This window comes from Thalia democratica, chromosome 1 (genome assembly GCF_965202585.1).
Source record: "Thalia democratica chromosome 1, ktThaDemo2.hap1.1, whole genome shotgun sequence".
Lineage (NCBI taxonomy): Eukaryota > Metazoa > Chordata > Thaliacea > Salpida > Salpidae > Thalia > Thalia democratica.
Window position 1 is genome coordinate 83489376 of NC_139165.1, and position 72089 is coordinate 83561464.

The 72089-nt window shown below is 25.4% G+C and overlaps 2 protein-coding genes across 2 annotated transcripts; one reads left to right on the forward strand and one right to left on the reverse strand.

Annotated features, from left to right (window-relative positions):
- Positions 1 to 36732: 36732 nt before the first annotated feature.
- Positions 36733 to 37432, forward strand: LOC145840386 (kelch-like protein 35). Its single transcript, XM_082947636.1, has 2 exons — positions 36733 to 37245; positions 37355 to 37432. Exons 1-2 carry the CDS (start codon positions 36733 to 36735, stop codon positions 37430 to 37432), a joined length of 591 nt encoding a protein of 196 aa, XP_082803762.1.
- A 720-nt stretch (positions 37433 to 38152) lies between these two features.
- LOC145840396 (uncharacterized) lies at positions 38153 to 51954 on the reverse strand. The gene is made up of 10 exons (XM_082947648.1): positions 51803 to 51954; positions 51468 to 51570; positions 49145 to 49197; positions 48695 to 48795; positions 48319 to 48490; positions 44585 to 44711; positions 43993 to 44199; positions 43735 to 43921; positions 43129 to 43248; positions 38153 to 38244 (listed from the first exon to the last, which is right to left on the reverse strand). The coding sequence occupies exons 1-10, from the start codon at positions 51952 to 51954 to the stop codon at positions 38153 to 38155; spliced, it is 1314 nt and encodes a 437-aa protein (XP_082803774.1).
- Positions 51955 to 72089: the final 20135 nt, after the last annotated feature.

The window sequence follows — 72089 nt, forward strand, 5'->3', positions numbered from 1 at the left end:
TACTAAAATAAATTCAATAAGTGTTTAGTTAGCTAAAAGGTTTTTAAAACTCCTGAAAAAATAATAATATAAATATATTTGACGAGTAAATTTAACTCTTTTAATAAAAGCTTATAATCTTGTAACCCGATATATAAATAAACTATTTAGCTTTATAAAGAAGGCTTACAGTTTATTGTTCTCATTAACTAATTAGATTTAAGTTAAAGGAGTCAGAAATATCTATAATCCCTCTATCAACTTTTTTATGACATACATTTGTTTTGCACAAATGTCGTAATAGCTAATTTTAGTTTTTTAAACTCTAACATGAACAGCAAAGTATAATTTATAATATTTAAAGTTTAACGTTTAGGATTAATTTAAAGATTTAACTTTCTTTCTATACAACCTATAATAATTTTAATTCTAAAAATAAAACAAGAAAAATGTTTTTCGTAAGAATAAGCAAAATTTAAGTTTGTTCTAACCTAAATATTTTATTACAGTTAAAAATTGGTCCATTTGCACGATTTCACAAAAAAAAGTGATAAAACTTAAAAATAACTATTGAAAAAAATTAAAAGTTAATAAACTAAGTTTTCACTTAGCTGTTTTCGGAAATCAAGAAAAAAAACCTAAAACTAAGCAAGTTATATAGTAAAATGTTGTTAACAGTTTTTATTCTTCTGGTAGATCCCTTTAGGCTGCTTAAAATTTGTTAAAGAAAGCAGGAATAATTTTAAATTTACTCTAGATATTACTGAAAGTTTTGAAACTTACACTAGATAATACCATAATAATTCTAAAATTTGAGAGTTGTGTACGATTCATTAGGCTTATGGATCCGGTAGCTAAATAGTAATAAACTTTATCAACTTTAATTTTTCTGGACCAATTATCCTAAAATTATATACATGCGTTATAGCTACAAAATTTTATACAACCTTGATTATTTGTTTTTTCTGAAAAGTCACATCAACAACAAAACTTTGTTTAAAATATCAAGTTTAAGATTTATTTAAGACAAAATATTTTTAGCTTAACTTTTTTCAATTCTATTTATGATTGGATATACCTAATATTTATACAAATAAATTATTATCCTGTTATTTTTAGTATATTTACTATATAACTTTTTTTCTGTTTAATATATAACTTAAAATAAAATTTTAGAGGTAAAGAAGTTCGTATATGTGTAAGGTTTAATTCAGAATAACTATTAATTAAATTAGAGTTTATTTTATTTGAATAGTAGCTTAAATAACTTTATTTAAAGTTTAATAATAGTTTTTCTAAACTAGACAACTAGATAAAGTATAAACTTACATGAAAACTTACATTTAAATAATTTTTATGCACAAAATAACAAACCTTAGAACGAAGATAGTTCATCTTCACTCAGAAGTGCAAAATATCAACCTGACCATCTTATATTGTCATGTAAAACTTTTTTTTATTTTCTGAAAAATCTAGATTATAGAAGTTATCTTTTACAAATATAAAGTAATCAATAATATTTAACGAATTACCAAATATGTAATTTGAAATTGCATTTTCATATAAAAAACTCAATTTATAGCTTCTAATCTTTGTACACTAAATCATTTTCAATACTAGGTTTTACTTATAAAAATCTTTATTTTGTTTTTTTTAGTTGTTTAATTCTATATAAAATTCAAAAATTTCAATTATCACGACAAAGTAGAATAGTAATACATTGAAATTTTCATGTGCTACACAATTTACTACAATGCATTTATTGAAAAAAAAACCCAACGAAAAACAATGTACGACACAGTTTATTTAAATTATTCGTACAAAAAGAAACGCTTACTATAAATCTAATTTACTTCCACACACTATAGTTGTCTTAGAACTTTTAGAATAAATTATAGAAAAACTAATAATATTTGCTTACTAAAAAAAAAGCTTAAAAAATGCTTACTAATCTAAAATGCTTTAAAAGAAAAGTATATGTCAATGACGTTTAAACACTTTCTTCTTAAATGGAAGTTTATAATCTTGTAATACGATATGTATGCAAACAAACTAATTTTATTTAATAAGCTTTCAGTTAACTTAACGTGAAACTTCTTTTTTTAATTCTTTCGAAAACAGCATATATTTTTAAATTGATAATAAATAAAAACTAAACTCAAACTAAAATGTAGTTTAAGTTTTTTTAAAAGTTTAATTTAGTATTTGAAAAAGATGGTTAGAAAAAAACTTTAAATAATATTGTTAACTAATTTTTTAATCAAATGTAGTTGTATTGAAAATAAGATTAGATTGGTGGTTTTAATCTTATTATATATTTTTGTCCAGTTACAACTAAAGAAGTAACTATAGTTTGATACTACCGTGAGAACTTTGAAATTCATTTTAATGCATTTACAAAAAAAAATGCTTACAATATAGGCTTAAACAAATATTTAGTTCGACAAACACAAGTAAGCAAGGTATACAACAATAAGAAGTTAATCGCCGAATTCTACCGCGCTAAAGGGTTTATTGTTAAAACTGTTTAAGTGAAATTGAATAAGTCTAGTTTTATCAATTATACAAACAACTTCCAATAGCGGTAAGTATAAAAACAAAAACTTTTAATCTTTGATACTTAAAGTAAAAGAGATAGTACATGATAGTTTTATTTTGACAATAGATAGTTTTTTATTGGCAAGTTAACTACTGTCATTAAATATATCTATTTGAGTTTATTTTCTACACCTGAATAAATAAGGTTTTCGTATACGAAGACTAAAATGTTGCTTTCTTTTATCTAATGGGTATTAATAATTAAAAAAATAAAAAGAGTTGATATGTTCTAGTTTAACATGGATTATATTTAGTTTAGACTTTTTGCTATTAAATAGAACGTGATATAGTTTTTTTTTCTAATGCAGCAAAAAAGAGCATAGCTTTAAAAAGTACAAGAAGCCAGTAGACAAGAAGCCCTACGACAAAAAACCCAGCGACAAAAAGCCCTAGGGCAAAAAGCCCGAGGACATCAATCCTGAAGAAAAGAAGTCGGAAGACGAGAAGGCCAAAAAGAACCGTTATAGACATTTAAATGACTTTATAATTTATACTTAGGCTTTATGTATTATGTTATCTGATTTTTTGTACAGTGTGTAATTTCAGATGAAATAACTATTACAGTTTCTGTTTCTTAGATTTTTTGATCCGCGCTTTAAAGATTCGTTTAAAAGTTTAAAGTTAAAATATATTTTAGCAACATAAACAGTTTTAAACCAGGCTCTAACCACTAATTTGAACAGTTAAACTATAACTAAGTAATTAAATCAACGTTTTGTCTTATAATTTTAAAGCGTGTTGATTAATATGAAATTTTTTTGTAAACACTCTATAAGCTTTGTCAATTCAATTTTCCAAATTTTCAAAACCATGTTATTTATTAGAAGGAGTTAAATTCTTTACAATGTATATATAAGATCTGAGGAATTTTTTTGCTTTAAATATAAGATAGACGACATTTTTAAAGATTCTTGAATTATTTATTATTAATTATTCATCATTTCAATTGATTAAAAATGATGCGGAAATTAAATTACTGAAACTTGATCTGGAGGCTAATGTCAAAGTATAATTGATTTGGGTTAGAATTTATTTAGGTTTAGTTGATAGGAAGGAATATAACTTGATATGAGTTGGAGTTATCGAATGAGAAATGAAATGAAAAGTAATTGATATAACGGGCTAGCAAGCGACCACTGACCATTTAAAACCAAGTAGTAAATCAATTATTTTATTTTGTTTGTTAAGATCCGGGTTTGTTCTTTTACAAACTTGGTATCGTTCTACTCTGCTTTCAAGTATATTTAAAATTACGTCACGTTAAATTTGATACAACTTTGATGTTTTGAAACTTAAAAAATCCCGAGAAATTCTAAAACTGATGTCAAAATTAATGCTATCAGCAACTTCTAAGAAATACCTAAAATCTTATAAACAATTTCTTTCAAGTTTTTTTCCTTTGTTTAGATAAATAAATCTCATTCAATAAACTGCTTTTTTTTTCAAAAAATCATTAGTGTTTTAGGGCAATAGAGGATTTCTTTAACAGTTGAAAATTACAAAACCTCCATCGCAGAGATTTTTTTTATCTTTTGAATTTATAATAAGGAGTCCAGATGGAACTGACAACAATATCTGTTTGTTGAAATATAACTGTTTTTAAGTATTTTTACAAACGATTCTTTTATAAAAAAAAAAATAATGTTACTTTTAAATTAAACTATGGTGTTTAATGGGTTTAATTATAAAGACTTATAAACCGTTTACTATTATAATCGTTTCATTTCACCATGTATTTTCATCAGAGGTCAGTTTTGGATTTTTGTAGTTAGTTTGAAAAAATTCTACGTAGTTTCTATTTAGATTCATACACATTGCACAGGTCATTTTAGACCTTGGATTAGATTTTTTTCTACTTTCTTACTAAGTTTAAGGCTTTGCAATACTTATTTAAAGTATAATAAAATAGTTTTTGTATCAGCAGCTTTTTTTTTTGATTAAGTTGCTTAATCTTCAATTTTTGTACCTGATTAAAAACTAATTATAATATTTTTTGTACATTTATCACTAAAAATTTATAAAAACAAAGTAGCAATACGGATAGTTTAAGTAACATGGAAATATATTAAACTTTTTTTTTTAAAGTTTCTAACAAGGCTGTCTATAGACAAATAAATCTACAACCCACCGGCCAGTTCAGGGCCCGAAAATTTACGACCTGCAAATATTTACAAAATCTAAATTAAATCCGGCAAGCAAAAAATGAAACTTCGCTTGCAAAAAAAAGTTAAATTTATAATAAGTACTCTAGAACTTGAACTGAACAGCAAAAATAAAAGCATTATGTAACTTTTACGGAAGATTTGAAACTATCTTTATTAGAGAAAAAAAAATACATATGATTTGTTAATAGTTGAAATACATAGAATAATTAAGTAATTAACGAGAATTAAAATAAAATAAACTATTTCGGCCCAAGAAAAACTAGATTATTCTACATCTGCCCGTTTACTAAATAATTTTCCCATATCTATTGGATACAGTGATTCTGGTAAAGATATACTTTGTAAGTATTTTGCGTAAAAACATTCTTTTCCTAAGAATTTTTTTAAATCTTATTTCATTTCCTTTTGTTAAATGTGTTTTTTGTTAAACTTAAAATTAGTCTGTTAGGCAACGTACAGCTATAAAACAAAATTCTTTTTTAATTTCTAAGATTTAAATTTTTTTGGTTAAAAAAACTTATGTTTAAATACTACAGAAAACTTTTTTTTAGTTTCCATAAGTTTAGTATGCGATCAGGATAAATTAAAGGCAGTAGAAGGCATAAAAGAGTATTCGTTTTTAATATATATTTACTGCAATGGTACTTAAGCCAATAAGAACGATAAATCTTATTTAAATACAATTGGTTTAAGGTATAGTTGTGTTTTTAATATTAAAATGTTTAAAAAAACTACAGTACAACTGTTGATATGAATATTGCATATTTTAACGTATATCTTGTTTAAATATAAACAGTAAGCGAACAGTTGTAAACTTTGAAAAGATTGTCGGATTTATGTTTTATGTATATTATACAAAATAATGTGTTTATATGAATTTAAAAATACTTATTTAAGTATTACTAACCACATCTAACTACTTTCAATCTCTTTATATATAAAGTGCCTTCTATTGTAGTTTTATTGTTGTACCTGAAAATTGTTAAGCAGTGAATTCTCGGTAGTACCACAAAAACATTTAATCTGAACGTATTATCATTTTATAACCCTCCACGATTGTTTGAGAACTTTAGTATTATCTAACTAGAGACTTTTATAGTTGATTATATTTTAAATTCATGTTAAAATCAGTATGAAATTGCAAGTTTAACTAACATACAAAACACCTGTATTTCAGACGTGTTTTTGTTATTGTCATCTCTAAATTCCACACAACAAATAAAACATAAAACATAATAGTACATTAGTATTTAAGCTTTAACCAACTAAGACAACCCAAAAGCTATTTAACTTAAATTTTTGGCAATTAATATTTGAATTGCTAATGTAAGGAATGTTAATGTTACAATCAATTAATGTTGGATGTTAAATTATGCATTAAAAATCTATAATACTTTACTAAATGAACAAAAAAAAAAGTTAATTTAGTCTTTATCATAGACTAATATTATAGTCTATATTATAGACTCTATTACATTAAAAATTCTTTATTGTAGCATACTATAAAAACCTTTGTTTGAACCTAATAGTAAATCTTTCAAAAAATGGAAAACATCTGCTAACTATTTAAAACGTTTATCAAAAGAAAATACTTTAATATTAAAACTACAGAGCGTTCTAGATATGCCTTTTAATATATTAACTTTGATTTTTAATTTACTGTAATTTAGCTTTTAATTTAATTAAGAAAAAACAAATTTATTTATTTTATGTAACAACTGTTATGAAATGAAATTTAATTGTTTGTTAAAAACTATCAAGGTTCTTTACGAAAAAAAAAAACAAATTGATTATAAATCTCACTTTAACTCAATAGTAAAATAGTATAACTAGAGTTTTAATTCATAACTTAAATTTTATTAATTATTAAATTATTTAAGTAATAAAGAACAAAATACTAATATCGGAAACGAAAATAATGTTTTTTCAACTTCAACAAAACTAAATACGCTTTGTAAAATTTCAACTAAATATATTTTCTGAAAGTTTCATTTTTAGTGTCGTATACAATAAACCCACTAGTTTTATCTGTAAACACATCAATTAAAATTATTTTATTACAAACACAACAAGCACCTATTTTTTCATATTTTCAATACTTTGATGTTTTTTTTTTTCAATACTGACAAACTTTGGTACATTGGTAATCAATGAAAACTTTCCACTTCTGCTATCGAAAACTTCCCAGTTATATTTTTTATACCCACCAATTGAAAACATTTTGTTGCCTAAAGTAAACAATGAATGATGCGCTCTTTTTTCAATCATACTAGGGAAGTATATCCATTTTTTATCATGATGATCATACGCTTCTACTGATCTACATGGTTTTGAAGAGGTTTCAACATCGTCACCACCTGACACAACAATTTTACCTTCAAAAACTGTACAAGCTGCAAAGCTTCTTTTTTTGTTCATACTTTCTTTGTATCTCCAACATTTTTGTGAAAAATTGTACACAATACAAGAACTGTTAGAGTCCGAGCGATGCCAACCGCCCAACACATAAAACTCTCTCATAAAACTGCAAACACAGAAGTAGGAACGTTCATCCGGAAATGATTCCAGAAAGTCAGACAATTCTTTAATATCCAGTCTTTTAGACACCAAGTAGTCTTTAATGTATGTTATAGAAACTGCAAAGTTCTTTGAAGTGGCCAGAAAATTGTTTTCATCCAATTTATTTTCCAATGGTCGATTTGCTTCCAGCTTTAAAAATATTAAACCCGAAAGAATATAAACAAAACAATTATTATTATTTTGAAAAATAGAGTAATAAGCATCATTATTAACGCAATATCTGTTTTGGTACAATACAGGATACTTACTACGAATCATTTTAATTTTACCTGGAAATAAATAGTTTTAATTAAGTTTTTGTCTTAATTGTTTTATTGTTTTGCATGTATTTACTTAAATCATCAACAGCAATGATTAAAATTCTTTATGTAAGTGTAATACTTATATATTAGTTAAGTTTGAAAAAACCTTTATTTTTTAACTGAACACATTTTTACAAAATTTTAAAAAGTATTTTGATGAGTCAATGTTTTAGCTATTTCTAAATCACTTTTAATAAACGTTTGGTGACAAACAAAGGTTTGTTAGCTATTATTATGTGTTCAAATTAAATTAAAATTGTGTAAAAATGTGTTCAGTTAAAAAAAAAAGTTATTTGAATAAACCTACAGTTTTTTTAACTACTAGCATTAAACATTAGATAACTACTTAAGGTAAAAAGATTCTGGTAAAAACCTTTTTTGAATTTTTTCTAATAAGTAATTAATGAAAAAGTAAGCATTCTAAATTTTAAACCAAAACAGAATATTAAAAACAATCAAAGAAACACTTTAGTAAATAAAATAACCAAAAATACTTTTAAAAAATAAAAAAAGTTTATTGTCAAACACTCTCTGTTTACATAATTTAGGTTTATTTAAGAGTATTGAGATTGCGTCGAACCAAACTAAATTAATTTAGTTTGTACAATTGTTTATAAACTTAAATCTTGATAAATCATAGTTTTTTGCACAATCGACGTTATTAATGAGATGTTCTACTATTGAAGATCTTTTTGTAGCATTTATAACAGCTTTCGTTTTGTTAATGGTTTTTACCTTATTAAAATTTAATATACATTTGGGTATATGTTCATTTAGTCTCGTTTTTAGATGCCTAGATGTTTTCCCAATACAACTTTTTTAGCAGAATTAATTAAGTTTGTAAAAGTTACAACTTTTATCAAGGTAGGATACTGGGTCTTTCAGTTCCCAAAGAACTGATTTTCAAACAATTACATACTACTCTAGGTTTTACATAGTGATAAGTCTACTGTGTTATTTCTTGCCCTTTCACGAAAAAAAAACGTGATACCTAAATAGGAAAAATTTAAATACCTAAATTTCGATTACCTAAATATGTAGTTTAAGAACTGCAGGAAATTTCTCCGCTCCAGCAGTTAGGTTACAAGTTTGTAGTTGTTGTTTATTGAGTTTGATTTAACGATATGCTAGATGACGGGGATGGTCTGCAAAAAATACTATTAGGTTTTTGCGGTTGTTTATATTTATAATTTTTTCTATGCTTTGTAAGTGCTTAGATGCACAATCTTATTTGCTGACGAGCTAAATATTTTTATTTTTAAGTGCAAAATATATAATGCAATATGTTTTATAGAAAATGTTGCTACTAACATAAGTCGTCAGGGAACGCAGTACTTTGATGCACAGTTGAAATTTGTAAAGTCGCCGTAAAGAGCGCTAATATTATTTCCTTAAGCATAGATACGTGAATAAAGAAACGCATAAGCATCTGTTAATGTGAGAGCAGAATAACCATACTCGTTATAATCTGAGTTTTTGTTGTTATAACTAACTTTGTAATTTGTTTGCTACTACTAGTTGATTGTTTTGGTCTGCTGATTGTACAAAAATATATATTATTATTTTTAATTAAAAGTTTTGTTAAAATTTAAAAACAATTGTTTATAGTTAATTTCCATCTTTTCTAACTCTTAAAACCTAAAAAATCCTAGTTTTCATTACTCGTTTCAAGTTAGAGTATAAATTATGTTAAAGTGCTTCTATACAGTGAGAAAAAAAAAGTTGATAAGTTTATATATTTTAAACGTTGTTTGATGCAAAAAAATATTTATCGATAAAAATGCACACCTTTTAATCACACCCAATACCTTGCTACTGCTTAAAAATGTGTATTTATTTTATAAGTATGATAATAGACAATGTAAAGATGAATATTTTCTATGTAAACAAGTTAACTTAATTAAACTTTGAATTTGAAGTTTAGAGAAGAACGAGCAGTTTGAAACAATTCGTCCTGCACATTTCAAGCTACCGTAAAAAAAGCCGGTAAGAATCAGCCTGAGGATAAAAAGCATAAAGACAAGAATCCGAGGAAAAGCCGGAAGACCAGAAATCCAATGAGAGCGGTATAAGACAACTCAATGACACTAACTTATATTTGATTTTTATTTTATATTTCAACTTAGGTTTTGTAAATTGTGTAATTTTTGATAGTATAACTAATGCAGCTTCTGTTTCTTACTTTTTTTTGGTCAAAGCTTTTAACACTTGTGTAAAAGTTTAGAGTTAAGTAGGACTTTAACGATTGAAATCGTTTTTAACAAAGCTTTATTCTTTATTTAAAAAATACAAATTAAATAGTGAAATGAAATAAACATTTAATTTTATAATTTTAGAGCGTGTGAATAAATATTGGATTTTCTGTAAAAATAAACATTTTCTAAGCTTTTTCAAAACAACGTTGTTTATTTGAAGAAGTTAATTTTTTAATTTAATACATAAGAAACAAGAAAATTTTTCGTTTTTAATATAAAATAAACACTAAATTAAAATTTTTAGCATTCGACCGTATTTAGTAAAGGCAATCTGCTTTAGCGTGTTTTAATACAAAAACTGTTAAATTTTAAATGCTTCTTTTGCATTAAATCCAAGATACTTATTAGTACTATTTGATCATTTGTGTTCAGTTGTAGATTTTTCTACTTTTGTAGTTTTTTGTAGTGATTATTTATCTTTCTGTGTTGTTTAGTGTGTAAATAAAAATAAGTCTTTTGGTTTGTAAATAAGTTTAACATGTATTCTATATCTTTTCAATTTTCTATTACCCATAAGCAATCATTTATTTTAAGATAAGACTATGTCGGACAAACTTCAAGGCATTTTGAAACCTGGACATTTACCTGCTTGCGTGATGAAATTTATAGAAGAAGAACCTGAAATTAATACTACAACAATCAAAAACGCAGATAAAAAATTTCAATTGTTGAACATTAAATAAGTAGTAGAGGATGTGCTAGGCAACATAAGAAATCTATATTTAAAAAAATCAATAATTGTAATAATGTTTTTGATCTCATTAAGTCAGAGGCTATTTTACATTTTTAAAAAAACCAGAATTGTCTATACAAAAAAAGTTTGATTATAAAGTGTCCATATTTACTTAAACTAGCTATTTTTTTTCTTTGATTGTATTTTAGTTTAACTGATGATTACTCTAAACTGATTAATAATTACTTTGTAAGTTTTACTTCTGTGTTGATAAAAAAGAAATTACAATTTTATATTCTGTTTTACTGTGAGTTTCAGAAGAAAATTAGATAAATAAATATACTAAACTGTCAAAAAGAAAGCTTGAGAGAAAACTAAATACATTTTATGTATCTATTTAACATAAAACTTTAAAAACACTATACACATTTCAAGTTAAACAACTAATTTGATGAGTGTAAAGTCTTTCTATGAGTAGCTGTCAAATTAACACGAGCGTACAAAATTGCACGAGGGCACAAAATAACACGAAGATACTTTTGCACGAGGAGACTAAATTGCACAAAGACTTTTTTGCACGAGCATAAAATTTTGAGCGAAGAAATTTTTGTACGGGTTACATTTTTTTTCTATTTTTATTTTTTCTTTTTTTTTTATTTATTAATATTTTTACCTTTAAAAAATTATTTTAATTTACTTTATTTATTTTTATACTATCACTATTACCCCTAAACCTTACCTTCAGTTGTTAGCTTTTCTTTTTTTGTTTATTTTTATTTTTACTTTTTTTATTTTAGTAATAAGTTTTATTAATTAATTTCTATTTTTATTTTTATTATTTCTGATACCCCCTACCCTTACCCTCGGTAAGTTACTTTTTTTTCTTTTAGTTTTTATTATCAATCTGTCTTTTATTTTTAAATTTTTTTAATAATTTATTTCCGTTTTTGTTTTTACTCTCGTGCATATTTGTGCCCTCATGCAATTTTGACCTGTTCCCCTTACTATATACATGCCTATTGATAAATATTTTCAAGTTCAATTTTTTAACGTGTTTAATAAACATAAGTTTTTACTTATGTTATGTTTACCACTAAAACATGTCCTGGGCAAGACATTAAACTGTATCTGTGGTGTACGACTCGAAAACCGAAAGATTTTTTGTTCACCAGGTGTTTAAATCAAAGTTTTTCAATGCTTGTTTTTCTTTTTTTAAATCATTAAACAACTTAATTAAAGACGTAATTCTTATAATCTAAATTGTTTCAAATTTAGGTGTATAATTTTAAACTTTTGTTACTTCTTAACATTATGATTCAACTAATAAGTTTTAATACCTAAATAGCAGAGCAGTATTTTAATTCTTTATGAAATTTTGAATTGAACTTTAGTTGAACTCGAAAGCGAACGAGAAAGCAGATCAATTGGATTTCGACGTTAGCAAGAAGCATCACTACGCCAGTTTCCAGTCCAAAGCGACAGTCGCCATTTTGAAATAACAACGTCAATCGAAGTTCTCAAATCTTGTCAAAAAATTATTACGTTACAATTGTTGGTTGTGACTGCACAAGCACTTCAACTTAATCATTCACAGCGTGTTTTGAGTGATTCTTATTTAATTACTTCGACGAGGCGCATAGCTCAAATTGAGGTTTGCGTGTCTTTAATTTTTAATTTAATATTTTACAAATATCGGGGCGTCAAACTCGACTTGAGTCTGTAACGTGCCTTAGAACTATAGCGCAGTTGTACCAACAAAGTCTTTTATTTTAAAAACTTTTATTTAGATTAAATTAATAAATTACCGTGTTTTCGTGTTGGGTTTTATTAATTAAAAAAGTTTTATTTGTTTGTTCAAAGTTTAAACAATAAAATAAATAATTTTGTTAAATTTTTCTGCATCATATTTATTGTATGGTTAAATCAGATCTTAAAATTAATTAAAATTTTTAATCAGTAAATTTCGTTAAGAAAAAAATTTTTTTTTTTAATTTTAATTTATTTAGTTTCTAAAGTTGATGAAGGAAAAATAAAGAAAATTTGAAACTTTAAAATGAAATTTTTTAAACTAGTATAAAAATTAATTTTAATTTGTAGACACTAAAAAAGTCAAAGAATACTTGCCAGCCTACTATGTGATATAAAAAATTCAATATATTTTTTAACACGATAAAAAAAAATTACTTTAACTATATGTTTTACTTGTAAATTAAGCTTTATAAAGTATTATTAATCAAATTTATTTAAAAATTCCTTTGTTTTATTATTATCATCTTAGAGTTATCAAAACTTAATATTCTTTTATTTATTCAATTGCATAAATAGCTTCACTAATCAAAACATTTTGTAAAACTAAACTATTGGTATAATCCATGATTTATAAAGTTACAATGTCAGTACCTTAAAATGGTTTTATGTCTTAGTTTTAAATCAACTATTTAGAGTGTTTTTTTTTTTGTTACTACTAATTAAATTTATTATGTTTATAATTAGAAATACTTTATTTGTTTAATATATAATTTTTTTTACTAGAAAAATTCAATCGATATTTTGTTTTTTAAATTTTATTACAAAATTACGATATTGTTTTTTACTAAGCATGCTAAAGATTTGATACAATAACATAAATCAATTAAAAAGTAAAACCTTAGATAAAACCATATGTAAAAAAAAAAGAAGGTTTTAAAAATATTTTTAGAATATATATATTTCTAGCAATAAAGTTTTTATACTAAATAAAATTAATTGTGAAAACTTTCTGTTTTGCATTATAAATTGTTACTAGGTCAATTAGATTATTTATTTTAGAGCAAAAAATATTAACGTATTTATGAGACTTACAAATAAACTTTTTTTATATAAGAATATTTAAATAATATATTGGAAACGGACAATTCAATGACGTCAATAACATAATACAACAAAGCTTTTATAAATCTGCAAGGAAAAAAAAAATGAAACGTTTGTATAAATGAGTAGAAATAACTCCCAAAATCCTTTCGAAGAAGATTATCAGGATGATATTTTTGAATAGACCCTGTCATTTGATAGAACTTAATTTAGATTTTTATTCTTTTAGGCAATGGTAAATTATATCTAAAGATAAGAAAAGAAATATTACATAATAAACTTAAATACAAAAGATAAGTGTCGAAAACTTATTAATTTGATTTTTTTATATTTCTTTTAAAATATGTTGTGTATAGAGCAAAATTAATTTAAATTTTTTATAAAAATTTAAAATTTTAAAAATTTAAAATTGCAAAAATAATTTTACACGATTAATAATAAACACTTCTTTAATATTTTTACTGAACTCTTTAATATGTTATTATTTCACAGATTTCCAAAAACATTAAAACTTTAGATTATTTAGCGATCATTATATATCAATTTAAAATATAAGTTATTAGATTAATTTATACAACTCATAAATAAAAGGTAAAAAAGTAATTAATAATATGCTAAGTTAATTCTAAAATAAAGAACTATATAAAAAATACTTTTTACGTAACATATTAAAGCAATATGTTTTAAAAATATCAATGATTGAACTAACTTATTTTAATTATTTTAATTACTCTATTAAGATTTGTTTGTTTTTGCATAAAATCCTAAAAAAATAAACGTAAATAAACAAGTAAAATAGGTTAGAAACGATCGGGCTTGAAACGATCAGGCTAGAAGCGATCAGGTTAGAAATGATCGGGTTAGAAGTGATCGGGTTAGAAGTGATCCAGTTAGAAGTGATCGGGTTAGAAATGATCGGGTTAGAAGTGATCGGGTTAGAAGTGATTAGGTTAGAAGTGATCGGGTTAGAAATGATCGGGTTAGAAGTGATCGGGTTAGAAGTGATTAGGTTAGAAGTGATCCGGTTAGAAATGATCGTGTTAGAAATGATTGGGTTAGAAGCAGACATGTTATAAAGCATTGTTTTTTAAGGTTATAAAATCCCCGGTAGTAGGAAAATGATACAGTCAATGAAACTACATGTAATAACATTATGTTACAAACAAAATATAACTATTCCTAAAATAGACTAAATGATTAGTTTTAAGAATAATTTATTAATAAGAAGTATGAATCCATATAATGGTGGTTTATGTTTTTTAATTTTATTAAGGGTAAAATAATTAAAAATAATTTTTTTTGGTTAAAAAAGGTTATTAATCTATGGCTAGCAATTTTTTTGGTTAAGAAAGACATGTTTTTTGTGTTTTTGTTATCTTAAGTTGTTCTTTATTTATAAATATGATTAAACTGACAAACATGAGGGTTTATAGCTTAATAATATTTATATGTGTAAACTAATTTTTAAATGCTTGTTTATGTCACCCTAATTTTATTTTGATTTAAGAAATGTAGATATACATAGAAATTAAAAAAAAAATTAATAAAAAATTATTAAAAAAACTCAAAATGATATATTTTTTTCAGATTTCTAGAAATGTAAATATTTTATTTAAAGAACTTATTTTAAAGTATTATTTTATCATTCTAAGATTTCATTTACAAACTTGAAGTTACCATTTGACTATTCTAACCTTACTTAAATTTTTATAGTCATTATGTAATAAAATCAGTAGATATTTTTTTCTATAATAGTTAGTTTTTTTCACACTTATCTTAGATTGTGTTAAAATAAATTTTAGTGCTTTATCTAAATCTGTTACAATTATTCTGTAAATACAGGGTTGCCACTTTACCTGAAATACTGAAAAAACCTGGAATTTGACAATTTAGGCAAAAAAACCTGAAGTTTTAACCAATTTCACATGTTCAGTAATAAAATTTCAATTTGTATCAAAAAATATATCATGTAAATAAAGTTTTTTTTGTCATCATCTAAATTTTTTTTATTAAAAACATATTTAGAGTAGCTTTACAGTATCTTATCAATGTTTTTATACTATTTAACACAGTTTCCTACCTTAAACTTAACTTTAAACTAAAAATAGACCCAAAAGTATGTATTTTTAAAAACCTTGAGAAAATTTGGAAAACCTTGAAATAAATTTGTAAAAAAGAGTGGAAACCCTGTAAATATAAATAACTTTTAATATGATACTTTTATTTGAATTATATTTCTCAGTCTTTTTAAATGAATTTTTATTAAATTTAATAAATTGAAACAATTTTGGCTACTTAAAAATTGTTGTCAAATTTGAATTACTTATTTAGGGTGGCCACAAAACCTAGAATCCAGGAAAAACCTGGAATTTGAAAATTCAGGAACATAAAAACATGGAGTTTTAAAATGAAGTTTTGTGTAGAGACAAAACATCTTTCAAATAGATCTTTTTTTTTGTACCAAATTTTTCTTAAGGATAAAAGTATAAAGCACCAAAAGTTCTTAAATAAGTGTCATTTAAGTAGTTTAAATCTATCAAAAAACACCTTTTTTAAGTTCAGTTTAAATCTTATGGTAGTTACAGGGTTGCCACTTTACCTGGAAACATGGAAAAACCTTGAAAATACTGGAATTCGACAATTTAGGAAAAAAACCTGGAAAAACCTTGAATTTTTAATAATTTTTACATTTTCAGTACTAAAGTTTCAATTTGACAAAAACAATCTATCATATAAACAAAATTTTTTTGTCATCATCAAAAGACACATTTAAAGTAACTTTACAGCATCTTCTAATGTTGTTGTACTATTTAACACAGTGTCATTTATAGAAATTAATTTAAAACTAAAAATAGACCTAAAAATGTTTACTTTTAAAAACCTGGAAGAAATTTGGAAAACCTGGAAAAAATTTTGAAATAACGAGTGGCAACACTGTAGTTATTATAACTGTTAATTTAAGTTGTGTTATTTTTACGTCCTTTGGATATAATTTAGGTGTTTTATTGTAATCTATAATTAAATTATATTAGTTTTATGTTTAACTCCTACAACTTTTTATTAAAATTCCAATATAGTTTAAAAATACACAAAAAAAAATTGTTTTTAAAAAAAATCTGGAGTTTGACATTTTAGGCAAAAAAAAAACCTGGAGTTTGAGAAAATTTGAAAAAAACTGGAAAAACTTGGAATAATTAACTAAAATTACTTTAATACTTGACATTTTAAACAAATTGTACATGGTAAGTTTAAAAACTTTTATTTGACACAATAAATCTACCATTTAAATACATTTTTTTTGTCATCATCAAACATATTTATATTAAAAAAACACACTTGAAGTAGCTTTACATTTTAATGCTTTTATGCTATTTAACACAGTTTTTACCTTAAACTTAAGTTTAGACTAAAATTAGATTCATAAACAAGTACTTTAAAAAAACCTAGTATAAATTTTAAAAACCTGGAGAAAATTGCCAAAAGTCTGTGGCAACCCTGTGTTGACCATGTGTCTTTTTGTAATGAATACTAACAGTTTTTTTTTTGTAATTTAGTAATTATTTTTTAAGTTACTTATTAAAATATATCATAAACACCTGCTTCTCTGTTAGTAACAACAGTAGAAGTCTTTCTAGAAGATCCACAACCATTAGAGGGTTCACCACCTATAGATGTTTCAATTCCCAAAAAACAAAAAAAATAAGAAGTATCTGAAATCGTGGAAATCGGTTTTTGGGTTCAAAGGTATGTTTATCAGTGCTTAAGTTTAGTAATTTTAATGTATAATACAAAGTTAAGTGTTTATTTCTTACAAGTCAGAAACTAATTATTTTCGATATTTTTCTACAATTATGCAATACCTAGCCTTTGTTTTTTTAAACATTTTACTAGAAAAAAATTCTAAAGCTATTTTTAAAGCATATTTAAGCTGTTTACTTATTGCTTTAATAATTAGTTATTTTTACTTTATATTTTATTTTGATGTTTGATAAATAATTATTTTTTATGAAAATTCCTATTTACTTTGTACTTAATAAACATTTATTCTTTTGTACTTTAAAATATTTTTATCTAACAACTAAAGTTGATTTAACTGTTATTCATACCTAATTCAGTTTGGTTATTCAAAAACTTAGTAAAACATCTTTTCTGTTCATTATCAGTAAAACATCAGTTAAACATTATTAAGCACATACTTGAACACTTTATTGGTTTTTTATATATATTTCAATTATGAAAAAAAAAACGTAGTTGTAAGTTTATATAAAAGTTTGCTTTAATTACAACAATAGCACTGATGATTTTAATCATTAAAAAAAATACCATAAGGAGTAATTCACTTTTATTTAGTATTTAGTCTTGTATTTTGCATTATTAAATAACCTACCGGTTGTTTATTATGTACTATTTTCTTTTTAGAAACAAATTACATATCATAAATTAACTTTTTTTTTTTGTTTTATAAGAGTATATTCTTGTTTTTGAAAGAGAAAATAACACTAAACATGAAAAGCGAAAGACAAACCATATGCATTCATTAACAAAAATAATTTTTAGCAAAATTTTAAACCAACCAAATAATATAATTAAGTTAAATTTATGACACAAACACGAGTAGTAAAAAACTTTTTCTAACGATTTAAAATAATTTTCTAATATTTTGAAACATCTTTCTAAAATAAACTTTTCTAAACTTTCTAAATTTTTTAAAATTAACAAGCACAGCGTATTTTTCAAATTCAGCTGAACGTAAAATAAACTGTACTACTACTTTGTCATAAATATTATTAAAAAAATCAAAATTTAAATTTCAGTTTACATTTGTAATAAACTTTAGCTTACTGAGAAGTACATAAAGTTTTTTTTTTCATGTACAAAACAGCTGTCTGATCTATTGGTTTTATATAATTAGAAAAATATTCTTGTATATATGTATATATATACATATATAGAACTAAAATGCACAAAATAAACTTTTGCTTGGAACAGTTGTTTCTAAGATAAACAATGATTTGCATGCTGAACGTATTGGTAATTTGCTTAACCATGGCTGTATGCAATTGACTATGCTTTTTATGCACAAAGTTTTAAAAAGTTTAGTTTTAAATAACTATTCACTTAAATATAAATAAGCATCAACAACTTTTTATTATACATATTTTATATCAGTCAAAGTTAGTATAAAAGTTTTTTTATATTGTAATATTAGGTCTATACAAAAATATTAATGTAAAGCAAGACAGCACTTTTACTTTTTTTTGTTAATAAGTATTTTTGTAAAAGGTCAACGAAGTTAACATTATTCTTCAAAGAGCTAAAGTAGAACCTTTTCATTTGAGATATGCAATTAACAGACTTAAAGAGATCTCAAAAAAATCATTTACATACCAAACTCAAGTAAGTGAAGTTTGGATGGTTTTAAAGACTTAAATTGTATTTGAGCTATTATTTAATCTGTATAAACTCAACTTTATTATAAAAACATTTCAGCACAAATTTAATTTTTAATTGATTTATGAACGCAAACATGATATTCATTGATCAAACATAATTAACATGTTTTGTATGAGCTAGTTGTATTAAAATTAGAAAATGTTTTTCATGTATACACTTAATATTAATGATATTTATTGTTTATATGTTGAATTGATTTTTAGAAAATGTTAGAAATTAAGTATAAAATAACAATTTTAATTAATTATTTCATAGCTTCTTTTTTGAATGAACCTAAATATCGTACTGAAGTCAAAGAGGAGTATAAAAGTGTAGCGTTTTCTAACAAAGCAAAGGTTAAGCTTCTTAAAAGTTCTTGTGTATATTCAACTTAATTTGTTAATATCTAAACATAACAGTTTATTTGTTGTTCGTAAAGAGTATGTATAACATCAATATCTTATTTTATTTCAATTTCAATACTAATAAACGATAAAAACATATATACATGCAATTTATTACAATCAAAGTGAAGTATTCAATAATTAATGTTATATTTTAGTCTTCATTAATTAGTTGCTATACATTCTTAAATTTGTTATGTAATTTAATCGTAAGTTTAATTGATTAACAATTTTATTTTGAGGTTAAGTGACAATTGATTAAAGGACTAAATATTAAAAAACAATTTTTATGTTAATTAAAACTGTTTCTTATTAGAATTAGAAATAAACTAGATTAATGATACTTAAAAATTTTTGGTTAACTTATCTACTTATACATTTCAATGTTTTTGAAAACATTCTTTTAAATGTAGTGTAAAATGTAGAATATTGCTTTTAATAACAAACACTGGTTTGATTTTAAATTTGTTATTTGTATCTTTCAAAATTTTAACCATAGCTTGTTTTTTACAGGTCAAATACATTTTTATAACATTTGTTCAAACCTTTATCAGTGAAGTAGATAGCAGAATGCCAAATAGTTTGGATTTTAAACCATGTTAAGTAAACCAAGTTAGTAATTTATTAATATTTTATTACTCGAGATGTTGTTAGTATTTAATAAATAAGACAAGTTGAAACAAAAATAAAAGTTTTAATTTTTTTAGGCGTTAAAAAATTGGACACCAGATATTGAACGTTTTATACAACATGAAAAAATTAAACAGTTATTTGATATTAATGATAGAGAAACGATAATACAACAATATAGAAGTCTGCCTCGAAATTATCAAACAAATTTTGGTTAGCTAATAGAAGACACTGTTAATATTACCTACTTACTTACGTTTTAAAGATTTTAATCATTTCCTAAAAATGTTAGATTTTTATATAATAAATTTTAAAACGACATAATTTTTGTTAAACTAAATAGTTACATGCTTAATTCATAGAATACTTTTTTATATACATTTTATGAAAGATAAATACTTAGTTTTTTTATAAACTTTTATATTTACAGAAAAAGCTACAGATGTGAAACTTTGGATAAGTAATCCTAACCAATACGTACACCTCTCTAAGTTAATGCTGAAAATGTGCACAATCCGTTTTAGCAATGCTCAAATTGAACGTGATTTTTTAGTGATGAATTACACAAAAATAAGCGACAGTATAACATGAGTAATGCCTTGCTAAACGCCTTAATGGTAATAAGGTATGCAAATTATTTAGTTTTATGTTATAAAATGTTTTACCATAATAAAAATAATATAGTAAGTATTGACAATTTAGAATATACAATTTTACCACATCTGTTAAGAAATACTATTTTTGGAAGACTTTTAGATCCTCATAGTTACATATTTAATTTTCGTTATAAATTGATAAACAATTTTTTAACAACAATGAATCTATTAGAAGATTTTAGTTGTAAATGGTGAAAAAAACAAATGGACATGAAATTTTATTTAGTTATCCTAAACTAAACGGTGTAAGTTATAAATAGTTCGAAAAGGTATACGTTTAGTTTTATTTAAACAAAGTAATTTCATATACTTTTTTATAAATGTTTTAATTTTTTTAAGTTTAATCATTAATTTTTAATTAAGAATAAAAATCAAAGTTTCTACATTTGTTCAAAAATAAAATATAAAAGTTTTTTGTTTTTGTTAGATCTATTATAGTATTTTAATAATCTATTTGTTCAAATCTTAATCCTTAATATATTACTATTTCAATATACAGATTTTAATACAAAAATGGATCAGTATAAGGTTTTTTAAAATCTTCAGCTTTTCATTTGTTTTTATAGAAGTAAAAACTATACTCAAAAAAGTAGTTGTTATGTACAAAATATCTTAAGGATACTTAAATTCTTCAATTAAGTATTAAGCAAGATGATTATAAATAATAACTTATCTTAGATCAACCTGCTAACGCATGGATATATGCTGTAAAACGTTTCCACTATCCGAAACCCTAATAGATGAAGTTTGAAAATCTAGTTTATATAAGAACAAAAGCCACAATGTTAGGAAATTGTTGACGGAGGAAGAATATAAACAATTTAAACCTTCTAGTAAGACAATGTTTGCAGCTAACAAATTAATATAAACTGTTTTTAGGCAAAATCAAACAACTTTAACATATAAAAAATTTCAACAATTTTTTGCTATTACTTAAGTTAAACTTTAGATTCTTCAAAAGAAATTGCTGTTTTAAGAATGTACGTTATTAATGGCTATAAAATAGCTTTGTTCAAAGCTCGTACTGTGGTTTTAGTTTTCTTAGTATTGTTAAAATCTTTTTTTTACTAAGTGTAATACTTAATAATAGAATCTGATTTCAAACCATAGTAAACTAATACAGTTTTTGTACTTACAATAACTAGTGTAATAATTGTTGAACATTAGAACTTTCCACTATTTATATGTAGTAAAAAACATAAATAGCTTTTGTTCTTTTATATTTTAAACTTAGAACTTTTGAAAATATTTTTGTCATAAACGTTTTACAACTATTTCTTAACTCTATGTTTTCTTTCAAACGTTCATTTAATCTGTCAAAAGTTTTTTTAGCAAACTAACTTTGGCTCAAGGTCGAATATATTTTTATTATAAATTTTAAGCAGTAAAACTTTTTGCTTTTTATCAAAAAAGAAATCAAATTAAACGTATTAGTTTTTCATTAGATTTTTTTTTAAAGATATATGCAAATCTAATTTTTATTTGTTGAAATGTCTCAGTTTCCAGCTTTTTCATAATACAATGTTCTTATGTTGTGCAATTGTTCTTTTATTAATAAACACTTTCGATTTAACTCAAGTTAGTTATCTTTGAATCATAAAAGAATGTAGAGTAAATTAGTTAGTTACAACATAACTTTTTACTCAATTAAAAATTTATTTAAAACTTATATTTTTAATTTTCTCACATTTTTCCATTTTATCACAAACTTTGAGGGTTTAATAGGTTAATGTCAAAATAAAGTGCTACAAATTTATATGTTTTATTTATATTAGATAAAAATATATTTATTGTTAGGAACAACTACGAAATAATTACAAACAATACTTTTGAATAATTCAAAATCGAAATAATGAAAAAATACTAGTTTATAAGTAATAGCTTTAAAATTGATTTTATCTCTTAAGCTTGATTTTTCTATTAAAAAACTCTATGTTAATTGAAAATTTTTTTTAAATGTTTTTATTTATAGCTTTTTTTTACATTATTGCTACAATTTTTATAAAAACTATACTACTAACTAATTCGAGTAACAAATTTAGTATGCTAGTCGCGGATTCTCACCATGTAATCACCTTTAGTAGAATTTGCTTGTATGAGTTTTTAAAGCAAATTTTTATTTGTGTTAAGTTGAGTGTCACACAATGTTTGTATACATTAGAACAATAATTTTAGTATTTAATTTATAAAGCATACAAAAGTTGAATAAAATGAGTTTCACGTGTTTTTCATTTGAAGTTAAAGTTTATTTGAATTAAAATTTATTTATAATAAATTTAAGTAGTTTTCTTAATAAGCATAAGAATCAACTTAATTTTAAATTTTGATAGTCGTAAATAAAAATATATCTGTAGTAAAATTGTTTATACCTTTTAATATTTACAATTGTTTAAATATTAGTTTCTTGTATACTAGAGAATTTAAATATTTATAAAAGAGGATACAACAAAATAATAGATAAATTAATAAATACTTATTCAAAGTATTATAAAAACTGCAAAGTTACGGAGGAAAATGAATTTATTATTAAAAAGTAGTTTTATATTTTTAAAGCTTTAAGCTGAAAAAAAAAAAATTAAACTGTACTTATACTTTTTTGGAAGACTTATTTTTAAATAATTTGTAAAATATTACAATTAACTGTGGTCATTTAACAAACGGGTTGTTAAAATAATTAAGTACGTTTTTAAACAAACATTAACTTTAATTACCCTTATAATAAAGTTATTAAAACAAAAATTTAAAACTCTAAATTTTGAAGCTTATGTGAAGTAATAGATAAGAACTAGCTATCATTTAAAAAGTTAACTTACTATTTTTAAACTTTAAACCAAAGAGAATAAGTCGAGCGCGCTCAAACGTGACATTTTCTAATTACTCTCTTTTACTTTTATAGTTATCTCTTCAGCGCTAAAAGCGTGTTTTTATTCTTTGATGGTTTTAAATTAAAGAGAGTAATGTGAGCGCTTTAAGCGTACTATTTATTTATCTGTTTTGTTTCTTTATTTTGTATAGATTTCTCTCAAGCGCTCAAAGTGTGTTTTTTATTTGAAGGCTTAAAAATTAAGTTAGAAACTCGAGCGCGCTGAAACATACCATTTAATTTACTCTTTAATTTCTTTTGTTTTTATAGTTGTATCTCAAGCGCAAAAAGCTTGTTATAACTGTATTGTAAGCTTTGTTTTTTTATAAAAAGTTTAACATTAAAAAAGAAACAAGTTCAAAACATTTAAAAAAAAATTACTTCAATACAACTTTAACACTAAACTTTATAAGCTTTAGTATTTTATTTAACACACTTTGATTAGATATGATTTAAAGTTTTTAATTTAATTTCTAATCTTTAAATTATATTTATTTATTACTAATAAAGATTTTTTTATACCCAAGTTTGTCCGAAGCAATTTTGTTAATACTTTTGCTTATAATGCGTTTAACAAAACATTTCATTAACAAAGACTAGTTTTTGGGCACTCAGGGTGACTTTTTATTTTCAAATAGTAGCAACCTAGAGACTCGTACATCCATATAAAAGTATATTTTTAGTAGAAATAAATTAAAGCAAAAATTTTAAAATCGAAAAGTAAAATATTTCAAAATAATTAATTTAATATTTTTTTAAGGTAGAGAGAATTATCAAGCTGATATTAACAACAGTTAAATCAATAAAATGCTTCTGATTAATTGATGCAAAGTTTAAATATTTATTACAATTACAACTTGTTGTTTCTACATAGTTATATAAAAAAAATAGAACAATGGACAACTTAGCTTTCAAAATAACTAATTTAAAGTGTAAACAATTTCTTTTTTAAGTCAAAAAAATATGAAAAAAAAAATTGAAGTTTTTAGAAAAGACTTTAACTTCAACTTAATTTGTTAAATAGTTAAAAAAAAAACCAACAAAAAGTAATCTTTATATAGGTAGAAATGTAACCTAAAAGCATAATTTTAAAATTTTTTGCCAACTTTTGTAATTATTTTTGTTTAACATATAAATGCAAAACAAAAACATACAGCTTTTAAAACACTTTTTAATACTTTCTATGAAGTTTTAATCTGTTAACAAAATTTTCATTGTAGAAAATAATAAACTTTTTAAAACAAATCAGTTTCACTATCTAAATTAATAATCTGTTATATCAATAGTAAACTTGATCAAAGTAGTTACAACAGTTGTAAAAATAATAAACACGATACTTTTTACAATTTAAACACATGATATTTGTATCTATGTATGTAGATAAGAAAACTTTTTTTAATTTGAATAAACTTTAATTATTGATAAACCAAACTACAGTATATAACTATTTATACATTTTAAACATGTTGTCTTTTGTACTTCACTGTTGTTAAAAATTGAAATCATTCTTCTTTCTGCTATCATTCCACTGTAGGGGATATAACTTAAAAAAAGTGTAATTAAAAGATTTTAAATCTTTTTGTTATTACTTATTCACACACTTAGTATCAATTGCAAACAAAAAACAAATATATAAAATATTTTATTACAACAAAAATTAACAGTGACAGTATGAAAAATTTTAAAGCTATTATCAAGGTTCATGAAAAGAAAAAGAAAAAACATTGAACTAAATACAAAATATTTTTAATACATTAGTTTTATTTCATATTATTAATATTTATAAGAAGCTTTGAAAATATAAACTTAAGGGTTAGGTTTTCTAAAATAAAATTGATAACTTATCATCAAACTTAATAAAAAACAAATGTCTTTTTAATGAAATTATATAAAAAACTTGAAAACTAAACCTATATGAAGACAGTAATCATTAAAACTTAACTAAAGTTTCTAAGCAAAAATAAAAACTCAATATGTTACTAGAAAAAGTCAACATTTAATAAAAATAACTTTGTTATCACATTGTTTATTAAATCAACAGCTTTGATTGATAATATAATTAAAAAGAAAAATTTATAATTAAATAATTTTGAAATAAATCATTTGTACAAGTAGGTATTTAACTAGTATTTACTGTTTAATTATATAGAAATTAGACATTTCTAATGTTAATAATTATTAGAGGTCTAAAAAGCATGTAAAACTAAAAACCTACTTAATAAATTTTAGTTAAAGGTTTATCAAATATTCTATTAATTTTATTAAACGTTTTTTCTAAAAAAAAAGTGTTTAATATATACCTATAATATATATACCTTTAAGTCATAATATAAAAATTATACATTAAACTTTTTTTAATTTTGTAAGACTTAAACTACTTTCAAAAATACTATTGCTAAATAAATAGCAAAAGCTACTAAAGCATTACAATTCTCTTAAAAATGTTTTTAACTACAAGAATACATAAAAAAAACACCCAAGCTGTTTCTGCAGGAGAGGGATATCAAATGACATATTCACTCCTCAATAAAACCATTACACTTGTCTAACAACTGGATAATTACTAAACAGGTTAAACTCAATGACTGCCGATAATCTAATTATTTTTTATATAAAATTTGGAGTATTTATAAATTAAACAAAAAAACCAAGTCCATCAACTATCATGCTCTCAAGGAATTCTTTCCTTAACAAAACCATTACCAGCGTTTTCCTCTCTTCCTCGAGGTCTTTGCTAAATTTTCTTCCACCAAATTCTTCTGTTCTAGTAGCAGACAGGATCAGGTTAATGTGCTTATCAAAAGCACTGAAGTAAACTATAAATGTGCAACTATCTTATTAATAAGAAATTTTATACAATTTTTGTGATGGTAATAAGGTAATTTCCAAAATCTTAAACTATTATTTTACCTACAGTTATACATCAGTTATTGATAAAGTAGGTTGTCACTCTTTAAGGCATAAAAAACAGCTTTAGTTAAATCAAACTAGTTTGAGTTTGTCAGAAAATTAAAAAGTAATAATGAAGATGAGTCAATTAATAAAAATCTGCTTTTTATGACACTTAAAATAGACAAAAATTTTTAATAATAACAAAATAACTTTGTAAAATATAGAACATAAGTAAACACGCATTTTAAGAAAAACAAATAGCTAGAGGTTAAGTAAAAATAACTAATCTAGACTCAGTAAACCAAAGAATTTTTATTTAAAACTAGTCACAAAAATTTCTGAGTGTATGCAACCTTATTAATTACAGGTAATTTAATATTTACTTGTAATATATAGTTATCTAAGCACTATTAGTTGTTAAGCTAAACAAATAAGGACCAGACATAAGGGAAATCCTGGTGTATATATAACAGTAAGTTAAATGTATCAAATGATACACTTGATGTGATATGAATTTTTACCGCATAGAGTGTTTTAAACTTATAGTTTATCAACAAATACTAAACTAATTTTAAGTACTTGTAAAACTAGGTTGACTTTTTTCCATAAATCATAAATAATATGTATAATATAATATTTTTTTATTTTATTTGCCTGTAAGTAATTTAAGCTAATAGGTTTTAGAAACTACACATTTCTTTAGTTGTAAACACTTATCAGGCTGCCACTCGTTTTTTCAAAAATTTTTTCAGGTTTTTAAAAGTACAAAAATATTGAAATACACATTGTCTAGTTTTTGTTAAAAGTTAAGTTTTAGGTAAAATCAGTGTTAAACAGTAGGAAAACATTGAAAAATACTGTAAAGCTACTCTAAATGTGTTTTTTAATAAAAAAAATGATAAAAATATTTTATTTATGTGGTAGATTTTTAATGTAAAATTAATTTTGTTTTACTTAACATGTAAAAAATGTTTAAAATTCCAGGTTTTTCCAGATTTCTAGGTAAGCTGGCAACCTTGAGTTATAGTTAAAATCTTACGAATTTTAAATTAAATGCTTAACATTTTTGTGTATACAATAATTCAAACACTCTCGTTTGATTTTAGAGCAAGATCATTAGATTTCAACTTGAATACAAGGAAATCAATTGAAATATAAAATTAAAAAAAAATTCTTAACAAAAAATGTTTTGTCCTATAAAGCTCTTAATTTACCTTTTTTTTTTAAATCTTTAAAACATTGAAATTGTATATAACAATAATAATAATTTTTTAACTTCTTGAGTAAAAGATTTGGCCTGATACTTAATGCCATTAAAAGATACATTTAAAGACATTGCTGACAGTATTAGTTACCTGATTAAGGGATCAGTAAACCAGTCAGCGGTTTGTATTCAAAATTCTAATGCAACTAATATAAATTAGTTTTATTTTCAAAAGTTAAGTGATTCCAAAAAAAATTAAGTGTTATCTTTAAAAAAAAACTAACTATTGCCTATTTTTTCTTTGTTTAAGGTAGTTTTTGAGATAAATATTTAAAATTAAAAAACTTAGTAAGTACCTAATTCACTTAAAATTTTTTGATTTCTACAGTTAAGAAGAAATTAAAATAACTTTTTAGTCAAACATTTAATAAAAAACTAAAGCTTTTTTTTTTTAATTTTTTAAGTATATTGGTTTTAAAAATTATCCCTATTTAAACTAATTGTTTGTAATAAAGTAAATAAAATACATTGAAAACTTGAAATAAATTGCTTAGATTTATAGAAAAAAACAAAATTTTTTGAATTTATGTGATAATTAAATGTGTAAGTTTAAATTTTCATAGGTATATTTTCCATAGGGTTGCCACTCATAGGTCAAAAAAACTTATCTAAGTGACAAAAAGCTGCTCAAGTCAAAACTTAGAAACATTTGAAATTTAATAAAATATTTTTTTTTAACAAACTTGGCCATAAAAAGCAAAAAATGAAAATAAGTCAACTAAAAATCATTTAAATCTAAAAAAATAATAAGTGTTAACTAAATCATTGTTAAACAGTAATCCAGGTTTTATTCATTCTTAAAATCATAAATTTTCATTTATACTTAGACCAAATCTATCATGACAAATGTATATTTTTAATTGGATAGTACAATCAGTTTTAACCTTTGTAATAAACTATGTAGTACAATATAAGTAGTTAGAGCACAAGAAATAAGTACATGACTGTACACTTAAAAAACATGTCTGTAAAATTTGAACACTATTACGAAGAAATGTCTGTGTTAGAGTGCTTTATGTAATAGATTGTACTTTGATGAAAGCAAAAAAAAATGTTTATTTAAAAAAGTTCAGATGGTCATAAAAAAATAAGTCTATTAGATAAAAAACAAATTGATAAAAAACTGTAGTTTTAACAACATGTCTGCAAAACTTAACTATTTTTTTTTCAAATAAATGTATGTGTTAGATCACTTTTCTGATTTTTAAATGAAAAAAGGACTAAATACTCAATTATTTAAGTAAAAATCAATTTTTAAAACAGGTTTAAAAAACTTAGTTAGGAAATTATAAAATATAATTTAAACAACTAAATATAATGAATAAAATTTCTTTTTTTAATTTTTCTGCACTCACTTTCAAGTGTTTACAAATATACATTATGAAGTTATGTAACTTCTGTGTTTGAATGTAAGAAATAAATTTATTTTGGTAAATTCCCTTGGGAAAATAAAAACAGCTAGAATTATTGAGCCTTATACTTATAACATGTCTGGTTAGAAGTGATCCGGTTAGAAATGATAGCTGGTTAGAAATGATCGGCTCCAATACTATGGTGGGTTAAAATATATACCATAATTATTTTCAAAGTTTAAATAAACTTAAATTCCTGGAGCACTCACTTATACTAATCAAAAAAAAGAAAGTAATTATGGTAAATTTTTTTAAACTTAAAAACTTATTTCACATATAAACAGCTTAAATTTACACTTTATTATTACTTCTTATTAAGTATGAACGGTGTTATTTTTAACTTAAAAGTGTTTTTCGTTTCAAAAAATTTATATTTAATATATAAAAAGTAAATTATTGAACATTAAAAAATCTGTAATGTGCTAAGTTCAACTAGAGTAATTAAGATATTACAAAGTACATATATAATATTCCCTTATCAAATTACCCTAAGCGAAATGTTTTATTTTGATTCCGATATCTAACTTTGTCAATCTACGATGTCTATGACTTTCTTTAATAAGAGACAAGTCAAAAATGCCATTTTCCCGAGTAAATAGTGTGTTGTTTATATAAAAATTGCTTTTTTTTTCATTATTTCCCAACAAGTAATTGACATCAACATTATCAGTCAAATCACTAAAATTTACACTTTATCATACTTAAGGAGAAGTTTTAAGATGCGTTTTGGACATAAAGCCGCAAATTCGGCATTTTTTAAAATGAAAGACTTAGTAAAACATTAAAAAGGTTTTACTCAATTTTCTAACAAGTATTGGTTTTGGAATTTGCACAAATGATAAATCTGTTTAGGCATATTTTTTAATCGCAACCTTTCTATTTGATCTATAATCAATTTGATTTTGTTATTTTACCTTCTACGACTTGGCCTCATAAATGTTTTTTGATTTGATTTTTTATGTAACACTAAACGGGAATTAATATTTAGCTTTTGTGAGTTTTTATGTGATTTGCTTGTATAGTACTTTTAAATTAAATTTAAGCTTACTTATAAAAATCAGCAAGCGTTTCAAATAGTCGAAACTTGTTTTTCAAGTCTTTGTTAATTATATCCAAATTCCTAATATATTTGAAAATAACAGATGTGTTCTGTAACCGCTCTGTTAATAATCGAAATTTTATATTTATTTAGTTTTATAATTTAAAACATAATAAAAGGTTAAATTAATAGCTTATACTTTATAAAAAGTCAGAACAATTAAACTAAAAATAATAACAATAACAAAAATATTAGACTAAATTTTAAGATTATAAAAAAGTTTATCGTAGTTTTTAGATATACATTATACACTTTAAAAAACTTTGACTGTTATAAAAAAAATGTTTTTCAAATGCGAATAATTAGTAGAATTTTATATTTTAATGTTTATGCAATGCACTCTTGTAAATGGGCATTTTCAAGAATATTATATTGAAACTGATAAACTAATCAACAAACAGCATTAAATTTAAATCATTGTAAAATAACAACGAGTGTAAAGTTAGCTTGAATATTTTTTTTAAATGTCCAAACTTTGGATCTAATTATTTTCTTTATCTTATTAGCTAATTAAAAGCTTTTTTTTTTTTATAGAAACGGTCCTTTGTCTTTAAACTAAAAAAATTCTATTGGATTGCAATTTGGTTTTTTGAGTGGTGCCTTATAGAAAAGTTTGAGTTATTAAAAAAAAATTATTTTATGAGTTTGAATAAAAAAAAAAATAGTGTAATTTTTTTTTTTAATCTTCTTAATAATATGTGTATAAACAGCTAAAATATGTTTTACTAAATGTCAATATTTTGCACAATTTGACCTTAATTGGTTTTTTTTATGAATTTTTGAATTTTATGAATTATAAACTCAAACTCATAAAAAAAAATTCATAAAAAATATTGACAGTTATTAATGAAAAAATTATAGTCATTTACACACATATTATTAAGAAGATTAAATAAAAATTATAAGTTGTTTTCTACTCAAACTCATAAAAAAAATAAAAAAAACCCAATTTTTTCTAAAGGGCCCCACTCAAAAAACCAAATCCCTATCCAACGGAGTTTTTTAGTTTTAAATCAAAGGACTATTTTTTAGAAAAAAAAAAACAATTAGCTTTTAAGATTAGAAAAATAACTAAACACTAAGTTTGGACAAAAAAAAATTATTCAAGCTAACTTCACACTCATAAAATAACAATAACAAGTTTACTAATGTTGTTGAGTCTTAATGTTAATTTGTCAACCAGCTTTGAGATTTGATTTGAGCAAATTGATTTGGAATCCAATCTGTATTGATTGTTGACCATCAAACAATGGTGTTGAGTCTTACTGTGAGTTTATAGACCAGTTTTGAGATTGGTTTTGAACAGTTTGTTTTAGAATTCAATTTGTATTGATTACTGACCTCTAAACAGTGTTGTTGAGTCTTAATTTAAATTTGTCAACCAGCTTTGAGATTTTTTATGAGCAGTTAGTTTTTGAATTCATTTTGTATTGATTACTGGCCTCTAAACAGTGTTGTTGAGTCTTAATTTAAATTTGTCAACCAGCTTTGAAATTGGTTTTGACCAGTTTTTTTGGAATTCATTTTGTATTGGTTACTGACCTCTAAACAGTTTTGTTGAGTCTTAATTTTAATTTATCAACCAGTTTTGAGATTGGTTTTGAACAGTTTGTTTTGGAATTCAATCTGTGTTGATAATAAACCTTCAACAAGTGCAGGGTTACCAAAAAACTTGGCTACATGGAAAACCCTGGAATTTGACAATTTAGGCTAAAACCCTGGAGTTTGATAAATTTTGAAAAAAAAACCTGAAAAATCTGGAACTTTAAACACTATTTACATGCTAAGTAGAAAAATTTTGATTTGACAAAAAATTGTTACCTTAAATATATAAAGTTCTGTCAGCATCAAAATTTTTTTTATAAAAAATCACATTTGAAGTAGCTTTACCATATCTTTTTAATGTTTTTATACTGTTTAAGAAAGTTTTGACCTTAAAATAAATTTTAAACCAAAAGAAGACTCAACAATGTGTACTTTTAAAAACCTGAAGGAATTTTGGAAATCTGGAAAAAACTTTTCCAAAATTATTTGCAAAACCTGACCAGTGGTGTTGAATCTTACTGTGAATTTGTCAACCAGTTTTGATATTAGTTCTTATCAGGTTATTTCTACGCTGGTAAGGAAATTTAATCTGGATTTCCTTGTTCTTTTAACTTCAGTTCAGTCAAAATGACAGATATAGATTATTTAACAAAGTGATCCAAAGTTTTAAGATATAAAAAAATAATTAAGGAAGTTATTTGAATGTTAAATAAAAAAATTTGTTGAATTTTAATAGTTTTTTGTTACAGTGCGTAACAACCAACATAGTTTTGAAGATTATTTATTATTAGTCAAGTTATTTATAAATTATAAAATTTCAGATCATAAAAAGTATTATAACTTAGTTTATTAACTTGTTCTCATAAGCATGTTTAGTATCAAAATATTAAGTTTCTACATGGTTTACTTTCCTTAATTTGAATAATGAAATACTTAATTGGAAGATTAAACAAAAGTTTGTTGATGTCATTCGTTGTACTTTAAAACTATTTTGATAGTTTTAAATGTTAAAAAGAATATTGTTGTTTTAATGTAATAACTAAGAAAATGTTATGTTGTAATTTATTTGTAGTTTATATAGAATGCACCCTTGTTTAAAGAGCATTTACATGAAAATCAAAATAAAACTGAAAGACCAATCAACAAACAACTTGTAATATTAATTGAAATTAATATCAAATTAACACTTAAAAGGTGTGTTTCTTGATATTTTTATTCATTGAGTTGATTGGTTTTGAGCAGTTTGTTTTGAAGTTCAATCTGTATTGACTACTGACCTTCAGCCAGATGTGTTGAGTCTTACTATGAATTTATCAACTATTTTTAACATTGGCTCTAATCAGATTATCTCTACATCTTTTTTTTTTTTGGAAATCTAATCTGGATTTATTTGTTGTTTTGACTTCAGTTCATTCTCAGCTCGGTTTTGCTACACATTTTAGTGCAGGGTTTCCCAAACTTTTTTTCAAATGGTCCCTTTAAAGAAATTAAAAAAGCTATGGCTACCTTTAACAAGATAACTCAAAAACTTATCATTAAAAGCACATAAGAATTTTTTTTTGCTCTTCATTATCAACTCAAGAATATCTAGTGTAAACTTCAAAACTACCTTTAAAAACACCTAAGACCTTTTTTCTTTGTATTTGCTATTCAACAACAAATCTAGTATATCTAATGTTAGTTTTCAAATTATAACATCATAATCCCCCTGTGGCTCTTTTGCTGCTCATGGCCTGCTGAATATCTGTCAATGCCCCCTAAGTTGCCACTTGGCCCACTTTAGGAAACTTTGTTTTAGAGATTGGACATAAACAACAATTTAACCACTTGTATTTACTTAACTGCAAATTGATTAGGGTTTATGTTAAGTTAAGTTATTGTTGTGTTGCTGACTTTTATATTTGTTTAACTGCCAATTTTCGTAATATTTTTTAATAATTTTTACTAATTTCCATGCTAAATTGAATAAAATTGATATTAAAAATATTCTTGTTGTTTAGTTTATGTTTAAATGTTTGCAAATATTTTATATTTAAATTTAAATATAGAAAACGGACCTCAAGTATAATTCCGTCCTCTAGCCTAGATTTAGCTGAGCTACCTAGCAGAAATTCTTCACAAACGTAATAAAGTGACCATCAATGCTAAGGGTAATCCTAACAATTTCAATGTTAAATATTGTTTGATAAAAGTGTTTGTGTCTAATTCAATGACCGAAAGTTTTTGTTTAAACTTCAGGTTTTCAGACAAGAATTTGTTTATTTTTCCGACCAATATAAAGCTTATTGTAATGTTTGTATTATTTTGTGTAAATTACACTAGTGTGAACTTCGCTCGAATGGTTTTTTATGTAATTAATTTTTTAACTAAACTTTAAAACCAATTATTTTCAAATTGTTTAATGCTAATTTGAAACTTGTTTTTTATTCTAAAGAACGTTATTTTTCTTTGATTTCCACAATAATTTCCATCGAAATTGGGTTTGAATTTTGTAGTGGGGCATTTAAAAATTTTGAGTTTTTTTCTACATTTTTAATTTTACGAGTTTTTCTTCAAAAATAATAAACATTTTTTTAAGTTTATTTTTTTAACATACTTAAAAAACTAAGTTTAAAAATGAATTTAGTATTTTTTTTTATACCATAAGCCTAAATAATTCTTAGAAAGTTCCAACTTTGCAGGATTTTAAATTTTTAAGTTTACAGAATTTTATGCAAAAATAATTTTTTTTAGTAATTGTTATTTAACAGACTTGTATAGCTAAGTTTCATAATGTAATTTTATTTTTCTCCCAATTAATTATTGTTTTTTAAATATATGACCCATACAAGTTTTACTTAAACTCATTGAACTTTAGCAAAAAATTCCTTAAATAGCTTTGCTAAAAATTTATGTAAATCTTGTATGGGTCGTATATCTAAAAGACAATAATTAATTGGGAAAAATATAATTACATCATGAAACTTAACTATACAAGTCTTTTAAAAACAAAATAAATAAAAATATTTATTTTTGCATAAAAGTCTGCAAACCTAAAAATTGAAAATCGTGCAAAATGGAATTTTCCGAAAAAAAAAAATTTAGGCTGACGGTATTAAAAAAAGTAAATTGCATAATAACAAGTTTAAACTTAGTTTAATAAGTATGTTTAAAAGAAAATTAAAAAAAAGTTATCCATTTCGGAGAAAAACTTGTAAAATTAGAAAAATAGATAAAGTGTCAAAAGTTTAAAAGGGCCCCACTACAAAAGTCAAATCCCAATTTGATGAAAATTAATGTGAAAAACAAAGCAAAAGAACGTTTATTAGAATAAAAAAACGTTCCAAGTTAGCATTAAGGAATTTGATAATAATATGTTTTAAAATTTGGTTTAGATAAAAATTAAAAAAAAATCCATTCAAGCCAAGTATTCGCTCATAAAATTACGTTTTGTTCAAAATAAACTTTGGCTGAAATTGTTTTACAGAAGTGCTCAAAAAAATATCAGTAAACTCGTTTAAACACTAGAATGATAAATGTAATTTAAATTAGCAGTTTACGACGGAAGTAGTAACCTTTTAACAGAAACAAAATGCAAAGCATTAACAACAAAGTGTGGTAAGAAGTAATTAAAAAACAATAACATTTAAGAGTAAAGAAACTTATACATTGGAGCATGTACAAGTAAAATTTATGAAATTCAGTGTCAAATCAGTATAATACTAGAATTAAACTTACTTAAATAACCATAGATATTTACAAGAACTTTATTATAATTTACTACTTGGAAAATTATATAACATTCAAACAATTTTAGAAATAAACTGAACTTTTTGGCTAATAAATAATGGCTATGAACTTATCAAAAAATGGTCTTTTAAAACCATCAGAACAATTAATAAACAAAAAAGATGTGAACCATAAACGAAAATTACTGGCTGAAGACAAATCTAATAGTTTTGAAAAATGTTTTAGAGGTTCAGTAAAGTACGACTTCGTCGAGCTTTGCAAAGAAATATGCTCTAAAGATTTGGATGTAAAACATTTACAATCTAATAAAGATGTACAAGGTAAAATGTTTATAAGTTTTAGCTTTGCGTTTAAAATTGTAGTAAAATAGTTGTTATTTTTTATATTTGTCAAAATAATTATAGTTTTGCTAAATTGGTTTATTTAGTCTTGAGTTTATTTAAAACTGTAGATTTTTTTTATCAAAACTTTAAAAAACAAACCGTTTTTATAAAGAAACCGAACATTTTTGCTTTCTTTTTTGCATAAAGTTATTCTTTAAAAAAGTACCAATTACAAATTTTGTCGGCTTTAAACTTATTTGATTATCATTTCAACTTAAATTTGTTTAAAAAGTATATACTTAAAGTTTATATTTATTTTGTAAATACTCAAATTTGTAGAATAATAGTATAATTTTAGTTTTAGTTTCTTTTACTTACAAAAATTATTCTTAAATGTTTTTAGATGAAGCTATGCAAAACAATAATCATATAGCTTTGATTTTTAAAAGGAATAAAGCTTTGCTCAAAGAAGATGTAATCTTTGAAAAAAACTTTTTTTTTGAAGAAAAAGTATCTGTTAAAAATGTCACTTTATTATACACCCTTGCAAAAGTCTTCAATTTATCTCGTCTTAAAGAAACAACGTTACCCTACATACAACGTTGCTTTTCAATGGTAGTAGAAACTCAAAGCTTCATGGAGTTAAAACTTGAACTAGTTGCAAAAATACTTTCAAGTTCAGAAATAAGCATTCACTCTGAAGTTGAAGTATATAATGCTGTCATTAATTGGTTAAAGTACAAAGTTAAAGACCGCAGCAAGTATGCAAAACAACTGTTACTAGCAGTTCGTCTTCCTTTACTTTCGGATTGCGCTCTAAACTGTGTTGTAAATAGTTCTTCATCATTCATTCAAAATAATGAATTCGCTCATGAACTAAAAGAAATAGTAGCAAGAACGGATTACTCTTTCAAAAACAAACAAAGCGTATACTACAAAACTAGATATTGTAGCCAGGAAAAGTTTCACACGTTGATTTTCTGTGGCTTTGAAGAAACTTGTTTTAAAGCAACAAATGATGTTAACAAAACCAAAAGAAACAACTTGAATAGTATAAAATTTATTCCAACTTTGTATAAGATGCTTTACTATTCTAAATCAGTTTGCATAAAAGGCGAAGTCTACTTGCTAGATGTAGTTGATCATGAACAAGATATTATAACCTCTGTAGAAAAATATTCACCGTGGAAAAAAACCTGGACTAAATTTGCTAGTATGGTGGATGATCGTAGATGCTATACAGCTTGCGCATACATGGACAGCATTTTTGTGATCGGTGGTATGCTAATGTTAGATTCGTGGATAACTCTCAACTCCTGCTTGCAGTTCAATACTACGAGCAAAAAATGGAAAGAAGTCTCAAGAATGAAGGAGGCAAGAGAAGGATTAGTTAGCGCTGTATTTGAAGGAAAAATAATTGTGTCTGGAGGTCAGGACATTAGATACAGAGCCTTGAATACTGTAGAAGCGTATGACGTGATATCTGACAAATGGACGTCAATGCCTAACTTGGTTAAAAGTATACGTCATCAAAAACTTTTAGCAGTTAAAAACAAACTGTATGTTGTTAGAACAGATGGCAACGACTTCGAAGTATTTGACACGATAAGTAGAAAATTTGTTGTTTTTAAACAAGAATTTAACTATGACCATTTCTATCAAGTTGTTTCAATTCAGAATAAAATTATGATTTTCTACACAGGAATCTCTTCAATCATTTTTTATGATGTTGAAGAAAAAGAATGGTCTGAACAACCGTTTGACGCTACCAAGGAACTGAACGGTTTTTCGACTGTAAAAATACCTTGGTATTAATATTCTTTGAAACAAAACATTCTTGTTATACTAGACTTTTAATTAAAACAGTTATAACTCTACAAAACAGTTCTGGATTTAAAACAATTATTCTTTAAAGATAGTTTACACAAAAGTTAAACTTAATAAAAAACTTTTCTATTATATGAAACCATGAAAAAACCTACTGTTAATAAATTAGTCGCAGGAATCGTTTTCATCTACTTAGTTTTGCAAACTATTGTGCTATTTTACGTGTTTATTTTTGCTTGCTCTGTGTTTTGTAATAAACTTGAGGTTATGGTTTTTTTTTGTGTCGAAAGAGTATTTTAAAATGAAAAGAAATCTAAAACTTTCTTTAAACTATGTGAAATAGTTTTATTTTTAATAAAAAATATGTAGTTTAGTAACTTGATCAACAATTTCAAAAAGAAAACGAATTAATTTGTCTTAGGGTAAAAAATGTATTAAATAAAATAATTTTTCATGTTCAAAGCCAAACTTATAAGTTTGTATACACTAGTGAACAATAGATGATATGTATAGTTTTTGTTTAGTATAAGCATGTAAATTATTTAAATATTATATACCAGTGCACTTGTATAATATGAATTAAATGCAGCTGGTTTATTTAGTTAAAATTCACTAAATTTAAATTTTGTATAAGAGTCTGAGATAAGTTTTTAAATTGTTCACTTCATTGGCGTTAGATGCGGCTTCTTCTTATCTCTCCCTTCTGCACTCCTTGAGCCGTATGCTTGCCTCTCCGTTGACTTCCTCCTATTAACCCGTTTTGATCTTGTAACGTTTGATATAATGAATAACAGTGGTGTATTATAGTATTTTGTCAGGGATTCGAAATTTACTTTTATCTAAAAATCCCCTAACTTAAGACTTTTGTATTTAGCTATAAAAAGCGTTTTTGTAAGTGATATCATTGGAATAAATCAATTAAATGAAATAAGATCGAAGTTAATGTTCTACAAAATACCTATATTTTACAAAATTATACAATTAAAAAAATTTCAAACTTCTTTAGAATTACTTATACTTGCAAAAATATAAAATTACTCAATAAAAATGGTTTTTACTACTTACAGTAAAATTAATAGATATAAAAATGAATATATTCATAAAACGACAATATCTGTTTTATTTACAAAAAATACCAATTTCTAAAATTTACAATACAACATAAATGTTAGCACCTCATTGCACATTATATATTACACAAAATTATATTTTAGTAAAATTTTATAAATAGAATAGATTGCTTGTTTATTTAATGTAAATTAGGTATTAATTCTAGAAAATCAAATCTGAATTAAACCAAAGTTAAACCAAGATGAACTTAGCTTATTGCTTTTTAAAATTTTTAATTAAATACAAATGAAAAACTGTGAAAAAAGAAACATTAAAAGTAAAATGTATAACACAAGACATAGAGAAAAATAGTTTTATGGCAAGTGTCAAACGTAAGACTTAATGGCAGTGAATCTAAAGAACAAAAAAAAAGCATAAAAAATATATTTTAACGAAATATTAATATACAAAAGTTTTTATAGTTTGAAAAATATTCTGTCACAACTAACCTGAAAAATAATTCTAAAGCGAATTTTTTATATAAAATAGCTAAATATATTTAATAATAATAACAAAATAGAAGTATTCTAAGTCAGACAAAGCGTAGAATTTGTAAATAAAACTAGAGGTCTAATAATATCTAATATAAATGTAAATATATAATAATAAAAAATATATATCTGAAACATGTAATGATTATCAAAATCTTAAGTAGTTACAAAGAAAAACCTAAGTTTGTCCTAAACAAAAACTTAAATGCTTATTTTTTACCTTTGTAATGAAAATGCATCCTTTTTTCTTTTTTGATTAAAAATAAACTCAAAACTTCCTCGTTTAAGCAAATACAGTTTTAATTAAGTCTCTACCAATAGAAATAAAACTTAAGGAGTTTAATGTAGACTGACCAATGGTATTTCGTAAACACGTTATTTAATCTCTTTAAAGATGAAAATATCCTTTCAACTTCAGTTGAACACACAAGTATAGTCATTAGAATTTGTAAAGATTTTATAGTTTCACTAAAATCATCAGAAATATTGTTATTCTTTATGTACAGCAGAGTTTCTATTTATCCTCCTATGTGCATTTCTTTTTGATTGTAAATACCATTAATTCGGTTTGTAGATTTTTACAATCTACACCAGGATAAAAGTTTTTCACTGCTTCGATAAGGTCATAAGTAAGACATTTGGGATATTCTTAAATGTCCTATAAAATTGAACTTTTTGGAAAAATTTACCCTTACACTGTCACAAATATCTTTAGCAGAAGAAGAGAGACATATGTTTCCATTATATGTAGCACTAGAATTACGAGCTCTATTAAAAGCATCTTGAAAATTTTTCACACGTTGTTCAACTTTTTGCTAAGTTAAATTTTGCTTTACATTACATTATACAAAACATCTACTTCAGGCATAAGCTTAGAAAAAATTTTCAACCAAAAGATTTAACTTTTCATCATTTATATCATCATCATTTTATCATTATATATAGCTTTGGATCCAGAAAGAAATTTCACTTCAACTACGCGTCTTTTTTCTGGTTACTTAGAAAAAAAAGTAGGAATTTGATTTGATTTAGCAAAAAAAGTTCTGCCTCAACTAAAAAGAAAAACTAAAAAAGTTGCAACTAGCAGCCATCGAAAGCACTAATTTTAGCTGATGAGCAGCAAAATGTACGTAATAAGCGTTTTCATATGTTTCCCTTACTTTCACATGAACCCCTTCTATTCTTCCTTTCATGACCGAAGCACCGTTATAAGTCTGATAAGTTGTTTACTTGTCACTCTGCATGATTTTCCTTAGCTCATTTAAAATAACTTCTGAAATAAATTCTGCATTTACTCTTTTTAGCTAAGAAATCACAAAACCTCTCATCGTCACTGTCATTGTTGGTATATCTTATCACTATAGACAATTGATTTTGCACGCTCACATATGTTGCTTCGTCCGCAATTACTGCTATAAAGTGTGCCTGCCGTAAATTGAGATAAAGCTTCCTTCCTGTAAACTTCAAAGGCAAATGACAAAATTAAATGTTGTATTATTGGAAACACTCCTAACAATGCTTTACTTGTTTAAAATGCGTTTTAAGATCTGTGTCAAGTTTGCTAGCAAACTTAAGCAAAGATCTCAAGCCATTAGGACTTAAAGAATCTTTAAATTTATTTATGCCGTCTCAAAGCTATTTCTTGGACTCCGCAGTAAAGCACACTAATAAAAACACTTATTTTAAAGCTTTTAACATGTACAAATACTAACAACTACAATAATATAAATTACCAATTATACTGTATCTACTAATTACATCTATTCAAGTACTATATTTTAGTATACCATTTATATTATATTAAAGCTCTTTATCATAAGGTCGATAAGAATTCATTAAAACTATTTTGTTGTAGGGAGGAACGTTAGTACAATGACCGGTTTAGCTAAGACAATATTTTGAAAATGTTTTATGGCATAACTATTTGTATCGTAAATACTTTTTTATTTTTGTATAAATTTAAAATTAAAAGTATTTTCAAACATTTACTTACATATGTGTTCAGTAACATTTGTTTAGTACAACTAAGTTTTGCTGTTAAATTTCAGATATTAAGGTGGAAATAAGTTAAAAATGATGTATAAAAACTTTTATTAATGAATTTAGAATTAGAAGTTATAAGAAATGAAAAATATTATTTAATCATAACGACAAATTCAATTAAATTAATTGTTTAAAAGAAAACTATACTAGTACAAAAAATTAAAAACACAAAGTTAATATAAAACACCAACACTATTTGAATATAAATACTAAGATTTTAATATGAGAATTTGGAATGAAGTCTTGTAAAGATCTTTTAATGATTTACAGTAACATCTATAGCAGTGATTTATAGGACAAGTTAGTATATTCTAAAGAGCATTACAGCAAATTTAAATACTGATTTTTTTGACTTATTTTTCCGGTCTTAGTAAAATCAACTAGTGTTCTGACTTTTTAGATATTTATATTATGCCGTTTATTAAAATAAACTTTTTATAAGTTTAATGTTAAAAATCTATTGATTAAAAATATTTTAGTTTTCATGCAAGCAAAATGAACTAGATATGTGTTCAAATGAATACTAGTTATATTAGGATATATCATCTGAATACAGCAAATTTGATTAAAAAATTTTAATTTCAGTTTATAGTAATATTTATAGTTGTATTAGTTGTTTTGCAAACTTCGTTTTTATTACTGTTTTACAACTTAATTTTTATACTTATCAAAATAAATTTAAAAAAACATTAGTTTCGCAGTCTATAGTTCAACAAAACTTATGACGTTTAAACAAAAAAAAACTAAAAAGGTTTTTGAACTTTAGCATTTTTAAACAAACTTTCTTTAAATTTTAAAAGTTATCTGTGAAAAAACTTTTTTTTAAATATCGTACGCAATTAAATCAGTTTTGTTAACATACTTGTCTTTTATATCGTTTAATAAAATTTTTATAAACATGTAGGACCCACAAGGTCTTTTAATTAATTTAATTAAAATCTTCAATAAAAGTAGAATTAAGGAAGCCGTTGGTAATACAATATCTGTTGGATCAGTATTCTGATTAGTTATAATTTTCATGAGCATTAATTTGCGTAAAGGACACTAAAGTTATAGTTAAGACATTAATGTCAAGATAATTAACTATGCTTAAGTGTATTTATGCTACTAGATATTGAAAGTTTATTAAATTGTAAAATTTCATGTTTACCAATTTTTTTTTGTTTTTGTATAGAGTTTAACAAAACTTTATTTGATTAATCTATGCAGGAAAATAGTTATGAACCAAAGAAACATTTTGAAATCGGCTTAAGCTACGTAGTTCAAGGGTTTAGTGTTTTAATATTTATCCTCGTTTGACTTTTCCATAGTTTACTTACTACTATACCAGGAGTTTGAATAATAAATAGAACTAATTCTTTTATAGTAAAAAACTAAATTTAACAAATATTGTGTTGTTTTAATTATCGAAATTTTATTGTACTACCAAAAGACCCGTAGTTTAGGATAACTTTATTACGTAGTATGATATAATGTTAACTTTATTTAAATTTGAAGATTAAATAGCTTAGATAGCATGAATGTTAGTGACTTCGTACTTCATACTAGTTATACCGTGTTATTATTTATCTATACACTACAGTTTTTTAACGATAAAAGTTCATAAAAAACTTAGTTACTAACAATGGTTGCATATAAATTTAAATATGCGTTTAATTAAGTTAATAAACAATATGTTTTTAAATAAAAATTATATGGTACGTAAATAATTTATTATAAGTGTAGAAATTAAAGAGAAATCGAGTAAACTAAAAATAAAAAAACTAAATTAAAACAATCTCTAATAAGGCGAGTTTTACGACTTAATACGTTCATTCATTAAAAGCATGTAGTTCATGACTAATTTTTTTATAACATTTAAAATCGGAATTTATATCTTCTTTATCCAAAGTATCACCGTTCCTTACTTCTTTCAATAGTCCTTTATTTTCTAATGGTCTTATTTTGTGTTTTTCTTTGTATTTTTCTATATTGTAAAGTGCTTCTTCTTTTTTCTTTAACTGACTTCTTTCAACGGTCCCAACAGAAGACAGAACAAACTCTTCGTAGAAAGGAGACTCCTGGTTTATATCCAAGTAGGAGCTATTGCAAAGTTGCCAGTTTTGCGCATAATCAAACAAATGTTCTGCGTATTTGAATATTAAATTATAGATTTTTAAATTCGACAATAAAAATTGTAAATTGTACGTTACAAAATAATAAATCAAAAAATAAGCAGTGCACAAATGTAAATATACGGTAATTAATGTCGATTGACATAGCAAGTCAAACTAAAGTATTGCGTACTTATTCGACGCAGTATATTTCAGTAAACTAACAACAATTATAAAAATATATAAACTACTTAATAACTAAGTTCTTTTATTTTATTCAAATTAGGACTTTTTGAAGCCTCAAATTCAATTTGTCAGTACTTAAAAAAATATATATTTGTAGTGTGCTTAATACTTTGATTACAACGTTTATACATTTTCATACAAATTTTCGACGATACTTTTTTACTTATATATAACCTACATGTTAAATAACTTAATTTTAAAATATACAGTGCTTGATTAAAAAATATAAGAAGCTTACAGTTGTAAACTCTAAAAGTTAAAAAAAAAAAAACTTTTTATAATATTCACATTTTGAAGATGTTTTTCATAGTCATCAACAAAATGAAAGTTTGGCAGAGGCTCGAAATCACCATAAGTGCAGTAAAATGGGCTATGATGACAAATATTTTCGTGGAAATATTTCCTTCCGTAGTTTAAAAATCCCTCTTCCAATGCTTTACTGCAGTCAAATCGCTTTTTCTAAAAAAACATTATTTTATTCATTCGTTTTTGATTACATTCTTCAAAAACTAATTAGCTTTAAAACTTACAGGATCCCACACAAGCAGTCCAGAAATCAATGATTGAGCAAGAACGTTATCCGTGATTCCCTTAAAGAACTCTTGGGGACTTCTGTCTTCAATCCAGCCGTAATATTTAAAATAATCTAGTTTTTGAGAATCAGACAAACGTCTAAGACTTTTTTGAATCCACTTTCTATGTTTTGAAGCGGTTAACAACCTGTGCTGCTTTTCAACCTTAAAATGTTAAATTTTTAAAATAAAGTATACAACATTCACTCTTTAAAATATTAATTCAATGCAAAGCCTTTAGAATAAATAGTTATAAATTAGACTTTTGAACAAACAGTATATAAATAAATCGTTAAGTGTTTGTTTGAAAATATATGTGATAAATAATTTTTTAAATCATAGTACAGTGATTTTATAACTTTACATTTATAGAATTTACTTAACATTAAGTAAGAAGATATATTATGTGATTTCAACTAAAAAATGATCGACAAAGCTTAATAAAATAACCAACAAAATAACTTGTTTTGAAAACGATTTGAACGAAAAAAATATTTTAAATAAAACCATATTGCTGGTAAAACATACTTTTTTTGTTGTAATAACTAACCAGCTTTGGGTATGAATTGCAAAGAAAAATATGCTTTTGCGTGAGTAGTTCAGCAAATATACATCCCGCGCTCCAAACGTCCACTTCAGTTGAGTAGCTCTCCACACCGTAAACAAGCTCTGGTGCCCTGTTTAATTTATCATTTTTAGAATTTAGAGAGTAGATATAAAGTTACTTACAAATATTATTATATTGTTATAATGCAATGTTGAACGCAGGCATCAAAACCTGAGCCACCTAAACAGTACAAACAAGAAGAAAAACAAAATTAAAATCTAATACATTTATATTAAACAAAAAATTAAACAAAGTTAAAATTTTAAGAAACTCATTAACAAGTTTAAACTTAATTTCTTGATAAAAAAGACGATAACATAGTACAATACATACGAACACATTTGTAGAAAACCCATAAAGGTAAAATAATAGTCTGTTAGGGGGGAAGCATAGCAAAATTAAAACAATGGATATTACAAATAGAAAAATAAGTAATTAGTAAGTAGTTTAGACAAGATATATATCTAAAAAAAATTTGTTTATGTATTTTTCTCTATTGCTTTTAGCAGAAATTTACTGATATTAAAAGTATTTAAATTAAATCTTTTTAGTTTTAAGCGAAGATGTTCCACCCACCCACACGATACCACATCCTCTGGTAACTTGTTTCATACAACTTTTTCTCTGTGTAATAATGAATTTTGCCACTGATTGTTAATTTATGTTAACATTTTACTTTTTGTTATTTCTTCTTAACTAAAGTTTCTTATCGGAAAAAATTATATTTACTATCGAAAATATCTTATATTTGCCATTCATAATTTAAAGAAGCGTAATTAAACCAAATCCAATGTTTAATATTCCCGAGATCAAGTTTAACTAATTTATCAATATATGATGTATTGGATATCATTCAACGATAACATGTAAAACGCGTAAAATTTCCTTGCACATACTTAATTATATTACTGTCTTTTTAAAGTAGAGTAACCAAATTTGTGTATTGGTTCAACTTTAATACAAACGTATATTTTAAATAGTTTTTTCAAAATAGTAGGTTTAGAACTAGTTTTAAAATTGAATTAGTTTTAAAACTTTTATATTTGATAAATTAATGCTTGTGCAACTTTTTATAAACAATTTATGTGTTCATTCCTTTTTAAATTTTTGTTATTATTCCTAATTGCTTAAATGCTTTAACTGGTTGTATGTTTAATAGATCAGTCGGGTCAAACAGTTTATTTTGTTTATTTTTAGACGTTTGCATTTGTTAGGATTTAGATTGAGTTTTCTTTTTTTTTTTAGCCATTTGTAGATATTATCTAGATCAAATTTTAATAAGATACTTGACTCATTAAATATTTATTTATCATCTGCAAATTAACTCATATCACTTATAAAATCAATTTTTGAATTAATATCGTTAATGTAAACTAAAATAAGGGGACCAATTAAACCACCTTGTAGTAATCAACTGTATTTCGCCGAAGGGTTTGACAGCGTGTAGTTAATGGCAACTCTTTGTAATCTCCCGCTTAAAAATTTGTTGAAACACTTCACTACGGATTCATGTAGTCAGTACTGACTAAATATATTTAATAATCGTTTGTGTGATACTGAATCAAAAGCTTTTTTAATACCAGTGTAAACTGCTTTGATATATTTTGTTTTTGGGATAAGGACATATCCATAAATGTTAGCATGTTAACATTCAACTTTCAACAAGCGTTTAGAAACAAAACCAAATTGCCTATTAGATAATAAATTATATTTAAGTATATGATTTGAAATTTTTATAGATATAATTTGTTGAAAAGTTCGAAAAAAGTCAACAGCCAAATACTTGCTTGAATTTTAACGCGTTGTGTTTGTTACCTTTCTAATAGACTGGAATGACAAAAAACATTTTTCTTTGTTTTTTCACTTAAGCTAATTGTATAGAGCAACTGAAAACTAATAAAAGCTGAAAAATTACTTATGGAACTGCATACTAAATAAAATAGGGCGGGGTACTTTCTAGGGTCTTAATGATTTTGTTTTTAGGTGTTTAATTGATTTTTTATTGCCTTCATAAGTTATAAAAAACTTTATACTTTTTTGAGCTAGTTCAATACTTTGGTGGCTATCATCTCTTTTAATTATCTTTTGAAAACTTCTGTTAAAAAGTGAGACTGTTTCAAAATCTTAGGTTACTGTCACAATTTTCATTGTCGTTTAAAAGGGGTAATGAAATACTTAATTTAAACTTAGAATTTATGTTACTATAACTTTTTTATACGTTTATAAAATGTGTGTTGTAAATAAAATTAAATATTTTTTAACTTCAAATACTTTAAGGGAGTTTCTGTATAGGACAGCAACACCTTTAACCCTACTTGTCCTATCGTTACGGATTATTTTATAGTTAGAAGGTCAGTGTTTCAGTAAGAAAAATATATCAATAACATTCATGCAAAATTAATTTTATAAAAATTCAACCATGATCAATACAGATCTTATGTTAGTGTATTCGATTGTTAGTTTTCTACTGTTTTGAATTGTTATATCTATTAAAACAAACTTTTTATGATTAATAATAAATTTATCAGAAAATTATAAATCTTTAGAAGTTTTATAAACTGTTAACTATCAGTTTTTGCTACTAATCCCAGAGTTCCTGTAAGTTAAAATAAAACGGCTGTCATTTTGATTCAACGATTTTATTTGTTCCTGATTATGTATTTACATTTAAATTATTCTGGTCTGCTATGTCTTCCCTTACTTTAACTTCTTTTTTTTATATTCTGAATGATTCAAGTTCTAAGATGGTTTTATCAGAGTTGATACAGTTTTTTTTCCTTCCATTATTCAAAGCTTTCATATTTCTCAGTTTTAACAGTTTTTGATCAGAGGCTACATTATTAAGTTTGACTATGATCGATCTATCAAGACATTATTTTTGTCTTTTGTGATCTTACCCACAAGATATTAATTTATTAATTTTTTCTCCTGGAACTTGTTGGATAGTTTTAAAGTCATTTTAGAGCTTTCAAGAAAACTAGTAGTTGACTTTCTACACTCAGGCATGTTAAATACAATTATATATAATGTTTTTTTTTTCTTCTAACTTTTTTTCATTTTCTGCTTCAATTTTCCTGGCAGCTACACTTAATTTGGTATTGATATTGATAAAAAAGTCTGTTGGTTACATTGTTTCTATTGCATCAGTATGAGTAGAAAAAAAATTGATTCAAATCTTATAATTTAGAACTAAACTCTGTTTTAAATTCCAAAAAACTTAATTGTAGCTCAGTAATTATTTCTATTCAAGGAAGTAACTTTCATACTGCACATAAAACTTTGTCAACTTTCTGAATTTTAACGAACTCTTCTCAATGTTCTTACTTTTATCTTTATAATCACTTTTCAATCTACAAGCATCGGCTTGGTTTATATTAAATTCATTGTTTTTTTTTACATCCAAAGGCAATTAACTTTTCTTCATTAGTTTTCCTATTTTAGAACTCTCAATATAGGCCTTGGCCTCAGCTCCCAAGGACATTTAATTATTTCACTACAAAAACTTTATTCAAATAGAATTTACTTATTTTGATGCATTTTTTTATGGAATACTAATATGTTGTTTATTGAAACACATTGTTTATTATAACTATCAATTTTACTTAGTGTTTTGTGTCAAAAAAGTTAACATAACTATTATTTGAAAATAGTTAGAAAATACAAGAAATATATTAAACCTATACACTGGAGTGACAACATCATAACATTTTTTGATACCAGCAATATCATCTGTGTAGCTTTTTGCGTTGCCGAAATCGCATATTCTCAACAAGCCGTTGTTATTCACCAGAATATTTGCGCTCTTTAGATCACGGTGCACTATTTTTGCTCCATGAATGTACTTTAACCCTATGTATTGAAACATAAAGTTGTTTTTTATATAACATTAGTTTTAAGTAGTACATGTTTAATTGCAGTAATGTATTGATAATACTTTATTTTAAAAATAATGCGAAAATGTTTTTTATAATTGTTAGTTGTATTTTAAACTACGTTTTTTAATACAAGTTTATTTACACACAATATAGAATTATTACACAAAAATAAACTTACCTCTAATTAATTGGTACATTAAAACAGAAATCCACTCCATACCTAGCTCACACTTTTTAAAACAGTCTAAGTCGTTATCCATGAACGGGGAAAGCAGGTAACTGAAAAAATAGTTTTATTTTAATTGCAAGAGCTGTCATATAAACAACAACTAAGCTTTAATACATAGACTAAAAAAAACGCCAAAAAGGTTATCAAAAACATATATACATATTGTTTATGCTGCATAATTTCATGTTAATAATAATTAGATTATGGTAAACATACTACTAAATATTTTCAATTTAACAAACTCCTTACGGTGTTACAGTAGTTAAAGCTATAACGCTGAAAACATAAACACCGACTTGCTGTTAGCATGAAAAATATTTATTTTTTAATTTTATCTTTAAAAAAAAATAATTAAAATAATCATTAAGTAATATATTTTTTAAGCATATAAAAACTTACATTTCTTCAACGTCAGCTTCAAAGGAATTTATGACACCGATAAGGCTGATTACCTGTAAAAGAAAGTTATTCTTTTTTACATATTACTCATAAACATAAGAACATTTTATACACTTAACATACCCTGTATAATTTGTTTTAAAACAGTGTTTTACTATTGTAAGTTAAAGAAAATATAAACTGTTAAATTCTCAAACTTTAAATTATTAATAGATTTTTTTATTAGGCTTGTTTTTTTAATGTAATTGTTTGAACACGTTTTTATTTATACATAAAGAAGGTTTAGAGTCAGGGGTCGGCAAACTGCGGCCCGCGGGCCTATTGCGGCCCTCGAAGGGTAAATCTGCGGCCCGCGAGCACGTTCTTTTTTTTTGAATGGAATGCGGCTCGCGAAAGAAATTTTTGTGGCCCGCGAGCATGTTAATGTGGCCCGCTGAGCAACAATATGTTTTAAGTTAAACTTTTAATGGTAATTTGGTTTTGTTTTATTTCGTTTTAAGTTAGTGTATAAAATTTTTAAATAATAAAAAGCTTTTACTGTATTAGTTTAAAAGTGTGAAAAAAACAGATTAACTTTCTAACAGGGTATTTTCTCATTTTCATAATAGCTTTCTTCTTACAACAGCAAGTAATTATTTGAAAAAAGAGTGTAAAGAGTGCTTAGATTTAATAAGTCAGTTATATAATAGCTACTTAGTAAATAAACCAAATGCAAATGTTTTTCATTTTGCACAAAAGTAATGCACAGTAATTAAATTCAATAGCTTTTCTTTACAGTTTAGGTATTCATTTTAAATGTATTTTATACCTAAGTTTCTTTTATAGATGTATTATTACTAAATATTATATTTAAGTGTACACAAATAAATTTAATATAAAATAATAATAAGAAATAAGGTTTATTTGATTTTTCTTTTAACGCGTTTCGATTTTTTAGTAGTTTTTTTCACTTAAAATTAATTCTAATACACACAAGTGTACAAAGATGCTCATATTTTAAACCACTTTTTATTTACTGCTTAAGTTAGATTAAGTTTAGTTTATGCATAAATGTCTAACATTATTGTATCTAAACGTAATTTCTAAGTGTGTTCAGAAACATTTAAAACAATATATATGACATAAATTAAAATAGTTTTTGTTATGTACACATTTTTATTTTTCAAACAAAACACATTTTATTTTCCAAACAAAACACAATTTATTTTTAGGCAAATGAAGTTAATTGTTGTGCATTGCATACTAATATAAACAATTGCTGTTTTTTGAAACTACCAATTTAATACAAGCTAGATTCAAGGATGGTAAATTTATTAAGTTTGTACATTGTGAATCAAATAAGTTCAAATTCATTTAAATAAATAACTAAACATTGCTACAAACTCAGACTATGACCATTTGAAGATTTTAAATCTCAGACCAATTTAATCTTTTTTCAGTTATTTACTTGAATTGCTTTTTGTATACGAAAATATCAGGCTAGTTTTTTGTCACTAAGGCTGGCTTTTTTTTTCTTTAAAGAGTGGCAAATTAAATTTATGATGTATGTTTTGGTCAATACACAGTGTTGGGTTGAATTATAATATATGTTAAATTTTAAATCTTGCAGGTGATACAATTTGAATTACTTTTTATACTACTGTATATAAGTGTGAATATTCAGTGTTGCCAAAAAACTTGAGTCCCGGTTAATCTTGGAATGTGAAAATTTATACTTAAATAATCTGAAAAAGTTTGAGTTTGAGAACTTTTGAAAAACCTCGAATTTCAAACAATTTTTACATGTAAAGTAATGAAATGTTGATATGAAACAAAAATTTACCATATAAATATTTTTATTAAAAACCACATTTAAAGTAGCTTAAGAGCATCTTTTTAAAATTGATATTAAGTTTAAAAGATCTTTTTTACCTTTAGTTTAATTTTATACTGAAAACAGAAGAAAAAATTTGTACTTTCACAAACTTTTTATTGGTGCATTTCACCATTGCTTATAAAATCTATTTACCTATTGCTGTGCTTTGCATTGGAACTAAACCTAGAAATTCTTCTAAAATTTCAAAATTAGTAAAAACAACTCAAAGAAAAATTCTCAGATAACAATATATGTTTTATCAGTGCTCTCATCTTAACAGATTGATTAAAGTCCTAATTTGATTTATGCTGCTTTATAATCTTAAGGTATTTCTTAAACACGAATTTTGTTGTCAGTAAAGAAATAAACAAAAATTTTATACTACCGTCAACATAAATTCTTTAAGAAAATTAAAATTCTAAACGGTATCTTCTTTTAATTAACTAATTTTGCTACTTTATAACTTGCCTTAACTTTTTCTTCAATCAGTCTGTAGGTACTGAAGATAATCATGTGCTTTGTTGGAACTGACTTAAGCGATTTGCTTTTTTTCCGTTTCTTGCAATAACTCCTAAATAAAGTTTTTCAATGCTTATAGCTCGTCTTATATTTCACATTTACTCTTTTCAAATGCAAGATTTTTATTGCAGATAAAGAATTAATATAATTCTTAATAAAAAGTTAGTTATTCTTCTTCATTAAAGGCTTAATAAGCTTTTATACTTTTGTTAAAAATGTTTAATAAACCGTAATGGTCCATTGAAACTGACTTATAATACTTTTTTTATTTATATTTAATTCACTTGTGACGATCGCTCGGCTCTTCGGTACTTTCCCTAGACGGAGCCGGCGGTCGAGACTTCTCTGTTTCGCTAACAACGGGATCAGGCGCGTTGGCTGACTCAGAGCGAGTTGTCATTTTGGCCAATTTCTTGGCAACTTGTTTTGAATTCATGTCGCGCTACTTATCGATTAATATACCGCGAATAAATGGTCAAGTAGTATAAGCTAAAACAACAAAAATGTATAACACAATTATTTATTAAAAGAACTCACAACGTAAAATATAATACACCAATAATGCTTTTTAATCGTAAGTAAATGAACACAAGTATAATATAAGACTAAAACTAGCAAAAAGTAAAACACTGACTTTTGTTCTATATCGTCTATGCGATCAAGAAGCGCATGCGATAAAAAGTAACGTTATCGTTCATGCGTAGTATATATAGTGCTTTAACAACCCCTTTTTCCCAATTCTCTCAATTTATAACAGAGCATGTCTGTTAGACTGCTACACTCCGTCTAGCCCGAAGAAGAAATGACTGTGGAGGCTTAGGGATTTCAATAACGCATTTCCCGAGCGCTCCCCTTCCCCCACTCCAGTCATTTTTTTTTGAATTAAATGAGAGTATGGAAATTTTAAGGATGTTATTATCACTTATACCACGAAATTCGATTACATGCAAATACTAAACAAGTTTAATACACAAAGCATAAAGCTTAAAATAACGTTGATGTAGTGTTTACTTGTAATGTAAGCTAAAAAAAATTGTTTTGAAAAAAAAATAAAGCTATAAGCATGAAAAATTAAAAACACGAAGGAGTGAAATCTTAAAGCTTACGGTTCCTTCTGTTAAAAACGTACCAATAACATGTTAGTATTGTAAAGCATGCACTTATTTAAAACTTGACATTGCAAATTTAAAGTAGCAGTTAACAATGTAAAACTAATACTTGTAACAACACACATAAAAATTTACTTTTCGTGTATAATTTCTATTTTATTTTTAAAGTATTATAATTGTTTTTCTTTTTTTTTTTACATATACAATAAAAAATGAATGGTACATACTAATCACTTGAAAAAAGTAATAGAAAATAAAAAAAAATTTAAACTTAGTTAAAAAATTTGTTAAGTATATACAAACCCTAAATGTTATACAATTTGTTTGTACTCAGCAACTTGAATCAGTTTTAAAGTTCTGCAGCCAAATCTTCCTTCTTTCCACTTCTCATCAAGACAAAACGAGTGGTGCTTGCTATGAATATCACAGTTGTAATGAACCAACCGGATGCAAAAACAACAAGGAATTTCCACTGAATGGTTGTAAATGTTAGCAAGGTCTTATCTACATCGTGATCCTCGTGGAAAAATGACGTATCAGCGATTTGTAGTGTTTTCTCACGTTCAAGAGTATTGAGTAAACATGCAAATCTCCATTTGCTAGCTAAACAAGATTTGTTGTGACAACTGAGTTCTTCAAACGAAAGCTGAAATTGTTTCTTCATGGTGCTATTTTTAACAATTTTAAAATATGCTAAATGAAAGTTAACCGTCTTAATCTTTAACTTCGCTAGCCACCGAAACGTTGGCTTAAATCTGTTCGTCGTGGCAAATGTCGAATTACTCACTGCGACTAAATTTCCTTCTTTGCTACGTTTGAAACTTGCCGCACGTTTGCATGACTCACTGTCAACGGTGGTTCTGAATGTTTGAAGCCTGACACATTCTTTTTGACCAAAAAAGAATTTTGAACATTTGTGTACAGAAGTTTCAAGACAGCATGCGAGGGCTATAACTTCTCCATGAGCTTTGGGTGTTTTCAAACCAAACTCAATCGGGTTACGTTTAGAGTTTTTATCTTCTGGGATTTTGCGTAAAAGAAGATTAGTCTCATTTGCAGTACAAATAGGTAACACAATGTTGTTAACTTTAAGTTCTGCTTTCACACATAAAAGCGATACCAACAATAGAAGAAAATGTATGGTTTTCATTTTACTTTCCAACTAAACAGTTTGAAATAGTTATAGCAAGCGTTTCAGTGGATATATATAGGCAACAGAAGAAAAAAGAATAGATGAAGAGAGAACGGGAGTAGTGTTGATTGTGACGTCAAGACTTCCAACCATTGTGATTGTTTATTTATAATCATATAAAAAGAAAAAAATGTTAAATATAGCATAAACATTAAAATAGTTTAATAAAAATAGTCTAGTTTATTAACTAAACATTGTATTTATAATGACATATACTATTTTTATCGTTTAACGTAAAAATGAAGTAAGCACTGATGTCAAACAATAACTGAAAGAATGCTGTAACCGGCCGATATAATTTAAACAAAATATTAAATCGCAGTCTTTTTTGTTTTTTGAAAAAACTTAGTTTTACCTTATTTTTATAGTTATTTAAATAATTAGAAAATAACAACGATAATTAGCTTTGAAATTGCTTAACGAGGTATAATGTTTATTTAACAATAACTATAATCATTGCTACACGTCGTAAAAAACCAATCAGCTAAAGCATTCTCGCAATATTACAATTATACAAGAAAAGATGATATTTACGGACAAAAAAGGTTAACGATTTACAACTCATTTCCCTTACTTTGAACTGAAACAGAAAACAACTCTGACTGATTGTCTAATGAGCTTAACAATTAAGAAAGTAATTTGTTACTCAAGAGAATAAAAGTTCAATCATTGTGTTTTGCTAGAAACACTACTCTTAATTAATTCAATCAGAATTCTCATCGATCGCAGTTCAGAATTATTGTTGCATAAAGCTCACAACAACAATGTAAGATAAATTAACTTTTAGACTGAACTTATTAAGTTTCAAATAGATTTTTATTACTTATTTCATAGTGCGTTTACATTTTAATATGTTTTCTTTAATAAGAAATGAAACAACAATTAAGAAATAAATTGTCAAAAAAACATATCAGTATATATAAAATGTGGGAGTAAAAATCAAAGCAATCGTTCTGCATTAATTTTAAAACAAGTACAGGAAATAAGCTGTTTTGAAACTATAAATTAAGAACAACTCCTATTTATTTAAAAAAATATATCAAAAGTAAATATTTGATATTTTAAAACAGAAAATCTCAACATATACTTGTTTACTTACGTAATAGACTTGTCATATACTCCTTAAACATGAATTGTTTAACAATTTTTATTCTATGTTATTAGTATGAATTTCAAATAATAACAAAATTTGCTAATTCAAGGTAAAGAAGAATTCTTAGTTACTACGCTTGAAAATTGTAACAATTTCAAACCTATTTAAGGCTTAATTCTATGTTAAAAAGTGTATAACAAATAAAAATTACTTTTTACGTTTAAACAAAAAGAAGAATAAAAATATTAATGTTTAAGAAAAAATATAAAAAAATTAACACAAACAATAAACAACACTGACATTAATTGAAATTAATTTTTAAACTTTGCAAGCATTTTAAAGGAAAACGAACTAAATTCTAAAGAATGTAGATCATAATACAAACAAAGAAAATAACAAACATGTATTCAACATTTTCTTAAAACTTGACCCTTCATTCAAGGAAGAAAAAATGCGTTAATTTTGCTAAAAGACTAAACTTGTAAGTAACGCTTCTTTTTATTAAGAAAAACATCAACGCGTGTTTGATAAGTTGCAAGTTTAAAATACACGACCTTTTAACGTGCTTTTGTTTTGTTGCGCATAGCTAAACAAAAACTAAATTAGTTTTATTGCTCAACGCTAAAACTCAAGTGCCGCTGATAATAATTTAACTGCTTTGTAGAATTAGTCATCGCTCGGTTCGTCAGCGTAATTAATCGTGAACTTGTATTTTACGCAAACTTATAAGGTTGGCTTATTTTATTCACTGGCTCATTGTAAATAATGTTTCGCTGCTGATATCGCTTAAGATGACGTATATTTTTAAACGCTTTACTTGTGCACGAATTATTGTTTACAAGTAATGAACTTGAAGTGTAATTACTATTAGAAGGGCTGATATAATCTGTATTGACAATAAGTTTAGAATGTTGATACGGTTCTCCGAAACGTTGTTTTTCTAGCTCGTTATTGACTATATGTGTTTCTGCACTTGTCATATTAACGGATTTTACGGTCGGCACGGGCAGCCTTTCCACGGTCGAAGGCTGCTTTGTTATGACGTCACAATAGGCTTCTGCGCTAGCAACCTCGTTACTATCCTCAACCGGCGCAAGAGACGTCGAATGTTGTTCAGCATCAACCTGAACATCATCTGTCTTGCTAAAATTTTCTGCTTCTGTTGACTCGTTTCCCGATTTTAAAGAAGTCTTAAGGTTACTAATATCGCCGCTAAGGTGCTTTAACGTGGTTGATTCTGAGTCGAAATCAGTTTGCTCAGATGTTTTAAACACACAGCCGACTGTCTTAACAAGAGGTGGCTCTCCCCTCTCCTCCCTACCTCTTACTGTCGGGAGGGAGGGGTGCCCGTTTTTTTGATTAAAGGGGCCCTGCCGATTATGGAAATTTTGGTTGTTTGGGGGATGCCCTTGACTATGAAAACTTTGATTGAATGGAGGCCCTTGACTTTGGAAGTTACTTGGACCATGGGTATACCCTGAATTATTATATCTATTATTAACCTGAACGGGGTTCTGGTTAAAAACTTGGCCGTTTGGTGGCATTGCATTCTGATACTGCATATGGTTCGGCTGAACGTTGCCGAACCCTATGTTATTGTTCGCTACGTTCTGATAGTTTATATTACTGTCGTAACGCGCGTTTTGATTATTATAATCGATTTGTTGATCGTATTCAACTTGATTACTTTGATTATGTCTATAAGGGCGACGCGAAGATTGCTGTACATGCGAATTTTTATTATTATTTTGTTTCTTTTTATGAAAATTCTGCGATCTTTGCTCATAACGAAATTCTTGAGCTTTTTCTAGAATCTCCGAGTGAGATCCAGAGTAAATCTGTTCAATTTTTACTAAAAAATCATCTAGTTTAAGCGTAAAAGCTTCTTCAACTTTCTTTTTTAGTTCGATTGGACATATAGCTGACATAAAATGCTTTATCATACTTTCCTTATCAGCTTTAGACAACTTTTCAGCTAGGCACTTATCTGACTGGAAAGACGCCTGCCCTAAGGTACTCTGTTTAAATCGAAGTATGTGTGGCAAACTAGATTTTTTGCCAATAAGATAAGTTTTTAAATTAGGGTAGTTGAAATGACACTCGCTATTTGTTTCGCGAAAATAAATTATGTCATCTCGAGGCCAAATATGAATTAATAACTCAAGTTTCTCACGATCGCTATCGATATGAAACGACTTACAGCGCGACTCGAATAATTCGAGTTCCGCGCGAGGTTCCGAAATATTTCGAAGTTGTCGGAATAACTTAGCGTTTTCGACTATCTTACGGCGCAATCGATCTTGTTCAGTTTCAACACATCGAGCGCCATTTTCTAAATTATAAACATTGCTATTATCTGACAAGGATTCTGTCATTAGCGCACGTAACTTGTTTCGTAAAGCGTTCGTGCGACGGCTTTCTTCTATCGCCGATATTCTTAGCTGTAATTCTGTCTGGCTAAGGTTTTCTATATCGTCCTGCCTAAAACTAAGGTGCGGACTAGCTTGTACACTTTCAGCTGTTTTTCTTGGATAAAGCGAAGAGTGCGAATTTTCTACGCTCGCTGTATATAAATCGTGCGTATCTTGTGGACGCAAAGAGGCGTTATAGTCCTCCTTTGCTCTTGGTACGCTATTAATATTTTGTTGGTATGCAGAGGCATCCGTGCTCTGCATACCCGCTTCGCAATTCTGTCTGCTTGCTAAGGTACTGTTTTTGGTTATAAAAATGGGTTCGGACCCGAGGACGCCACTGTGACGATCGCTCGGCTCTTCGGTACTTTCCCTAGACGGAGCCGGCGGTCGAGACTTCTCTGTTTCGCTAACAACGGGATCAGGCGCGTTGGCTGACTCAGAGCGAGTTGTCATTTTGGCCAATTTCTTGGCAACTTGTTTTGAATTCATGTCGCGCTACTTATCGATTAATATACCGCGAATGAATGGTCAAGTAGTATAAGCTAAAACAACAAAAATGTATAACACAATTATTTATTAAAAGAACTCACAACGTTAAATATAATACATCAATAATGTTTTTTAATCGTAAGTAAATGAACACAAGTATAATATAAGACTAAAACTAGCAAAAAGTAAAACACAGACTTTTGTTCTATATCGTCTATGCGATCAAGAAGCGCATGCGATAAAAAGTAACGTTATCGTTCATGCGTAGTATATATAGTGCTTTAACAACCCCTTTTTCCCAATTCTCTCAATTTATAACAGAGCATGTCTGTTAGACTGCTACACACTGTTAATAAAATTCGTTATTTCTTTATTTAGTTAACTTTCTTTTAAACAGGGTTGCGAAACAAGCAGGCTTGTTTAAAAGTTTGAAGAATACAGACTAGGTTAAACCTGTTTAAGACATTTTTTTAAGACTCAGGTGTGTGTGAAACTTTTATTTTAAACACTTTGAATTTACAGAACATTTTTACAACCGTAATGTAGTTTACTAATTGTATTTTTCTTTCTTGTCTTCTTAAATATAGTGTACTTATTTGTAATGATGATATTTCATTTAGGTATTTAAGCTTGGTTAACACTAAGTTTTATGCTTTTTCAACTTTTAGTTAACTTGGCTGGTTTGATATAACTTAGACATTTTCCTGTTAAAGTGGCAACCATGTAAAATACTAATTCAATACTAATAAGGTATTTTACTAAAGCATTTGAGAGTTAATCATGTTGAAAATTTGTTTTAGATTTTCACATAACAAATAGGTAATAGATTTATTTAGTTAATTAATTACTGAATTTTTTAAAGAGTGTAAACTATTTTAGAGGCAAATTTTTTTTTAAATAAATGCTTTTAGAAACATGAAAAAAGAGTTGTTAGTAAAAACAAGGCATAAAAGTGACCTCTAAAATATTTTCAAGCTCGAATTTTTATACAGAGTTAGGTTATAAGTAAAATTACAAAATATTAAGTTTAACCTTTTAGTCTTTAAGAAAGTACATAGCTTATCATGACTTAAGTACATTAGTCAATGTAAATTTTTTACTATAAAGTATTTATGATTTAAATAGACATTATCTGTATATCTAGAAGTATTTTGAAATATCAAAGTGAATAAAAGTAAAACTTTCTCTAGTAAGATTAAAAGTAAAATGTTATTCAAATGTCTCTAAAACTAAAACTGCGGCCCGCGAAGACTTTGAAAACTTGAAATTTGGCCCGCAAGCACCAACTGCCTGCTGACCCCTGGTTTAGAGTAAACTTATTTACTACTAATCAAAAGTTTTCCTAAACTTTAATAAGTTTACAAATTTTGGTTTTGACTTAATTATGAAGAATATATATATATATATTGTTTAATTTATCAAAAAATTAGAAAGCTTAAGGTAAAAACTAAAATAAGCTAAAACTTTTATTTTTAATTTGAGACAAAACTTTCATTTACATGATTCATGGTTTCAAGCATTCTTATTTCTCTCATCACACCAATAATAGTAGACCGGTCTTTAGTTGCGTAAGAAACCTTTTTCAAAGCTAGGTAGTTATCGTTTCTTGGATCTTTAACTTTCCTGTAAAATATCATGTGAACTTGTCGGTTTAGTGTGAAATTAAATTACTATCTTTTTTCACTATCTTTAAGTGAAAACTACTATAGTTTTAAAACCATACTACTATTATTTATATACTTAATAATAGCAAAAAAAAGAGCTTTTTAAATTATATAACATTTCTTAATTGTTTTACCTGAATAAACAAAAATAAAACTAGTTTATAAGAAAAAAACAAACCATACTACGCCAAAACAGCCTGAACCAATTTTTCGTGGCACTTCAATAAAATTTCGCATTTTAATTTCTTCAACAGTTTTATTTTTTGCAATTAAACTGTTAAAATGTTTTATTTAGATTTATTACACTGTTTAAAAGGTATAAATATATCAAGTATTATATATATATATATATAATTTAATTAATTAAAACTAATTATATTGCCTTAAAATTAAATTTGTAAGTTCTAGAATATTTTTTGACAACTTGAATTTGTTCTACTATTTTTCAATTATCTTTTTTCTACTAGACTATTTACTGCTGTATTTCAAAACTGATAATTCACTAGTTTACAACTTTACAAGTGCATGTCAATTGCGGCTCTAGTTAAAGGGAGAATTCAGTGTTATAGAAAATATGTCATAAAATACAGTAAATATTGACTGCTTTGTAACAGCTTTTTTTAATCAGGATGTCAATAATTAAAGTTGATTTGTTCTTTATTTGACAAATAAGTAAGTCTAGTTCTAAAAATACTGTTAACAAATATAATTTTATTTAAACTTATTAAATTAAAAGTTTTATTCATATAGTTCAATACTAAAAACTTTATTAATCATTTATTTTTGTATTTCCTTTAAACTTTAACTATCTTTTAATTTACATATTTCTTTTTTTTCTAGTTAAGCTGTTAAACTTTTTTATAAAACCTAAATGACACTAATACAAAATTAATGCTCTAAGCCCTGATAATATTATAATATTTTCATTTAATAACAAGCATTAAGTTTTAGTTGGATGAAGCCTAGAAAAATGAATTGTCAACTTTTAGAGAACTTAGAGCTCAAAAAAATTATTAATTGTAAAAATCAATCTAAACTATCATGCTTTTAATTTAAGGTGCTTTTAAAAAGTATGCCTTTTTAAAACCATTAACTAAAATTCCATATGTCTAAAGTAAATAAGTTTCTTTTTTCTTAGTTTTTTTTTTTTACTTCTAGTAAATAAGTTTTATCTAACTTTACAAATGTTGCAGTTAATATATTTTTGTAAACAGCATTTAATAGCTTTAAAAAAGTTTACACTCTTTAATTATTTACATATACTTAAAGTTTATGTAATTAAACTTGTGTATTTTATTTTTTATCTGATGAAAACCAATTCTAAAAAAAAGTTTGTTAATATAACAACAAAATCTTTAAAAATAATGAGAAAGGACAAAACAGTTTTAAATAATAAGTAAATATATTATTTTAAACTAGTCTATATCTGTAACTAAAACAAATATATTTTAGTAAAAAAAACAATAGTAAGCTAAACATATTATTTTAAATTAGTCTATATCTGTAACTAAAACAAATATATTTTAGTAAAAAAAAAGCCAATAGTAAGCTATATAACTCTTTAATTAAAAACATTATTTACAAAAGTAATCTATTCAAGATGGATATTGAAATTTTTTAAAATTGTTAAAAACACAATTATAATGTTTCACTGCAAAGCAGATTTTCAAATTGTAATAAAATAATGATAGTAAAAATGAAAAAATGTATAAAAATTATGTGAATTTGGTTATATTCTGATAAAATTTTAATTAAAAAGTAAGTAATTTTTAAGAAAATTACTAATGCTTAAAACCTTTTTAAAAAAGTATAAGCTATATACAGGTAAAAAAAAAAACAATTGAACTATAGTATACAGTAAGACATTGAAGATAAATAAATGAAAATTAAAAATATAATAATAATAATATAAATAAAAGTTATAGAGTTGGAAAATATTTTGACATGAAGCATGTTATTTCTATGGTTAATTTATAATGTGTTTATGTTTAAAAGAAATAGAAAAAAATACTTTTTACAGGATTGCCACTCTTTGGGTCAAAAAATCTTCCCTGAGTAACCTTAAACTTCCCTGAATTTTTTTCAAATCCTTAAAATTTTTATTATTTATTTTAAAATTACAATGTTAATTCTAAGAATGTTGAAGAACTAGCCGCAAAGCTTAAAAATTTCTAAAAAAGCACTTAAAAATAAATAAAATTAACTGTTTAAAAAAAAATTTGAAACTGGTATAGCTAAATCTCATTCTAGATCTAGAAAAAAAAGTTCCCTGAGATTTTTTAAAACGTTAAAATTTCCCTGAAATTTTCAGAAAAAATCAAAACTGCCCTGAGTTTCCCTGTGTTAAAAAAAAGAATCGAAATTCCCTGAGATTTTTTATAACTTGAAAGTTCCCTGAGTTTCCCTGAATTCCCTGAGTTCCCTAAGTGTGTGGCAACCCTGATTTTAGTTATAGACATTTCGATATGGATAAGTTAAGACAGTTATAATATCATGCAAGACAAAATGGCTTTTTTTGAAAATGTATAATAAGGAAAAATACTAGCAGGGTTGTATTTAAAGTAATGAAAATAATTGAAAAAAAAGAACAAAACTTTAGTTAAGATATAACCATAAAAAGTGTAAACTACTCTTAACTTCACTTTTTTTTTCAGTTATAACAATTAAAAATAAAAATATTTTTCTTATAATGAATGCACAAACTGTTTAATACATTGACAAAATATTAAACTAAATATATTACATTCTTTAAAAAATCATTTAATTAATGCAGGCATTGGGTTATAAGTTCGTTTCTTTTGTCTAATTATTATGAACAAAAAGCCTCTTTCCCTAAACCTTTTAGAAATAAATAAAGAAGTTCTACTCTACTTGCAGTCCACCTATGAAGTTTAAATAATAACACTGTAAAAACAATGACCTACAGAATAGTACTAGTCTTAAGGTCCTCAACTTTGCAGATGACACAATGTTATACAAAACATATACAAAAGACACACATCTAAATGACAGTAAAATTTTTGACATAGAACTAAAAAAGGTATCAAATTGGCTCATGGGAAACAAACTTACACTAACTCTTAATAAAACTAGAAGCATTATTCTATATCTATCAAAAAAAAACTTTCGGAAAAATAAAGATCCTAATGTAAAATTAGGTAAAACAGTTATAACAAACACAAATAGCTACAAATATTTGGGAATAACTATAGACAGAAATTTAAAATGGTCAGAACACATAGAAAATATTAAAAAAAATTAAAAAAAACATTGGATATATTATATAAAACCAGACACTTTATAAATGAAAAAGCATTATATTCGATTTTTAATTCTTTGCTTATGAGCAATGTTAGATATGGCTTGTTGTGCTTGGGAAGAGCAAATAAAAATGTATAAATGATATCAATGTTCTCATGAATAAAGCACTATGATGCATACACTATAAGAAATATGACGATAGTGTAAGAGAATTAAAAACTGAAAAAAAAAATTAGATGTTGAAAGTCTGTATCTATATGAATTAGGTCTGTTTATGTTTAAGTTTAACAATAATTTGTTACCAGATAACTTTAAAAATTTCTATAAAAGTGTAACAAATGTCCATAGTTTCTTAAGAAACAATTTTTTTCCTACCTTGATTCAATAGCAAAATAAATCATAAATCACTATCCTTCCAAAGTAGTAAGTTTTGGACTAAGCTACCATTATGTTTGAAAATTATAAGTTAATTTGGAAAATACCAGGATGAACTTTAAAGTTATCTTTTAAATAGTGATTCTCAAGGTCATTAGTGATCATTCCTACTCGTTTATTTACTTTTATTTAAGAGGTAAATAGTATTTGCATTTAATACCAAATTTTTATTTATTTTTTTTTACTTTTGTTTTTTTGTTCGAAAGTTGATTTGTTTGGTTACAGTAACATCGGTTTAGTCTAGGTAATATCATTTTCTATATAGTTATTTTTTAAGATTATTTTATATAATTACTATTTTGAATTAAGTTCAGAATATTTACAACACATTTTTTTTTCTTATGCTTACAAACTTTTTTTTTTAGCAGGCAAATGTAAAAAAATAGATAAAGATATTTTTACTTTAGCAGAAAATAAAGTTTTTGAATAATAAGCTAACAGAATTGTTTCAAGCAAACTTAAGTTAAATTTTATTTATTTTTATTTTATTTTTGAGAAAATCATAGAAAAAGATCTTATTGTTCATTTTTGCAAATGTTGCTTGCTTTCTATTATTAGTTTTAGACTTGGACAAGTATTCAAAAAAAAAGTATATTTCAAAGCAGAAGGATATTTGTTGTTCGTAATATATTTATTGTCAAAATTATTATGGTTTTTTTCTTATTAAAAGAATAAATGTTACAGTACTTATCTTCAGTTTTATTTATTAAAGTTAAGTTCAGTTATTTTAAAAATTTATTCTTTAAAATCCTTAAAAAATATTTAAAAAATTTTATCTAACTGAAATATAAAATTGTTTTTACTGTTTAAGTTAAATTATTAAATAAAATAAAAATTACCTTTTTAACACAAAATATTTATAAAAAAATTTCGTAAAAATGTTTCAGCGTATTACATTTAATTTCTCTGAGAAGTTGTAACTTATAATTCAGGTATTCACATGATTGTAATTAGTGTTGTTTATCTTTTTTTAAAAGTTAAATTAAAGTTATATATATTTTTTAGTTCTTATGTTACTAAACAAGATTCATAGTACATAATTAAACACAAAATTCAGTTAATTTTCGTTTAGTTTTATTATCTTTCATTTTTCTTTTAGTTTCACTGATTGTTTTATTCTTAAAGATTTAAACATTCAAATAATAACAAAACTGTGTGTTATAGCTCGTAAGAAACTTTATAAGCATGTGGTGTACGACTCGATAACCGAAAGATTCCTTTGTACACCAAGTCCTTAGACCAAACTTTTTGAGCGCTTTTTTTATCGTTCAATAAAAAATACTAACAACTTTAAATTCTCATATGAATGGAAAATAATAGATTAATACAAATCATACTAACACAAGCACCTTATGCAACCTAAAAAACTCCATATACTTCTACCAGAAAAAAAACCTTAAACAAAAGAAACGAAATGATAACTTAATGCCCGTAGTACTTGAATGAATATTTACAGATTGTAATTTATTTAGGTGAAAGTTTTGTAAAGTTTTAATAATATGTTCCTGCATAATAATATAACATTTTAAGTTTTTTTTTTAAGTTAAGTTAATAGTTTTTTTTTTGTTGTTGTATCTTAAGTAAAATGTTGTTTTTTTTATTTTCAAATTTTTTTAAATGTTCGAAATACAACCCTTCTAATGAATTTTCTTTAGTATAAATTTTTCGAAGAAGGCAATTTTGTTTTGATAACAAGTCTTGTTGTAATGTGACGGTGTTTGTCCTAATAATTACTGAGTCAGCAAAAAAAAGTTGTTATAATCTTATTTTTATTTTTAGCTATTATAAATTTATATTTTGATAAGACTTCCGAATAAATCGTGAAAAGTCTGCTAGATTTTATAACAAGAGGTGAGCCTTATAAACTTTAAGTTTTAAAACTGCTGTTAATTTTTAGCATATTTTCCACGTTGCTAATATTGTCAAAAATTTCAATAATAAGTCTCTTAAACTTTTAAAAAAATACTTTTGGATATACTTTTCAAATTTGAATTTTTAGTTTGTATCTAAACTGTTTTTCTTGCACAGGTAAGATGCTTTGTTTCCAAATGTTTATTGTAAATCTAATTGGTATTATTTTAATAAAAGATAGTTTAAAAACAATTTTTTTTTTTAATTGTACTATAGTTTTTGATATAAAAAAGTATGCATTAAATCTTTTTTGAAAGCATAACACTTGATACTTTTACATTTTACTTTATGAACATAAAATCTAGCTACAAAAAACAAAAACTATCGTTTAGTTCTTAAATATACTAATAACATAAAAAGTTTTGACTAATTAAACTTTTAATGTTAAATTTTTTATAATATAAAAAGGTTTATAAAAGTTCACATATTATATATATAAGTAAACTGTTACTTAATTGCAAAGCAAAACAAGTTTTCAGACACGTTTTTATCACATATTAACAAAAACTTCAGTTAAACCTGTTATTTAAGACAAGAGTCTAATTTAAAAATTTCAAAAAAAAAAATAATAAGGTTGAAACTTACCTGATTAAATTTTTATTATTTATAAGTGAGTGGTAAATTAATTTCATACAAACGAGTCGTTGATATTTTTTTTTTATAAAATATGAATATAAATCAAAATAAAATATTTTAGTGAAACAAAATTTAATTATTTAAAAGTAGTTAGTTTTAGTTTTGTATATAATTCATCGAAATGATCATTTTTAATGAATTTAGAGTGGTCTTTGTGTTTACTTAAACTAAGTCTAAGATAATTTTAATTGTATTTAAATAGTTTTATTTTCCATGTCGATTTAAAACGTTTGAAAAATCATTTAGTATATAAAATTCAAATGAACAATACAAAACTATTATATTCACTTTGTTGAATATTTCTATACATACTAAGTTAACTTTTTATATGATTAAAATATACTACGCTAAATAATTCCACACGGCATACTGTTTTTAATGAATTTATTAAGTTTTATAAAAATAACAAAAAATGTAACAAACAATGTTAAAATGCCGCAATTAAAAATGTAACACTATAGTTTATAAGACTTTTGTAAGCTTTTAACAATAGGGTTGATCACGCCAATTCGATCATCAGTATCAACCCTATTGTGGAACTTGAGCTTGTCTCACGGCAAACGAAAGTCCAGGCTTCTGCTCTGCTGACTTTCGCCGATGTTTTTTGTTGATTGTAAGCTTTTAGTGCAATATTTATGATATTAAACATAAAAATTTTTTTCATAGTAATTTTATTAAAAACACGATTAAATATACTTAAGTTATAAAAATTTATAAAAGTTATTATTTAAATTCGTAATACTTCTTCTTTTTAAATAAGTTTATAACTTTACATGGAATTAAAAAGATAGATTCATAAATTTTATACTGTTAGTAATCTTGACAACAGTCATTTGTTTCAATATGTATAAAATAAGGTAATTTAATTTAGAAAGGTACTTAGCATTCCTAAATTTTAGGGTTTTGAAAATGGCGCAATTAAACATTTGCACACACGTTTATGAAGTATCGCGCTAATTTTTTTCTAAAAATATTCGTTAAGCTGTTCTGTAAATGTACAAATGGTCATACTCTAAATAAAAATTTTTTACGAAGGCTACTTCAAAAAAAATTAAAATATGTTAAAAATGTAATATTATATTTTATCTTAGGGAGAGCAGCTGCTCATTTGAAAAGGTCTTATTTCAGTTTAAAATTTTTTATAAAAATAACTTATAATTTAATAAACCTTGAAGCAAATTAGAAGTGGATCAAAACAATATTATTAGTTTGCTAGAAGCTAAAGGATTATGGATATTGCAAATTTTAGAAAATACATTTGTGAAGAAGTTATTGATAAAGTGACTTTTAAAACTATCAAACATGTTTTATTTAAAAAATTTGCAGGAGTTTTTTATGGTTTATTTTCTAATGTTATTAAATAAAATCTAATTTATTTTTTTTTTACTATCTAGGGCAAAAAGAGGTGTTAAGCATTATTTCTTCTTTTAAATTAAGAATCTAATCAGAATTACAAGTTTAAATTTTTAGCAAGTTGGATAACTGATAATCATTCTGAACGTAAAACTTATTTTCAGGATTTAATAGAATAGATTCGAGTACCATTTTTGAGCTAAAAATTAATGCTTAGTGTTTTTAAATCGCATCGACTTTGTTCAGACAACAAAAATTCTAAAAAAAAAATATCTACAATCACTAGTACTTTTAAAAGATTTACAGTAGATTAGTCAAACAAAATTTGATGCTCTCTAAACCTTTTTTATACAATTACAGATTGTTGTTATGTTATTGCCGCCATTGTTATAAAGTTATTTACTAGTTTTTGCTTAAGTAATCGCAAAAATCTGGAATTATACCACAGCATCTCTTTTTTATGGTTGCAAGGTTATTGACTTACGCTAGACTAAGGGTGGGCAACGTACGGCCCGCGGGCCGGATTCGTCCTGCAGAGTGAAAATGACCGGCCCCCAACCGTTTTTTAAACTTTAATGGGATCCGGCCCGCAAGCGAAGTGACAGACCCGCGAAGGGTCAATATTACAAAGTGTTTATAAAACTTGGCATCATATTTTTACAAATCAAAACTGTAAGAACTTGACTTCAAAAATATGCTAAAAATGACTTTGTAAATTAATGTGTTCCAATAAATATACCATTTTGTCCTAATACTTTGTGTTGTTCTAACTTAGTTGTAATATATTTTCGTCAAATTACCCAAGCAAAGTGTTTTTTTAAGTACGATGTTTTAAATACGTACCTTTGTCAATTACAATGTCAATTATATTTATAGACATTGTTTTAACATCTGACATGTCTCAATATATATCTTAAGTTGTCAAACTTGATTTGTGAATTTAAATGATTTAAAAAAGTGATCCACTGTATCAATATAACTAGATTTCGACCGAATCCGAAGATTATTTTCTAGTTAGAATCCGACCGGATCCGGATCTCGACTTAAAACTAGTATTTAGTCGGATTCGGATCTAAATAGTCATTATTCGACTGGATCCGGACACTATATCCGGTAAATAAATAATTCAAATTGCTCCGGCCCACAAAATACTAAATATTTCCGGGTCCGGCCCGTTGATTGAAAAATGTTGCCCACCCCTACGCTAGACCCATCAAAACTTAGGCTACAAAACAAGGGCAATACATCTGGTACGCTCGTTTTGTATACGATTAACAAGCGTAATTGTATATGTTGTATAAATGAATTCAATTAATGATCGTATTCAAAACGAGCATACCAGATGTCTTGCCTAGTGGACACTGTATAGAACGTTGCACGGCAAAAGACAAGTTGTCTACCGAATCCATGATTCGGACTCGGATTCGGATCCGGCCGAAACCGAAATTTAGGATTAGGTAGACAACTCTAAATTTTTGAATTTTACTTAATTGTATGTCAAAGTTAAATAATTTCTAAAACTAGTCAATGATTTCACGATTGGGTGGATAAAAAATATTTATTTTACACTTAAAAATCCTTATCAATTTTGATTTAGAGTTTTGCACACAGTATAAAAACAATGATATTTGTTTTTGTTAGACTCTGAAATAAAATTAAGAACATATGTAAAGCGTTTAATCTCAGCATTTTGGATTACCGCTTTTATTTATTAATTCTATGTTTAGTGTCTGATGGTTGCTCGTTGTAATGAACTGCTGCATTATTTATACAAAAAAAATACAACTTAAATATGTAACATTAAATCAGATGCTTGCATACTTTTAGCTATATACTCTTTGGCAATATTTTATCATTTATTTAATTGATAATATTATCTTATGCTATAGCGACTGAATAAGCTAAATTCAAGTGTCCAGTACTATGTGGCTAAATATAAAAACGATCAAGATTCGAATATTACACTGGAAGAATAGCAACTGGTTAATAACATTATTCTCGTGCTTGAAGGTTTTTTTTTAACAAAAGAGTATAGTAAAAATAGTAGAATGCTCTTAAGCGTGATCCCGCATGCAAAATCAATGACAGAGTTTGTTAACTTTTTCAAAATTTCAGAAAAGTATCAAATGTTCGTAAAACTTTAGCCAAAAGTATAGGAGAAGCTTGCGAAAAAAGGTTCAATACTAATAACAACAACTTAAACCTGAATAACAATGAATTACTGTTAGTCACAACAGCTTTTGATCTACGATATCGACTTTAGCTTTCCCTTCTTACCTCCAAAATAATGTTAAATAGTCGCTAGAATTAAATGTTAAAAAGCATGTCTGTTTTGAGGCTAATCAAGGTGGTGATTCTCCTATATTGCCACCAGAGAAACCAAAACTAAAGCACTCTGTAAATTTTAATCCAAAGAAGTTTTCATACCATTATTCTTTGTTTAAAACAGAATTAAACACAGCTACACAGGAGAAAGAGCAACATGATTCTATTGATAAAGAAATTGAAGCAGAAATAAAGGGCTTTTTTCTATAGAAAATTTGAATGTAGATTCTGAAGAGGATGAAGTCTTAAACTAGTGGAACTTAAACAAGACAAAATACCCACTTCTTGCCAGTTTTGCAAGGAAATATCTTGCTGCACCAACATATTCTGTGTATTCTAAGATATTGTTTCTTGAAGCTGGAAATTTGTACAAGCAGAAGCGTATTCGATTGCTTCCGGCGAATAACTTTTATTTCTCCATCACAACTTGAAAAAACTAGAATAACCTTTTGTAGTATAACATAGATATATTTTGCTGATGTAGTTCGTTTTAATTTTAAGCATCTTCTTAATTTATTCTTCTTTTTTTTTGTTGTGGTAAACGTGTAATATATATTACGGCTCGATGTTTTTTCAAATGCACTTTGTTTTATAAATATGAACACTTGCAAAAGCTTATGTTCTAATTCTTTTATAAACACGTAATTTAAACGTAAAATGTTTTAACTTCTTTTGTATATTTTTTCTGCTTTGAGCATTTATTAAAATCTATATTTTATTTATTTTGCATAACAAAAGTACAACCTAGTTGTTAATGTTGCTTGCCTGGAGATCAAAATATTGAAACTAAGTTTTGGGTATGTAAGTTAATTTTTTTTCCAGCAAGACGTTCGTTTTTTTGTTTGCTTTTTAATTAAATAGTTTTGAAATATAAATGTATTTATTTACTTTCAAATTAAAAATATTGCTAAAACTGTTTTTTAAGAAATAAGTAATAATATAATACGTAATTATTGTTTATAAACTTGTACTGTATTTACATAACGAGCAGATTAAATCTTTCGGATTCCAATTATTAAAATATTCATATTTGCATTCGGATTCGGACGGATCAAAATTTCAAAATTAATTTTTGGATCCGGATTCGGCTCAGTTCTAATTTAAAAATAAGATTCGGATTCAGCTGAATACTAAATTTAAATAAAGACTCGGATTTGGAGTCGGTCGAATCTTAAGTTTTTGGATTAGGTAGATCACTATGTTAACGTTTTAATAAAAATAAAGTGTTTTTAGGTATTAATTAGACATATATACGCATTTTTATGTTTTTTAGAAATAATAATTATTATTAGAGTTCGGGAACTTAAAAAAAGAACTTAAAAAGTCCGAATTTTAGTGGTCCGATTTCAAAGAAGCGTTCGCTAGAAATACAGAATCTATGTATTGTATAATAAGTATGCTTCCCTAATCAAATGCTTTTATCATCTATTTGACTTAAATTTAATACTTAAATACCCTCTGTATTAAAAATCACATAATCACTAGTTAGTTTTTAAAATACTTTATTACCGAATGTATGCAATAATCACCTTCAAGGGAACGATATCGCCAACTTTGGAATACCGTGGACATTTCACAATTTTAAATGTAATCTATTTCAGTTATACTTTTTAAAAAACTCTAAAAAAACATTTTTTAGGAAATTTCATTGGATTCAATTTAAGTTATTACTTTTTTTTGGCTTAATGGCCACTACTTTCAACATCTAACTACTAATAAAAAAGACATCGTTTATTCGTTTGAGGTTTATTTCATTCAAAAAACAGTAAGTTATTGTAAAAAAACAGTATATACAGTTTATGGCAATAAACTGTCTAAAGTGCATATATATTCTAAAGTTAACAAGTTATTGTTGTTCGCAAATCGCATACTGGCTGAATGGCCCATTGTACCTTGCTTCAGTTGAATGCACCCGCAATGTAATTTTGTTCAAGCTTTGTATATCTTTAAGAACTATTATGAACTGATTGTTGTTTAACCTTATAGCAGAGAATATTTGTTTGTTTTTACCTTTAAAATCTAATAAATATACTAAACTTAAAAAACAAACAAATACATAAAACTATGTAGAAACTCACGACCCTTTAAATTGAGATAAGTAGTTCATCACTCGACTGTGAAAAACACCAACTGAAGATGTTATTTTGAGTTTTCATTTGTATTAAATAATACAGTAATTAACAAAAATATACTTATGAAATAGAACTGATAGTCGTTTAAATCAAGTTATACACTTATGTTTTTATAATTTGATAAATAACCGTAATTTGATACTATTGATACTACTTAATACTTTTAAATACATTTCAATTAAATACAAAATAATTAAATAAAAAAGGCATAAATAAACTTTAGTTTGACAAAAAAAGTAAATAAGGTTTACAGCGATGAGATGTTGTCAACCGAAACCTAATGCGCTGAAGAGCTTAGTGTTTGAAATGATTAAGTAAAATTTTCTTAGCGGAACACTTTAAATATCATGGTCAGATTTCAGTAGTCTAAAAAAATAAAAACTTTGAAAAAAAAAACATTCTAAAATGTATACACCATGATAAAAAATGTATGAGAATCGACTATAATTAAACCCAATTTTAATAAAATGTCTTATTAAAATAAATAAATGTTAATTTTATGGTAAAATTGTTATGAAAAAAGTACTATTTAAAAAATACTATCTCATTAAAGTCTC

Excerpts from the sequence above, each read along its gene's own strand:
- LOC145840386 (XM_082947636.1), top strand. The coding sequence starts at position 36,733 with ATGCTTTACTATTCTAAATCAGTTTGCATAAAAGGCGAAGTCTACTTG. Across the intron at positions 37,246-37,354 it reads CAGATGGCAACGACTTCGAA|GAATCTCTTCAATCATTTTT; the intron begins GTATTTGACACG and ends TTTTCTACACAG.
- LOC145840396 (XM_082947648.1), bottom strand. The coding sequence starts at position 51,954 with ATGAATTCAAAACAAGTTGCCAAGAAATTGGCCAAAATGACAACTCGC. Across the intron at positions 51,571-51,802 it reads GAGCCGAGCGATCGTCACAA|GAGTTATTGCAAGAAACGGA; the intron begins GTGAATTAAATA and ends AACTTTATTTAG. Across the intron at positions 43,922-43,992 it reads GACTGCTTGTGTGGGATCCT|AAAAAGCGATTTGACTGCAG; the intron begins GTAAGTTTTAAA and ends ATGTTTTTTTAG.